General features: G+C 42.1%; 2 protein-coding genes across 8 annotated transcripts in view; one reads left to right on the plus strand and one right to left on the minus strand.

Annotated features, from left to right (window-relative positions):
• The first annotated feature begins 20,967 nt into the window (after positions 1 to 20,967).
• Positions 20,968 to 33,092, plus strand: CEBPG (CCAAT enhancer binding protein gamma). Of its 7 annotated transcripts, none has more exons than XM_069082641.1 (5): positions 20,968 to 21,193; positions 22,724 to 22,820; positions 23,806 to 23,878; positions 27,932 to 28,103; positions 29,105 to 33,092. In XM_069082641.1, exon 5 carries the CDS (start codon positions 29,233 to 29,235, stop codon positions 29,683 to 29,685), a length of 453 nt encoding a protein of 150 aa, XP_068938742.1. In that variant the 5' UTR covers positions 20,968 to 21,193; positions 22,724 to 22,820; positions 23,806 to 23,878; positions 27,932 to 28,103; positions 29,105 to 29,232; the 3' UTR covers positions 29,686 to 33,092. The 7 variants fall into 7 exon arrangements, with proteins under 7 accessions (XP_068938742.1, XP_068938743.1, XP_068938737.1 ...); XM_069082642.1 differs by having other exon boundaries at positions 27,964 to 28,103; XM_069082636.1 differs by lacking the exon at positions 27,932 to 28,103.
• Positions 33,093 to 46,385: 13,293 nt separating this feature from the next.
• The window catches only part of PEPD (peptidase D), a 250,763-nt gene continuing 225,217 nt past the window's right edge, over positions 46,386 to 71,931 (minus strand). The window contains exons 13-15 of the mRNA XM_069082634.1: positions 56,630 to 56,814; positions 49,420 to 49,611; positions 46,386 to 46,938 (exon numbers count right to left, since the gene is read on the minus strand). Coding sequence (XP_068938735.1) covers positions 46,798 to 46,938; positions 49,420 to 49,611; positions 56,630 to 56,814 — 518 coding nt within the window. The 3' untranslated portion in view covers positions 46,386 to 46,797. The remainder of the gene's footprint in view (positions 46,939 to 49,419; positions 49,612 to 56,629; positions 56,815 to 71,931) is intronic.

Here is a 71,931-nt window from a genome sequence, read left to right on the forward strand (position 1 = left end):
GACTCTCAAGGCTCTCTCCTCTGTACCATGATGCTACTCTATCTTAGAATCAATGGTATAAATTTGATTTTCAGAATTATTACAGACTTCTGATTCTATAACATTGGAAACATATACCTTATTTCTCAGTGAGAGGAACTACAGAGGATCATAAGGTTGCATAACAAACCATTCCAGAAAAACGAAGGTCAGATAAACCAGGTGGTAACATAGTCTTATTTACATGAAAATGAAATAATAAATACAGTGGGGAACCTGGATATATTTTAACTTCTCAATTGTTTATAATAAATGTTTGGCATGTGGTAAAATAAAGTCTTAATTGTGCAGGGGTAAATAAGGATAGGTGACATAAAAACATTTTCCTGAAGCCAGGTATATATTCTCTTCTTATAGACACAAGGTCCCTGGGAAGAGTGGACTGCAAATCATGGTACAATGAGAGTGAGTCACATGTATTAGAGAACACATGGGGCCAAGAGGTACCTCTCCTTGGCCCTGGAAGACCTTTTGTCCTTTTGTGGAGTCTTAATGAACTTTCCCTCAGGTGGAGCTCTCCGATGGACTCCAAGGATCAGTTCCTTTCTAGAATCCAAAATATCACAATCCTGAAGCTACTGCTGTCCACAGATCCTTCCAGCTGTAACACCTCCACTGCCAAAGGTAAATTCCACTCTGGTTGCTCCTGCCTCTGGTAGCTGGTAAGACCTTTGACAGGACCTCTGGATGTCCTAAACTCACAAAGTTGTCGCCTAGACATGACCACCACCTCAGAATACTTATTTATATAAGGCAAAGAGCAAACACTAAAGATAAAAGTGGTCTTATACTCACAGCCATCATAGCTAGGTGGGAGATGGGACAAATGCCTTCCCTTCCCCTGGTTCTTGAAAGTATCTAGTACAAAGTAGTCCTGCTTCCTAAAACCCACCAAAAAAAGAGAACCAGAACGGGTGGGTCACTCATTTTTTTTCATGCACATTCAGAAGCCAATTAGAAGACTTTCTCCCATCACACAGTACTAGTCCCCTCAGTCACTCATGGCTGGAAGTAGGCTCTGCCCAAGCTTACACATGATCACACCAAAACCAAGCAGGAATATTTGTGCATGCTTCATGGACTGACTTTCATAGGCTAGTCCATCCATCCTACATTTATTGATCATGAGCAGCTCATTTCTTACTGGGAAGTAAATTAAAACTTTCTTTGATAGTTTACCTTTCTGTAGGACAATCCTAATAAATTGACATCATGAATAGTAAATGTGAAATGACATATAGAGTTCTGGATGGCCCCATTCCTTCCCACCTCTTCCATATTCCTTACTTTCTCTTTCCTTTTTTACCCACAAAAGACTTTTCCTTCTTTCCCTCTTAATAATATTATGCATTATATTTCTCTCAATATCTTCTCCTGTAAACTGGAATAGAGAAAATATCCTGATTTTTTCCTACTCCTTTGTTAATAAAAAAACAACTAATGGGAAGTAAATTGTACAGATGGATCCTCACTCAGTATGATTGTTTTCAAACATTTATCTTTAGTTATAACTATTTTAAGATTAAATAATTGGTAAAGTTTGAATGGCATTTTCTTTTATTATTTGTCTGGATCCACCTAGAGGCTTGGGAATTATGTTCAGTTTAGTAAAGAAAACACACAACTAAAGCACACAAATTAATCTTTGTAATGTTAAAGTAATAAACAACCCAGAGGAGACTATTTCAGACCAACACCTGAGATCAGGTGGGGATGGATTGAATTCTAAACACTAATGGCCAAATTACAGAATAATCTATACAAATGTGCATTCAATCATAGATTCCCAAAGGACAAAAAGACAGATAAAAAAGTCCAAATATAAACACAGTCATCATGCTGTTGACATAATTGTAGCTATTGACTTAAGACAAATGCTACCTTCCAATAACACTTCCCTCTTATTGAGTCTGTAGCCATAACCATTTGTTCAGGAATTATTAAAATTGCTTAAATATTTTTTTTAATTTAGGGAATAGTAACCTTTAAAATACTGTACAATAAAATATCAGTGGGTTAGTCTAGGTTCAAGCAGAATATAATTGATGTGAACATGATTTAAGTTTTGTTTAAGCAGTAAAGCTATAAAATGTTATTTAGAACACATCTAAAAATGATCACCCTTCAATTTACATTAAAAACTTCTATTTTATAGGCTATAAAAACTAAGTCACTCTGTACTCCAGGCATTTTCTTTAAATAGGGAATTAATGTACTATATACTAAAAAAAAATTTTAGCTAATATTCCTTGAATATATATTGAATGCCAGTGATGTAGAGAATATAGACATAATATGTTTCCTGTAGTTGAATGGTTTAGATCAGTGAATGGCAACACCCTATCACTGATTGATTTTACAGTATTGTCCTCCAACCTGAAAAAGTGACATAATTTTTAAAAAATCAATTTGAAAAATTGTATCACTATTTTTTTGTTTTTAGATTGCCTACATTTCCCAATGTATTCCTCCCCCCTCCATTGTCTCCTAGAGAGCCATCTCTCTCATACAAAGAATAAAAAAGAGAAAAAGAAAAAAAACCCAGTTCAACAAAACTAACCAAAATATTTTAAAAGTTTAACAAATATAGTGTTACACATCTATAGTCCTCCACCTCTTCAAAAGAGCACAGGGGGACACTTGATATCTCTTCTTTGGAGCCAACCTTGATTGTAAGGTTTCACAGCATTCAAGACTCCTACCCTTTCCTCTCCCCTTGGAAGAGTTGGGTCAATGACCCACCATGTTCACTTCTGAATATGGTGTAGCCACTGAATGAGTGGCTCTCTTGTTGCAAATTGAAGTGTCTTGACTATTTTAGTGATCTACTGTTGGGCTGGATCCTTGGCAATGCTTGATCATTATCAGACTTTGATGTGTTCTGCGGTTCTTGGATCTAAGTTGGCTGGTTCTTCCAACCTTTCAAAGCTCATAAGGTCATAGCCATCTCTAATACTCCTTTGCAAGAAAGAATAAACATAAAGAGGGAAAGAATAGAGACTCCTTGTATTCATGCTTCCATGTGGATCTGGGTGCAGAGAGAAGGCTGCTGCCGCTGACTCTACCTTTCCCCCAATCTGAAAGCTGCTTCCTCATGCAGACACAACCTTCGGTTTGGATTATTTTGTTATCATTGTTTTGATCCACACAAAGTCATTATATTTACATAATGTCGTGTATACATGTATATATATATATATATATATATATACACATGTATATTTACACAACATAATTTTACTAAATCTACTTCACTTGCAATAGCTCATATAAGTTTTGTCATACCTATCTGAATTTTTCATATCCATTATTTCTTTGAAGTTTTTTGTTGTTTGGTTGTTTTTCAGTCATGTTCTGACTCCTTGTGAGTCCATTTGGGGTTTTCTTGGCAAAGATACTGGAGTACTTTGCCATTTCCTTCTCCATATTATAGATGAGAAACTGAGGAAAACAAGGTTAAGTGACTTGCCCAGAGTCACACAGTAAGTTTCTGAAGCCAGACTTGAACTCACAAAGGTAGTCTTCCTGACTTCAGACCTACGGCTCTATCCCTGAGTCACTTAGCTGCCCTCATTATTTTTTTTTTTACAACATAGTAATATTCCATTACATTCCTTTATTTACCCATTCCCCATTACCCCAATTTGCTTCGCTGATCCTCAATTGATGGGCATCTATTTTTCGGATTCTTCAGTACCACTGGGGAAAAAAAAGAAATGCCACTATAAATATTTTGGTAAATATGGGGCCTTTCTTTTTCTCAGTCATCTCTTTGGGGGGTATATGTCTAGTATTAGAGAAATTTCTGGGTCAAAGGGTAATTTCTTCACATAATTGCAAATCACTTTCCCAAAAGGTTGGACCCATTCACGACTCCACTAACAAAGTATTAGTGTACCTTTCTTTACACAACACATTCAACACTGATTATTCCCTTATTTTGTCCTCTTTGCCAAATTGTTAGATGTGAGGTAAAACCCCAGAGTTGTTTTGATTTTTATTTTTCCTATTATTATTAATCTCAAGCATTCTTTCATATGATTGTTAATAGTTTGCAATTCATTTGAAAAAATGTAAGCCACTAGCTTTTGGTTATATATATATATACATGAATTATCTACAAAAATATAAAAATGTGTAAATGACCAGGATACCAAACAGAGATCTTGAATAATCTAATTTCCAAAAAGGAAATTGTAAAATGACTACCACATTTTTATATTTTTGTAGATAATACCCAATTTCTCTTGAATTCTCAATTGTTTTGGCACATAATTGTGTATATTAGGTTCAGATAATGCTTTTTATTTCTTCTTGTGATTTCATCTTATTCTATTTTTTGTTAAGTAATTTTCTCCCTTTTTTATATTTGATAAACCTTGGTGAAAGGTTTATCAATTTTGTTACTAGATTTAAAGAACTACTTCTCAATTTTAATTCTGTCATTTTGGGAATTTCCAATTTATTTACTTCTTTAATTCTAATAACTTGATGTTTTGTACTTATTTTGGATTAGTTTATTTTTTGTTTTTCTCATTTTAATTGTGCATCTTATTCATTTTATAATATATTAATTAATTTTCTGTTAGTTTATTTTTAGGGATATAATTTCTCCTCTGAGGACTGCTTTAATTGCCTCTTGGAAATGTTGGCATATTGTATTATCATTATATTTGTCTTTCATGTAGTTAATATTTCTGTAATTTATTCTTTGTTCCATTTATTCAGTATTTTGTTATTATCTCCATTTAGGTCCGTGTATTTTGTTGTATTCCTTGTATTTACCAGTCATTGATTTTTAAAATTCTACATAGTAAGCTCTAGTAACTAGTAACTAGGAGTTAAGTCGGTCTAGTATCTAGTGTTACTATTTTTAAAAGTTCAATTGGGCAAGCATTGATAAAGGTTTAAGGAAAGAGTAACTTGCATTAGAAGATTCTAAAAAAGCTCTAAGTTCTATATTCATTCTGAATTTCTCATTTTATGCATTTCATTTCTCTTTTTTAACCATTTTAGGGGTCTCTTGTATTGTGTTTCCTTAGGATTCATAGAATTCTGTACTGTGTTGCATCACAGGAAAGGTTTTCACTTTGCTTGTCTCATAGTTTTGCTCTCTTTGAGGATTTACTATTCATCCTTCCTTCTGGTTTTAGGATCTCTTTGTCAAGTGCCTTGTTTGTGCTCTAGACTTTAACTGAAGATTTTCCCCTTGAGATCTTAGATGTTTTACGTGTGTGTGTGTGTGTGTGTTCTCTTTTCATTAATTTTCTTGCTTCTTAGCCAGTCTCGACCTTCTTGCCCATAGATGTAGAATTCACACTATGTCGCTGCCCTGATGGCCTCTGGAGAGAGGAAGGTTGGGGGAAAACAGGACTATTCCCAGAGGCATTTTATTCTCTTTTCCTTTAGGCATCATGCAACCAGTAGCCTGCTGGGATTTTCCCCTTGATTCTTCCCTTTTTCTTCTGTGGCTGGACTGAATCAGCATCTGCTAGTTTCTGTGGGGTAGGAAAGGTGTTCTGGGTAAAGCGTTTACAGCATTGGGAGTCTCTAGAGTCAGGCCACAGTCAGAAAGCAGCACATTTCTAGTACTATACGAGCCCACCCCTTCCAAACTCAGCTATGTGTGGACTGACAAGAGTGAGTGTGAGGAGTTCCCATAAAGTCCAGGGGCAAGGAATCCCAAAGTGGAAAGAATAAGCCTGTGAATAAGCCTATGTCCCTCTTGTCCCTGTAAGGATCTGTGAAGCCTGGTTTGAGAGTAGTGTTAAGAGAGCACTTTAAGGATTAGAGCTCTCCCATGTTTATTCAAAAGTATTTTTACTTTATCAGGGTTTTTTTCTTCTTACTGTGGATTCAGCTTTAATTGCTATGTATCTGCTACATATTCCCTTTTCTGCAGGGTTTGAGAATGGTCTGGATCTAGAGGAAGTAACAATCTACTATCTTGAATGTGATCTAGAAATCTCCAATTCCACTAAAAATTAAAATTATTTTGATTTTTGCAAAACTAGGCATTGCTAAACCAGGCTGGGTAATTAAACATTGGTTTATATCAGAAGTCTGGATAACACACACCAATACTGATATATTCACAAACATTTATCATTAATTCTACATTTATAAGGAAAGAAGTAGCATACAAATCTATCAATTTTTTTAAAGATCAGTCTGTTTTTAAAACTAGTGCTACTTTTAAAAAAAAGTTCTATTGGACAAGCTTTGATAAAGATTTAAGGAAAGAGTAACTTGCATTAGAAGACTTTTTTTTTTTAGAAGACATCTTTTAAAAGAGAGGCAGACTATAGTTTAAAAATTGGGAGGCTGTTATTTTTAGAAAAGGAAAGTTGCAGAATGTCAAGTCTGGATGACTAGAAGGTCATCCTAAGATCAAAGGAGGAAAAGTAGGAGGAAAGAATTACATTCAGGGATGCATAGAAGAAAGCTCCTTGAAAGCAAGGAATCTTTCATTTTTTGGATTTATATCCCCAGAGTCCAGCATAGTGCCTGGCAAATAGTAAGTGTGTAATAAATGTTTGTTGATTAATTTATTATAATTCATTTACTCAATAAATGCTGGGGGGAGGGCGTGTTGTTTGTTTTTTGCTGATACATTTTCTTTCAAGTCATAAAGCAAAAACCCAGCACAATCTCAAATGAATGTCTCACAATCCCTGAAAAGAATTGAGTAGAACAGTATAAATATTGTTATGACATAATTAGAGTCATTTTATGTGTGAATAGTTTTCCATTTGATAAAGGAAAGGACATGACAGCTGTATGCTTTACAAATTAATACCAAGCTTGTCCTTTAAGTTGGTATTTTGCACCAACGAATCAAATTAATTTATATAGTCAATAGATAATAAGCACAGTGAGGTTTTGTATTCTCTTCACCTCTTAGTCAATTGTGTGACTATACAGATATGGAGATGTAGATATAGATGTAGCTTGTTTCTTTTGTGTGCCTTCATCAAAGATGGCTTCAATGTGTGTCTGTGTCTTTATACATATGTATATATACATATTATATGCATATAATACATATACACATGTATATATGCATGTACATATATATTATTCTTATAAATTTTATAGAGATGGGGAAAATTGGCATATGGGTCAATATTTATATTTCTTTGCTTCTTTTTTTTTTCTAAATAAAAAGGTTCAAGATTTTCCCCAAACCTTTAGAATTTCTCCTCTTTAAGATATCTCGAGAATCTATCCCTCAGGGCCTTCAAAATTGTATCACCTCTAGAAAAGAGTTTCCATATATATAATATATATATATATACACATACATATATATGTATATAGTTTAGACTAGTTGTACTTTCTAAGTTTTTAGTGCCATCTGTGCTTCATTCAGTGCACTGGAGACTGTGATAGAGTTCAAGTATGATGATTTCATTGACATTTTGAGAGGGGGGGAATCCGTTTTAAAAATAGAAACCCTTAAAGATCTCTTCAATTTTTGTTTATTGCTTCAGTTTCATCCTTAAAGGCCCTCAGCATGATTTTGCTTAGTTGGTCTCCTACTAAGTTTTTTGCAAACTTGTTTTTTCTTTCTACTGCTTATAGGATTTTATTGACTGTAGTCACATAGAATCACATTCTTAGAACTAGAATGAACCATCTACTCATCTTTTTACATCATCTTTTTTTTCCACATAAACATTTCTACCATATCCCTCCTTGATATTGTACAAATAAATGTATATTTTAAATTAGTGTTCTTCTTGACTGCTTTATATCTCCACTTGGCAGAGAGATTAAGTATTTGCTGCCTGGGGTATTTCCTAGGCTCCTTTGGCCCTCTTATTATAGTAACTGATTTACATTGGTCACACTTCCTTACAAAATGGTGACATAATTTGTATCTATGTCTGTTAGTCTGTTTCCTGTTTTTCAGCAACAGCAGTTTGCTTTGATGGGTCACATTAGAATTATTTCAATCAGGTACCATTATCTTCTTATTTTTTTTTCTAATTTGGTATTGATTTTGATTTTTGCTCTATCAAAAATGGTGGTCTGTATAAAAATGATTGATTTGTATATTATGCCCTGTTAGGAACTAGTTATTTCCTGCTTGCTGAATTATAACCAATTTTAAAAATATCATTTGGTACTTTCTATGTCCATCACCTCCCAATTTTCTCCCTGAAGAAAATGTTAATTGGAAAAGGTGTCCCAAGATTCTTAGTGCAGTTTTAAGCTTTAATTGATTAAACCTTTACCAAGACTTTTCAGAAATCCTATATATTGGGGTGGCTAGGTGGTGCAGTAAATAGAGCACTGGCCCTGGAGTCAGGAGGACCTGAGTTCAAATATGACCTCAGATACTTAACACAAAAACTAGATGTGTGACCTTGGGCAAGTCACTTAACCCCAATTTCCCTGTCCTCCCCTCCCCCCTCCAAAAAAATCCTATATATTGGGGGGAGGTTTCTACATATCTATAAGTCATTGAATTCTCTCATTTTTTACCCCTGAACCATGCTTTCCAATATGTTTTTCATTATCCCTTCCTGTGTCCGCCTATACTTTGAAATCATGAAGTATTAAACAGTATATTGATTTGGTTTCCTTGGGTTTTATCAAGTTCTTCATTAAAATTGTCTATTTCCCTTTCCTCAGCAACAGATGTTGGCACATGAGCTACAATTATTTCCATAATGGTCTTTTTGCAAATTCATTGTATCCCATGAAATTCTGTTTCTTGTTGCCTTTGGACACACAATAATATAAACTCAAACAAGTCCTTTATTTCCTGTCCAGAGAAACCTGTGAGCCATCCTTCAATTTAGTTGGAATTTCTTTTTGTATTCTGGTTTTATTAATAGTGATGATGTCAAAATTGCTGTGATTCAGCCCCTCCATTAGTATGCCCAACTCATTTGGCAACTGGGCAAGGATCTCATCTTAGCATATCAACAAATTTACACTTTTCTTGATTGTACTAGTTTCCATATACGCTGTCCTCATGCTAATTAGACTAGATTTTCCTTAAAAGGTATTGAAGTCATTTCCAAGACTTAAATGGCCTTGATTAGTTTAGGGGCCTATTTCTTGGTCACCTGTGTAAAAAACTACCAAGAGGAGCTTTGAGTGCTCTTGCGATGCTTGTTGGAGTTTTGCTCAGCTGAAGCAACTTGGGGTGTCCTCAATGTATATCCTTGCTGATTATTCATCTCTTGATATGGCTAAGTAAATTCCTTTTTGTTAGCTGTTGAATGACCTACTAGATTCTCATTTTGAGAAGGCCAAGAATATGTGAAAGAAAGTAACTTTCAATGATCCTAGAATGTTAGACTGCAGCCAGAATATGAAAGGCTTTAAATGTCAAACAAAGGAGTTTGTACGTGATCCTAGGGACAACAGAGGACCACCAGACTGTCTCCAATAAGGGAGGGTCATGGTTAGATTTGGGCTTTAGGAATAACAATATGGCAGCTGTTTGGGGGACTGGAGAAGGAGAAAGACTAGAAACCAATTAGGAGGATTTTACAATAATACAAGTGAGAAGTGATTAGGACACAAATTGGGGTGGTAGCTGGTAAGCAGAGAGAAGAGGAGGGATGAAATAAACGGAGGTAGATGTGACAAGATTAGGTAATTGTCTGGCTATGGGTGATAAGGAGAATGAGGAGATGAAAATGACTCCAAGGTTAAGAAACTAAAAAACTGGAAGGATGATTGTGCCCTTAGAGAAGCTGGTTGGTTGCCTGTAAGTTGTTCTTAGTTCTTGAAGAGGACAAAAGTGACATCACTATGTTATTGTTGAATTACAGTGTGTCCAACTGTGGCTGACCAGACCAATAGGAGCTTGGAATGCTCTCCCACAGGCTGGGTGCAAATAGTCCCTGTGAACATTTGGGGTAGATTCTCTAACTTTGCGCATCTCATGTTTCTTTTGATCTCCTTCAATGCTGCTTTGCACATAGAATACCACACTTTCTCTGATGTGGGCATGCCATGCTGGGTGGTCCAGTCTCAGTGTATCCCATGTCACATAATCAATTGCAAAGTTCTTAAGAGAGACCTTGAGAATGTCCTGTATCACTTTTTCTGATCACCATGTGAGTGCTGGCCCTGTGTGAGATCTCCATAAAATAGTCTTTTTGGCAAAGCATACATTTGGCATTCAAACAATGTGGCCAGTCCACTGGAGTTGCGCGCTCTGCAGCAGAGTTTGAATGTTTGGCAGTTTAGTTTGAGAAAGGACCTCAGTGTCTGGTATCTTATCCTGCCATGTGGTCTTCAGCATCTTCCTAAGCCAATTCAAATGGAAGTGACTCAGTTTCCTGGCATGGTGCTGGTAGACTGTCCAAGTTGATAGGCGTACAACAATGAGGTCAGCACCACGGCTCTGTAGACCTTCAGTTTGGTAGTCAGCCTAATACCTCTTCTCTCCCACACTTTCCTCCAGAGCCTCCCAAACACTGAGCTAACTCTGGCAATGCCTGCATCAACCTCATTATCAATGTGCACATCCCTGGAAAGCACTCTACCAAGGTAAGTGACCTTATTCACAGCATTCAAAGCTTCTCCATTTGCTATAATCAGGGGTTCCACATACGGATAGTGTGGTGGCAGCAAATAGCGCACCTGTGTTTTCTTGGTGTTAACTGTTAGGTCAAACTTGGCACAAGCAGCAGAGAATCAATCCATACTTTGTTGCATCTCAGCTTCAGAGGCTACATTGAGTGCACAATCATCTGCAAACAGAAAATCATGCACCAACACTCCCTCCACTTTGGTGTTGACTCGTAGCCTTTTCAAGTGTTGAAGAATTTACCATCCAATGTGGTAGCTGACCTTGATGTTACATTCATCATCACTGAAGACATTTAACAACATGGCTGAAAACATCATGCTAAAAACCATGGGAGCAAGCACACAGTTGTGTTTCACTCCACTGGTGAATGGGAAGCATTGTCCATTATCCAGAACCCAGGCCAGCAGGCCATCATGAATTTGAGTACAATGCTCTTGAATTTCTTTAGGCAACCAAATATTGGCATAATTTTCCATAAACCCTCACAACTGACAGTATCAAAGGCCTTGGTCAGATCGACAAATGTTGTGTACAGACCTCTGTTCTGCTCCTGCATTTCTCCTGGAGTTGTCAAGCAGCAAACACCATATTGACCATTCCTCAGCACTTTCTGAAGCCACATTGACTCTCGTGAAGGATCAGCTTATTAAGGAGAACTCTGGCAAGAATCTTGCCAGCAATGACTAAGAGAGAGAGCCTCCCCCTACCCCCACCACAATTGTCACAGGACAATCTATTTGCTTTATCTTTTTTTTTTTTTTAAGCAATCGGGGTTAAGTAACTTGCTCAAGGTTACACGGCTAGTTATTTCTGGGTGTGGTGCTGAGTGTCTGAGCCCGGGATTAGATCTCCAGGTCATCCCAACACTGGAGCCGGTGCTCTTACTCGCTGTGCTACCTGGCTGTCCCTATTTGCTTTATCTTTATAGAGCTAGACAATGGAGGTATCCTTGAACTTCTGAGCGATAACCTCCTCTTGCCATATAACTCAGAAAATTTCAGTCAGCTTTTGTAAGAGCAATGGACCTCTCACTTTGTAAAGGTTAGCTGGAGTAGAATCGGCACCAGGTGCTTTGCCACACAAAAGGAGCCTACTGGCTTTCAAAACCTCTTCTTCAGTTGGAACTTCTGTTAGGGAGGGATTAACCTCAACCTGAGGAAAATGGTCAGTGGCTTCAGCATTGATTGATGATGGTATGTTGAAAACAGTATGGAAGGGTTCAGCCCATCTCTCTAGGATCATGTTCTTAGCACTAATCAATGTAGCTCCATCAGCACTGAGTAGTTGAGATACACCATAGGTCTTTGGCCTATAAATAGCCTTCAGGACCCCATTAAAGTGCTTTGGATTGTTCCTATCAGCATAAAACTGAATTTCATCTGCCTTCTTACTGAGCCAAGAATCCTGCATCTCTCTAAACTTTGCTCATACTTTACTTTTAATGAAATTAAATGCTGTCTTCTTAGAGAGGGATGAACTATTCTGCTGGTAATCCCTGTGGAGTTCTTGTTTTTCATTTAGCAGCTTCTGAATTTCCTTCATCGTTTTTGTCAAACCAGTCTTGATGTTTGTGGGTGTTCTGACTCAAATGAGCAAATGCAGCGCTGTACACCAGATCTATGCAAGCTGCCTACTCCTTTTCTGTTCCACTGTTGCCATCTGTGTGCAGAGTTGTGACTACAGCTCCCAGTGTATCCTCACCTGCTGCTTTGTCACACCCTGTCACCACAGGACTTTGAGATAGGTAAAAATGGTAAAGGCAGAGTTACATGAAGTCATAGGCCTCTGTCCACCAAAGTCATCACAGTCCTGTGGCAGGACAGAGTCAAGATGATTGGCTCAAGATGTAGTGGATGATCTTTGATGCCTAACCAAGCTCTAAGTGCTCCCCAGCCCCTGCTTCAGCTGCCTTCATGGCTATTGGAACAAATTGATCTTATCTGCCCATTCCATGAGGGGAAGTCTCCACATGCCTAGGGTGGACACCCCCCAATTCACTGATGGATTTGAGATCCCTCAGTTACCCTCAACCTGGCTTAGCCCAGCTGCTAAAACAGTTTGCCAGGGTATGGCTGCTACATGTGTTTCAGCTTTTTGAAGATACAAGTGAGAGTTAGGTGGAATAGATGGACACCAAAGGTGGAAAACAGCTCTGAAGAAGGCCTGGCAGCCCTCATAATAGAGGTACTAATCTTCCCTGAACACACCCTACAACTCCCTTAGAGAAGCAGGGAAGTTTTAAATAGGGGTAGGTATGTGGTTTTTTTAGGGGGTGGGAAAGTAATAATCTCTGTTTCAGATGTGTTGTTTGAGATATATATGGGGGGAATCCAGTTGGAAATGTGCAATGACGGCCAATGTGGTACTGGAGCCTAGGAAAGAAACTAGACCAAAACAAAATACACCCGTGTTCTTGCTGGTTCTTTCCTCTGTTGCTCTGTTTTGAACCTTTACATTTTTTCAAATTAAATTTTATGTTTATTTTAAGTTTACATCATTCATTTCCACAATATTTTGAGTTACAAATTTTCTCCCCATCTTTCCCCTACCCCCACCCCAAAACAGCAATCCACTGTATATCCCCTCCCCCAATCTGCTCTTTCTTATATCCTCCTCCATTCCCCCTCCAATTTTCCAGTAGGGTAAAAGGGATCTCTATACCCTAGTGCCTGTATATCTTATTTTTTGAAAAACACATTTGATTTTAAAACTTTGAATTCCAGATTCTTTCCCTTCTTTCTTTGTCACCCACCCTTACTGGGAAGATAGGCAATTCAATATAGGTTGTACATATGTAGCTACGCAAAATATTTCCATAGTGGATATATTGTGAAAGACTGACTGTATTTCCCTCCATACTATCCTGCCCCCCACTTCTTCTATTCTCTACTTTTACCCTTTCCCTTTTCAAAAGTGTGTGCTTCTAACTTCCCTCCCCCCCAACCTGCCCTTTCGTCCATCATTCCTCCCTCTCATCCCCTTCCCCCCTACTCTCCTACAGGGTGAGATACCCTATTTAGTGTGTATGTCATTCCCTCCCTAAGCCAAATTCAATGAGAATAAGGTTGACCCATTCCATTTTGCCTTCCTGTTCTTCCCCTCCATTGTAATTTCACCTTTTAAGTATCATCCCTTCCTATTCAATTGGTCCTGTGCCCTGTCTATGTATATCAGTACACATATATACATATAATCACATATGTATTCATATGCCCATATAGACATACACACACACACACATTTCTATTCCCTTCAACTATTCTCATACTGAGAAAAGTTTCATGAGTTACAATTATTGTTTTTCCATGTAGGGATGTAAATAGTTCAACTTTGATGAGTTCCTTATGATTTCTTTTCCCTGTTTACCTTCTCATGCTTCTCTTGCTTCTTGTATCTGAATGTCAAATGTTCTATTCAACTCTGGTTTTTTCATCAAGAATGCTTGAAAGTCTTCTATTCCACTGAATGACCATATTTTCCCCTGAAACATGATATTCGGTTTTGCTGGGAAGGTGATTCTTGGTTTTAATCCCAGCTACTTTGACCTCCAGAATATCATATTCCAAGCCATTAGATCCTTCAATGTAGAAGCTGCCAGATCCTGTGTTATCCTGATTGTGTTTCCACAGTATTCAAATTGTTTCTTCCTGGCTGCTTGTAATATTTTCTCCTTGATCTGGGAATTCTGGAACCTGGCTATAATATTCCTAGGAGTTTTCTTTATGGGAACTTTTTCAGGAGGTGTTTGGTGGATTCTTTCAACCTCTATTTTGCCCTCTTGTTCTACAACACGAGGGCAATTTTCCTTGAGAATTTCTTGAAGGATGATTTCTAGGTTCTTTTTTTGATCATGGCTTTCAGGTAGTCCAATAATTTTTAAATGACCTCTCCTGGATCTATTTTCCAGGTCACTGGTTTTTCCAATGAGATATTTCACATTGTCTTCTATTTTTTCGTTTGTTTGGATCTGTTTAATAATATCTTGATTTCTCATAAAGTCATTAGCTTCCATTTGCTCCAATCTAATTCTGAAAGAACAATTCTCTTCAGTGAGCTTTTGAGATTCTTTTTCCATCTGGCAAATTTGGCTTTTTAAGGCATTCTTTTTCACATTGGCTTTTTGAGCCTCTTTTGCCATTTTAGTTAGTCTATTTTTTTAAGGTGTTACTTTCTTCAGTCAGGTTGTTGACTCTCTTTTCATGATTTTCTTGCATCATTCTCATTTCTCTTCCCAATTTTTCCTCCACTTCTCTTATTTGGTTTTAAAAATCCTTCTTAAGCTCCTCTGTGACCTGTAACCAGTTGATATTTTTCTTAGAAGCTTTTGGTGCAGGAGTTCTGACTTCATTGTCTTCCTCCTGTTCCATTCTTTGATCCTTTTTGTCCCCAAAAAAGGAATCCAAAGTGGGATTGCTGTGCTTGCTTTGCTTCCTTTGCTTGCTCATGTTGCCACTAAATTACTTGACTTTTGAGCTTTTTGCTATAGTAGAACTCTGCTTCCAGAGAGAAGAGCTTTGTCCCAAATCGCTGGGGTTTTCCTAGCTGCCAGAGCTATTAGTTGGGTGCCCTCTCTGAAGCCTTCGCAGGCTCTGGCAGCTGGTCACACACCCCAGGACCTCCACCCAAGACTGCAATACCGCTCCAAGCAGGTTAAAGCAAGAGTGATTACCCCTTAGACTGGTGTCTTGGTCCCCCTACAATCTGCAGGCCAAGAGCTCTGAAACAGCCATGCAGCAGCCAAAACTCAGGCACTTCTTCCTCCAGGGGCAGAAGCTGGACTGCACTCCTGGACTCCCTGTTCCCAAAGTCCACTGACCTCTCACTTTGTCTTTGGCATTTATGGGTTGATAAATCTGGAAACTGCCACAACTGCTGGAGAGCCACTCTCCTGAAGTCTGCTCCAGGGTTGGGGCTGCCCTGAGGCTAAAACCTCAGGCTCACAGTGGGGCTGGGATCTGCTCCCAGCATGCTGCGATGGACCCTTTCTGTCCTCCTTCCAGGCTGCCTTCAGTGGGAAGTTTGTTTTCTCTGTCACTTTGTGGGTTCTGTAGCTCTAAAGTTTGTTTAGAGTCATTTTTTGTAGGTATTTGAGGTGGTTATGGGGGGAGTGCAGGGAGTTTTCCTGCTTCTATGCCACCATCTTGGCTCCACTCCCCTTGAACCTTTTCTTTCTAATTTTTGAGAATGTAAAATGTTGCTCTTTATATCTCAAATGAGCAGGATTAGAGGGTGAAAAATCCTACTTTTCAGAGTACTAATCCCTGAGAAAACCTTTTGAAATCCTAGTCCCAATGCCCATTTATGTGGAACTCTCTTTTATCAGTGGAGATCAATGTCCACGGCCTCTGGGGGTATGAGAGAGTGTGAGGTGGGGGGGGGGAGTTGTTGAGTGTCAGAGAGTTTCAGTCTTTGAGTTTTTAAGCTTCAAGGTGTTTCTGGCATCCAGTTTTGAGAGGGAAGAAGGAAGAATCTAATCCCAATTCCGGTCACTGAAGAAAAGATTCTGGGAAGATATTTGAGGAACTGGCAGTCTCCATCATGCCTCTATCCCCAATTTGCTAAAGTAGGGAATTTGGGGAACTTCCCCTTGAGTCAGATCTAGGACTTCCATGGTTGAACTGAGTTACCTTGCTCTCAATGAAAAAGCTCCTTCATTCTGTATTGTCTGGTATATATTCTCCTTTATACACCTCTGATTTCTGTTTTGCTACCAATTTGAATAGATGGGCTTTCTTTTTTTTGTAAATAGTATTTTATTTTTTCCAATTACATGAAAAGATAGTTTTCCACATTAACTTTTCATATAATTTTTAGTTCCAAATTTCCCCCCTTCCCTTTCTTTTTCCCTCCTTCTCTCCCCAAGACAGTAAGCAATCTAAGTTATATGTGCAATTGTGTTAAACACATTTCCACATTAGTCATGTTGTGAAAGAAGAAATAGAAGAAAAGGGGGGAAAAAACCCAGCAAAAACCAAAAAAATTAAAACAGTATGCTTTGATCTACATTCAAACTCCATAGTTCTTTCTCTGGATGTGGTTAGTATTTTCCATCATAAGTCTTTTGGAATTGTCTTGAATCATTTTATTGCTGAGAAGAGCTAAGAAAGAGCATGGGTGTATAGTTGATCGTTGAACAATATTGCTCTTACTGCAAATAATGTTTTCCTGTTTCTACTCACTTCACTCAGTATCAGTTCATGTTAAGTCTTTCCAGGTTTTTCTGAAATCTACCTCCTTAGCTTTCTTACAGAACAATAGTATTCCATTATATTCATATATCACAACTTGTTCAGCCATTCCCTGATGGGCATTCCCTCAATTTCCAGTTCTCCGCTACCACAAAAAGAAAAGATATATATTTTTTGTACATTAAGGTCCTTTTCAATTTTTTTATGATCTCTTTGGGATACAGACTTAGTAATGATATTGATGGATCAAAGGGTATGCATAGTTTGATTGTCCTTTGGGCACAGTTCTAAATGCTCTCTTGAATGGTTGAATCACTTCATAACTCCATCAACAATGCATTAGTGTCCCAATTTTCCCACATCTCCAAAATTTATCATTTTCTTTCTCTATCATATTAGCCAATCTAATACATATGAGGTAGTATTTCAGAGCTGTTTTAATGAGCATTTCTCTAATCAAGATTTAGAGCATTTTTTCATATGACTATAGATAGCTTTAATTTCTTCATCTGAAAACTGCTTGTTCACATCCTTTGACTATTTATCAATTGGGAAATGACTTGCATTCCCTTTTAATCTTGTTTGCATTGGTTTTATTTGTGTAAATTTTTAAAAAATTTAATATAATTAAAATTATCCAGATAAATGAGTTTTCTTGCCTAAGTGTTACATTCATCATGTAACTGGTATTAGGTGGGAAAGTGGTCAAGCCTTGGATTTAAAGTTTTGGGTCCTACTTTCCCCCAATAATGAAACAGTGACCAGAAATTAGATTGAGCCTGATCATGTCCCCTAGACTAACAATACTGAAGGAACCAGAAAGATATAATTCTGACCCAGCACGTCCTCTGAGAGCAAAGTAGCCTCTGACCCCAACTTCCTGCTTCCACTCCCAGCAGGAATTAAAGTCTCCCTTGGAGAAGGGTGGGGGTGGATGGATAAGAGGCTACAGATGTCTATTCTGTCTCTCTTCTATCCACACAAACATACCCTCATGTTACATGCTGAGGGGACAGCCCTTGAGACACTTGGTTCTCACCACATTTTTTTTTAATAAGGGACAGGTAAAGAAGCTCATACATAGCTCTGACCCTGTCATTCTTCTGCCTAAAAAACCTTTGATGGCTTATTATCTATAGAATAAAATACAAAATTCTTAGCCTGGAAGTCATGGTCCACAATCTATCTTTAACATGCCTTTCTAATCTCACAATCATGATTTCTTTTCATGCACTCAACACTCATGCCACACTGGACCCCTAGGTCTTCACCAATTACATTGCTCTCTTCTGCTCTGTGCATTTATCCTCTACCCCTGGAACATACTTTATTCATTGTTAACTTTTGGAATCTTTCTCTTTTCTTTTAGCAAGACTTAGCTCAGGGGTCAGATCAATTCAATTCCACAAACATTTATTAAATACCTACTATTCACTACATATACTACTAGCTAGGTGCTAGTGATAAAAAGACAGAAATCATTTCTGTCCTTGAGGAGTTTACATTCTTTTAGATAATGTACTCAGGTGTACATAGATCAGAAATATGTACTCAGAACAATAAACATAAAATGTATATAAAGTAGTAGAAATGAAACCTTGTGAAAGTGATCTTTTAATTCAAATTTTTGTATACAATCTTAGGCGAATTTTCCTTTTGCTCCTTGTTACAGTCTATCCTATACAATACTTACATGTGGAATCTTCTCTCTTCTGTAGAAAAGCACATTTAGGGCAGAGATAATGTCATTTGTTCATTCTCATAACTGAAAACATGCCTTGGAAGTAGTAAATGCTTAATGTTTAATTTGTGGTTGAATCATAGGGTCATCACGGACTTTTGTATTCTAACTCTTGTGACACTCACTTCTTGGAACTGCTAGAAATACAGCCTGTTTAGTCCTGTATGTGACAGAGGTATAAGCAAACAAGAAACCCTTAAAGATCAGTGAAAAGCTCAGCTATATTTGAGGCAGAGTATGTTACAGAGAACATGATAACAATGGAATGAATACTGGGCTAAGAGTATGAAAAACTGTCCAGTCTCAGCCCTGGCTAACTTGCTATGGCAGCCTTAGACAGTTTACCACTCTTTGGGAGGAGGTTTCTCTATCCTTAATCTCAAGGAATTTGATTAAATCTCTGAGGTATAATTTGGCCTAAAATCCTCTGAGAGAACCACTGGTAGGTCTTGAGAAGTGACATGGTTAAAGTGCAAAGTACCTGGCCTGAAAGATGAATTTTGCTTTGCCATTCATTTTGGAATGATGAGATTGATTTTGTAAAATGTACAAATTGGAGGATTTTCAAATTTCCCTTAAAAATATAAGGGACTCAAATAAAAAGTATAGCTACTGATTTTGAATGATAAATTTCAAAGATTAACACATGCAACAGAATATCAGATCAACTCCTGATTAATATAATAAAAGGCAGTGTGGCATAATGGAAAGAGCCTTGGATTTAGAGTCGGGATCTTCCCCACTTATGTGACCATGGCCAAGTTTTTTATTTTTTCTGAGCAGCAGCATCAGATATTTGGGGCTGGATTTGATGGCCACTAGTACCTTCCATTTTTTTTTTTTTTACAAGATTTGTGATTTTATTGGTAAAGGGAATTCTTCTACCAATGCAGTTGGAATCTTTTTCTGCAGTTTAATTTTGAGAGAGCCCTCTAGAGCACTAAGAGGTTAAGGTACTTGCCCAGGATCACATAGATTGTACCTATCAAGGGTGGGCCTTGAGACCTCTACCTCCTGGGTTCCTTCTAGAAGTCCCAAAGGCAATTCTCTAGCCACTATATATAGTGGCTCTCCAGTGCTGTCTGATAATGTAGTAACTTACAATGTATAATTTATACATCTTTTTATATTTTGCAAGCATTTTAAAATCAGATTAGCTATTTTTCGAAACAATTTTATGAGGAAAGTTGGTATTATGCCCTGAAGAGATGAAGAAAGTATTTCCTCTTTCAGACAATCTATTTCTTATGTGATAAGAATTACTAAAGAGGAAGCGATCAAACCAATCAATCTGTTTTACTCATCCAGAAAGTAGGTGCTTTCTGATTTATAAAAAACGAATTCATACCCTTTTGTTAAAGGTCTCATTTAACTATGAAAATTGTACCACTATTCATTTTGTGTGAAGATTTCTCCTCCTGTTTGGGAGGTGTATGAGTACAGGTCTGAGAATTTTACCACAAAACCAAACTTTATACGAGCAGTTTCATTGCTTCTACAAAACTCCTGGTTTATGTAATTTTAAAAAGCTTGCATTTCCCTCCAACACTTAAGAGCTAAACTCAGTAGTGTCCTCTACAAATTCGAAGGATTTTATTTCGATCAGCTACAAGGCTTCTTAATTAAATGCTCTACTTACACATCCTTCGACCTGTAGTCCCTCAAGACTCGTTCTTAATTGGGGATTCAGCTAAATTGTCTTTTCTGTGAGAGCTACTGATGGCCTCCTCCAGGAGATGGGGAAATTAGAAATCTCACTTCGGAGCCTTTTTTTTTTTTTACATATTGAAAAAAGGGGGGGAGCTCCCCCCCCTGCATTTTTAGAGGCATTAATTTTCTTCTAAGACTTCAAGTGAGGTAGTACAGGTTGGGGGGACAAGGGAGCCCACTAAGCTGGACTGTGTGCGGGCTTCGGGCACGTCCTTCCTGGGTCCCTCCAGGTTAAATGCCCCGCTTGGGAAAGAGCAGGAAGGCGCTGGCCACCTTGGCGGGCGGCTCGGGACCGGGATGTTCTGGAGTCACTCCTCCCTCCCGGGTAAAGCCCGAACATTCCACGCGCAGGACCAGCAGGAGGGCGGACCACAGAGGGACTCCCTGGCCCCGGGCACAGGGGGCCCCTCTCATCACCCGCCGGGCTGCGGTGTTTGCAAGCTGCTCCACCTAAGCCGGCTCGGCCAGTACAGCGAAAACCCCCATTAGCGCGGCTTCGGAGTTACTCCGGAGGCAACCCCCTGGCAGGAGAGTTTATCCAGAGCTGTCCAGCTGTGGAGAAAGGGGGCGGAAGGAGTCTGACGGGGGTTCAGTCACACCCTCCTGGGTCCTGTCACTTTAAGGCAAACAGGAATTTCTGAGACCCGCCCTCTTCCCTAAACTCCGCTTCTTATTGGCTCATAGAAATGCCAGTCGTGGGCGGAGGTTTCATCATCCTCAGGCACGGAGCTCTCCCATTGGCCCAGGCGCCGGCAGCTAGTAAATGGTGCTCGGAAAGGGGGAGGGGAGGAGGGTGTGAGAGCGAGCGCTAGCGCGGCCCGGGCGGGAGCGGGAGGCTGGTTGGTTTCGCAATCGCCTCTCGCTGTTCGCCGGTTCCAACTCCTCGAAGTCAGGCGTCGGGGTCGCGCCGCAGCGGGGGCCTCGCTGGGTTTGCCTCGGTTGGAGGCCCCCTAGGTAAGGAGCCGGGCCGGGCTGGGTGGAGGTGGCTTTGGGTAGCCCGACGGACTGGGCCGGGCTTGGTTGGACACCGAAGGCCGCGGCGGAGCCGGGCGCTCGCGTGAGCGGGAAGCTACGAGGCCACTGGGGGCGCGCTCTGGGGCCGGGCACGGGAAGCGGGGACTGGCTGTGGCGGGACCTGAGCCCCGAACGCCGCCGCCCGGAGAAGTCCTCGCGTGACCCGGGGTGTGGATGGCGGCGGGGGGTGGGGGGTGGGGGATGGGGGTGGGGGGGGTAGGGGAAGCGGCTCCGAGTGCTGCGTCTGATGCAACCTGCTGGCAACACCCACCCCCTGGTGCGGTGAAGTCATCCCTGGCCCCCGCCCAGCGCCCAGGGAGGGGCGGGGCGGGGAGGCCCAGCCCCTCCCCCTGCCTTCCGGGAGGAGGAGACCCCTTCCCTCCCTTCCCCCCCGGGAGGCCGCGTGGGGTTCGAGAAGTGGAAAGGGGCTGGGAGGGGGAGGGGCAGCAAAGTTTGAATCCCGTCTCTATTGTTTATTTACCTGAGTGATCTTAGACTAATCACTGCCTCGATCCCTAAGCTTCCTTCGTGCTTTGAAATCTGTGGACTATAAGTCTATGCATTTATTGAGCTCTTCCGGTGTGCCTGGCTCTGGGCTAAGCCCTGGTGATAATAAGCAAGGCCAGAGCTATCGCTTGCACTTAGGGGAGCTCTCAGTTGTCCCAGGAGGAGACAACTTGCAAACAACTATGTGCAAACGGGACATATACGGGATAAAATGAGTGTGATCCGCAGAGGGGAGGCATCAACACTTGGAGGAGATTGGGAATGACTTCTGGTAGAAGAAGGTGTGATTTTAACCGAGATTGAATTTGGTCCAGGGAGAGAATTCCAGGCATGGGGGTGGGGAGCACAACTGGGGCACAGGGGTTCTTACCCCTTCCCGTGTCACAAATCCCCCTGTCATTGGCTCAAGCTTTTGGACTCCCCAGAATTATGGTCTTTGTTTTTTTACATTCATTTAAAATTTTTTTGAGTTCTAAATTCTCTAATTCTCTTCCTCTAGTCCCTCCCCTCCCATTGAGAAGATATATATAACTACAGAATAATGTTTTAAAATGCATAAATAGGATTATTTATAAATGCATAGGATTACAAAGGAAATAAACTGTATGGAAATAGGTTTTTTTAAGTTCATAAACCTCAGATTGAGGACTCCCGTTGTACTTATTGACTGGATTTTGTAGAATCTTTTGGGTTTAACTTGGGCTCAAATTCTGTCAAGTACTTATTTACTGAGTGACCCTGAGCAAGTCACTTAACTTCTTTGTCTTCAGTTTCTTCCTGTGTAAAATAGGAATAATAATAGCACTTAAAGCACAGCTTCTTTATCTGGTCAAAAATCTAATATATGAAAAGCATTTGAAGTGCTATGTGTCAACTATTTTCATTATTGTTGATATTGTTTTCCCCATGAGAGGGGACTCAAGCCCAAGCCTGTTTTTTGTCTCCTTTCTCTTGCTTTCCCAGTTTGAGAAAACTGGGATAATCTTCAGTATTTTCCTGTGCTGTTCCTGCTCCATCAGAATGGACTCCAGCCCTGCCTTCCCCTTCTCTCCCAGTCCAGGTGAACATGATGCCTCTCACCTGTTCTTGCTTACAAGTCTGGAAATTAGCATGGGTAGCCCAGAATCATAAACTGTAAGAACTGATAAGAGTTCTTTAAGAGCATCTAGACCACCTTCATCATTCAACTGATGGGAAAACTGAGTGTGTACCCAAAAGGGGATGAGACATTTGCCCAATGTCACACTGAAAGTGGATAAACTGGGACTAGAATTTATGTTTCTTGACACCCAGGCCACTGCTAATCCTCCCAGAATGTCAAATAAATCTCCGTTTCTTCCTCTCTTCCTAGTCAGAGCCACCTCCCTCTCCCTTGTGATCTCCTCAGAGCTACCTCTGCCCCCCAATCAACTAGGCCCCAGGGAGCTAATTTCTGGCTCCCCTACAGTAATACTGGGAGAGAGTTTTGTTTCTCTCTTGTGTGGGAGGGGAATATCACTTCCTATCATGGTGTAGGAGCAAAACCCAATATTCTCTGTCAACACTTCCTCCCCCTGGGGAAACATACCCCACCTCCTCTCTGGATTGGAGAAGTAGCCTATTCTCTTGCTGGCTGCTAGCTTTGACCTCTGGAGTGAAGTGCTAAATACTAGTTTGGGGATCAGCAATAAGGGCATGTGGGGCTGGATGCATTAAATAAAAAGCTGAATGTTCTTTCCAGAAAGGCTTAATTTTTGGTTTGTTTGCGAAATGTGCATTTGACAACCCAGACTTATAATATTGGCCTCTTGGGATCAAGTATGTTTCTAAATATCAGGAAGGTGAACAGTATTATAAATTATTACCAAAAGGAAACATATTTACTGTTTTACTGGCCATATTTTTGCATGGTAAAGTTTTCGAAAGTGAACAGCAGTAGGTTTAGAAAAACTCTTGGGTTTTAATAAGCTGGTTGTGAAAGAATGTCAAATGATATAGATCTAAATTGAGATATAGTAATAATATTCTTTTGTTTGTTTATGGGAATCAATTCTAATTTCTTGCAGTTCACAAATTGGATATACAAGGTATTCATTGTGGATGATCATGTAACATTTTGAGAGTCAACTGGGAAAAGAGGTGGGTATGAAAATATATCATAGCAGCAAGAGAATTTGAAGTGAACATGAAGTTAATGAAAATGGTGAGCAGAAGTAATCATATAGAGGGGGTGATGGAAATGTGGAGTGGTTTATTTTTTTTTAAAGAAGATACATTTTCTTCAGGGATACTGTATATCCCACTGGGGGTAGGGTGGAAGAAGGGCATCTTGACTCCCAGACCCCTTCTCCCCTTTTACTGAATATACTGAGCTTCATGCTTTTCTACTTTAGATACTTATGCACTTACCAGGTATTACTTAATTGTAGTTATTTGTGAATTTGCCCATCCCCTCTACCACACTAGCTCCATAAGAGTAGGGACATAAATAAATTTTGAATCTCCAGTTTTCCAAACCCAGAAGCACTTAATAAATGTTAAATAGAATCAAAACTAAGCAATTACATTTTTCTAATTTTTCCATTTTTACAGGTGGACATTCCTTTTTTCCCTTATGTTCTGTTGTTATTTAAGTTGGTAGATTTTTTTTTCATATTTCCATAGCACTTTATTGGAAAAAAATACATTTAAGTAATACCTTTTGTTTTTATATCAGTTACTTCTCACCACTACTTTCCTAGATTGACCTTCCCCTGGGCAGAGGAAAAACAATTAAGTCAAAGACATAATAGAGAGACATTGTTGGAGCCACAGGTGTGAGAGACACTGGCAGTCACAAGATGTCGGAGGGGGTGCACGTGACCTCTGAGGGGCAATTGAGTGCAGGGCAAAGGAGTATGTGTTAAGAGGAGTCCGTGTTGATAAGGCACATTCAATGCCACGTAGGCCTTTCCCAGCCTGGCAAAGTCGGCTCCCATGGCCCTGTGCTCAATGCCATGTCAGCCCTTTCGGCCCTGCAGAGTCGGCCTCCACATCTCCATGCTTCTGCCCCTCAGAGGTCACGTGCACCCCCTCCGGCATCTTGTGACTGCCAGTGTCTCTCACACCTGTGGCTCCAACAGACATGATAATCTGTACAATAACTTGTCATCAATCACTGTCTCTCGTGGTAGTCCCCTAGCTTTCTGTGTTTTATTATCTCTTCTCTGGGACTTTCATTGGTTTTTCCATTACTCAGAGTTCAACTTCCTTTTAGGCATCTGTTCATTTACATTGTTATAGTCACTGTTGTATAGTGTTCTCTGGGTTCTGCTTATTTTGTTCTGCATCAGTTCATGCAGATTTCACATGTCTGTGAATTCTTCATATTCATTATTTTTTACTGCATGTTAATAACTTATTACATTTGTATACTATAGTTTTTTTTTCAGTCATTGCCCTAAAATGTTGATTTTAGAATGCTTTTAACTCAGTTTCAGGATCAAGTTTTTAAGAAATCCAGAAATAGATGTGGCAAAACTTGGTCCGTTGTTCCAGTTGTACCCCTTTGTGATTTTGGATTAGTTAATCTCCGGGAATCTGGTTCTTCACTTGTGAAATTAAAGGTTGAACTAGTTGACTTTTGATTAGGTGATTTCACAAATTAAGTTCTGAGAAGCATATATAATTACTTAAGTCTGAGTTAGAAATAGTGTTTAAAGGAATTGTTTTTGACTTTTTAATACTGTCTGTGTTATAAACTAGTACTAGTATATTTATTTATGTTTATATAATTATATAGTTTATTTATAAATATATATATATATATATTTATACTGGTACTAGTGAATCAGACTTTTACTTGGTAAAAATCATATATCTTGTTTGAGTTTTCAATCATTCTGAGAGTTCAGTTTATAGAGATTAATTTTCCTTGATTTTTGGTGATACAAGATAGATCATGGCAGTTAATTCTACTCAGGTCATATTTAGGCTAGGTTAATCAATTTTTTTCATATCTTCTGTATTTCACATTATTATAATTTTCCCTAGTATCTTTCTACCTCCTGGAGGGCTATTCTATATGATAATATTTTTTAAAAACAAAAGAAAGAAAAAGAAGAAAATAATCAGTACAACTGATTACTATGTTGAAAGTCTGAAAATGTGCAGTGTAGACTTCTCAGTTCACAAAGAGGTTGGTTGGGGGCCTAGGGGGTGATGTGGCCTTTCATCATAGCTCCTTAGAGATTAGTTTATTTTTATTTTTTTTATATTATGAATTTAGTTCTTAAAGTAGATTGTGTGATCCTCGAAAAACACTTCCTTGCTGTAAACAAAATTGAAAAAAAAATTTTTTTTATATCCACATTGTTACTTTAGAGGCACTTTTCAAAATTTTGAAGAAATCTCTGGTTCCTCATGGTATTGTAAGGAGAGGTACATCATTTGCCTAGTTTTGCCCAACTACGTGTCTATAAAGCCACAAAAAGATATGCAACTTAATTATTCAGGCCTCTTTTATCTCAAAGGATTTTAGAATACTTTATAAATATCAATTCAGTTTTTCTTCCTCTAGAGAGGTAAGTATCCAGTGATAAACAAAGGTCACATCTATGAGTCATTGGTATAACCATAAGCAGGGCCCTTAGAGAACTGATGTCTGAGTTGCATTCCTTTTTCTTAGATTGCTTTGTCCTGTCAAAATAACATTAAACACATCTCCTTCCTGCATAAATTGCTTAAAGACTATTTTCAGTAGGTATGGGGGTATGTGGAAGGTGGGTGCCTCTAGGTGCCCTAGCTGTACAATTCCCTGTAAACAGTGGGAAACAAATTGTGGCACTAAATATAAATAATATTTAGACTTACCCACTTTGAAACTTGTTTTAGAGGGAATAAGGCTGGGGCAGATGACCAGTCAGAGTTGTATAATGCTATAAACATATATGGAAAAATAGGATGAGTAATTGAGAAAGATGGAGACCTGAGTAAAAAGAGGAGTTGCCATGCTGTAGAGAAACAGACAAGAGCTGACCCAAAGAGCTTTGTTTTCAGGTTTCTCCTATTATCTGCTCTTAGTAATCACAAACTTAGTGGAGTGTGAAGACATTTCAGTAGTATTATCTTAAATTAGAATGAGCTGCTTTAAGAAAAGTTTCATGCTAGAAAAGACTGTGTAAGATGAATCCAACAGAACAGCTTGTCGCTTACCAATTCTGTGGAGGCCTTGACTCTAAGTGAGCAGGCCTTTGTTAAGGTAAAAACAAATTGAGGAAAACTTAAATTTTAATTGGGTCAGAAAAAAGGATGAATTACTAAGGCATCTCCCAAATCAAATTTATGATAGATTGAAAACTTTTATTTTTACATTTTTGCTCATATGAGTGTTGGTGTTTCTTTTCATTATTGTATAAAAATACCCTGAATCTTCAGTATGATGCTGATTTGGAAGCAATGGTTGAATTTGAGAGTTATGACTCAATAAGAATGTTGGCGGGAATTTGCAGTTTTCAGATCCAGTTTTAATCTGAAGCGTTTCCAAATGCTTCACACTTGAAATGATTCTTATGAAAGGGATAAAGGCACCACCCTGCTTCCAGTAGGCTGAGCTTTGGGGTAGTAGCTAGTCAGATGTGAACCCAGTGTCTCCTATTGTGTTCACTGTATACATTTGAAATACTCTGATTTTTCTGTCTAATACATAAATAATAAAAGTCCAGTTTGTTTGAAAAGATGCAGAAATCTAAATCTAGGGTTTTAATGTATCTCTTTGATTTAACAGTAATGATTTGTCCATAAAAATAATTCTTTTGCCTTAAAGGCCGAGGCTCAATGACAGTATGCTCCATTTAGAATTTGCCTCAGTGGTAACCTCCTATTTTCTTAAGTTCAGTGTACCCGAGAGGGTTACTGCTGAGTAGTTGATTAATTTGTAAATACAATCAAGAGAGGCATCTGGTTTAACCATTTAGACACATGGATACCTTTTTCAGGTTAGATTATTATGAAATAGATGCTTATGGCTCTTTGCTATAGTAAATGGAAAATTAATTTTGAGTCAGAACTTTGATCTACTCTATGTGATGTTGTGTTCTATTAATTAAATGGATTGAATATCTTTAGGGACTCTGGCCTTACCTGTGGCTAAGGTTACCTACCTGATGATATTTTAGTACAGATTTTTAGGTTTGGTTTTTTTTTTTTAACCAGATCAGTGATTTCATTGGTGTATTGAGCTACAGGTGGGGATCTTTTGCCCATGGCAATGGGCACCTGCTCTGCAACTTTTAATCTTAAGAGAAGGTGGCCTGGTACAGAGAGAAGTGAGTTGACAAGGATCCCATCGAGGTGGGACATGAACTCAGCTCTCCCTGACTCCAAGGTCAGCTTTCTAGTTATTATGCAATACTGCTTCTCTCTTTAGTGTCATATTTTATTTCTTATGTTTAACCATAGATGTATTTTCCATTCCTTCCTTTTTTTTTTTTTTTAGCATGATGCCTATATGTGTGGAACACCATGAATCTGTTGAGTCTTGTACAAAAGCCTTTTTATGCTCCCCAGCTCTCCTCCCACCCCCACCCCCAGTAGAGGAAGCTGAGTTTGGAGCATAGGAAGCAGAATTAGAACTAATCACAAACTGTTAAAGCTTGAAGGAATCTCTAGAAGAAATCTTCTCGCCCAATTCCCTCCTTTATGCATAGGAGAGCTTGGTCCTGGAGGTCTAAAACTAGCTATGGAGCAACCTTCAGATACCTTTCCCCTTCCCCACAGTCTAGGACTCTTTGGGGCCTTTGCCATCTCTGGGTTGGATACAGATTGGCCCCAGAATCAGATATTTGAGGGAGTACCAAATGTAACTGATGAATAAAATAGCCACGGGCCAATAATTGAATGGCCGCTGTGTAGAAAAGGTGATCCTAGGAGAGAACATTAAATTGAAAGGATATAAAAAGATCCAACTAAGTAATAGTGTTAAATGGCTGCAGGGACAACTTAAGTTAATATTAGACAATCTCCTTATAACTGGAAGAAAAGTTAGGCAATGTAATAAACTGTCTAGGGAGGTTGTGAAATGACTATTACTGGAGATTCTGAGTGCTGAACTAGATGTCCATCAGGGTTGGTTTTTTTGGAGAAATGCAATATCTGTCCTCCCATAGTACTGGAGCTGGAAAGGATGACCCATTAAACAATCCTTCCAAATTAAATGATTTGAGACTTCTGAAACATCTGAAAAGTTGGCAGGAAAAATAGACTTTTTTCCAGGATAAAAACGATGTTGGATAGACCATTGCTAAGATTTTGTTGAATATAGTCAAGTGCAAAGTCTCTTTTAAACCTGTTTTTAAAAATGTTTAATAATGTTTATTTTTCTCCTAGGTACATGTGAAGATTTCTTGGCAGTTGAGTGTGGAAACTTGGTCACTTGTGTCTTCCTTCACCCCTCCTTCTGCTCCCCTCCCCACCATTTCTAACTCTGTGCTGTGGTTAAAGAAGAGTCTGTCCAAATGAGCAAGACATCCCAGCAGAGCAGCACTGCAGGAGCAAATGGAATAAGTGTTATTCACACCCAGGCACATGCCAGTGGTTTGCAGCAGGTTCCTCAGGTGGTGCCAGTCAGCCCTGGGGGAGGAGGCAAAGCTGCACCTCCCAGCAAGCAAAGCAAAAAAAGTTCATCTATGGATAGGAACAGTGATGAGTATCGGCAGCGAAGGGAACGCAACAACATGGCAGTGAAAAAGAGTCGGTTAAAAAGCAAGCAGAAAGCCCAGGATACCTTGCAGAGGGTCAACCAGCTTAAAGAAGAGAACGAACGATTGGAAGCAAAAATTAAACTGCTGACTAAGGAATTAAGTGTACTGAAAGATTTGTTTCTTGAGCATGCACACAATCTGGCAGACAACGTACAACCCATGAGCACTGAAAGCACTACAACAAATCCTGATAACACAGGACAATAGGGCTGTTGATTCAAAGTTTTGGGGAATTGAACTTTAGGAGGTGTGACTTACACCACTCACATTAATGTCAAAGCTGATCTCTTTTAATATTTAAAGATCCTTTTTGGGATATTTTCTAGGTTAAGCACTGAAGATTTGATTAACCTAAAATGTTAACTTGTTTGTCTGTTTTGAAGTAATAAGTTGCTTTTTATCAAAAGTTAGATAATTTTTTTGAAAGATAGAAAAATCTCAGAACTTGATGTCATTGACAAGACTTGGATTTCTCCAGAAATGCTTATCTTTTTTGGCATGGAGAAAGAGAAGTATACCAGGCAAGTGGCAGATTGGGCAAAAATTTGCTGGTTTTAATGAATGAAGAGAATTAGATGAAAAAAATTGTTAAATATTCTTTAAAAAATCTGTACACTATAATATAAATTGGCTGTTTAGAGACAGATCAGTTTATAATATGAGGGTTATAAATACATTGTTTTAACCTAATTAGAAGTTTTTCCTTAGGCATAAATTGCTTCTCAATAGTATGGTTCAGCACTGATGGCTAAAGTGTTAACAAATGATTATTATAACCAGAGGATTATAAATGTGCTATGTAGCACATTGAAATTGGCATACAAAAACTGTAAATGGCCAAGGGAGCAAGTGGATTAATATTTTTTCTTATAAGCCTCTATATCAGTGAACTTTGTTAGAATTAACCTTTCAGGTTTGCTGGGATTATAGGGCTGTATGAAAAAAAAAATCAGGAATGTTTAGAACAGCTCAGAAAAACTGAAGTGTCTCTGTAAGTTTCAGAGAATTGTTAAAATAGACCTTTTTGGCTATATATATTGAAAAGTATACTGTTTCACGTATACTGGCAGCCTGTTTAGTATTTGGTTCAAGAGGTAGTTTTACTGAGAAGTGAACTTTTTTTAGGTCACAATTTTATAAGGGAGCATTCATTAAAAAGTAAACTTTTTTTTATTTTAACAAAAGAGTGGTTACTCAAAAATACGTGGTGGATGACTTCATACTTTTCCTGAAAATACAATGGTAATATACCATTAAGATGGCTCTCAAAAAGGCAAACTGAAGTGTCAAACCCTTCTAGCTTATTTCATTGTCTGTAATATCTGCCTGGCATATTTCTTGTCTGGTCATCGCACTACGCTCTCCCAAATCTTTTTGCACCATTTACAATCCATTCATTAACTTTTAAGCTTGTGTGCCCTATAAACATATTAGAAAGAGTAGGTAGGTTGGTGAAAAAGTTGTTAGGATGCTGATAGAGAAAGCACAAAACCATTTTGTGATTAAAAATGTCAAAGGGAAGCTCTAGAGACTGTTCCATGTAAAAGTAAGTTTAAAGGTCTGTCTGAACATTTTTTTTGGCTCTGTTTTATCTTATCTGTTTTACTTGGTAGTTTTACATGGGCCTGGCTTCCTCACTGTTTAGTAGAACTCATTCACTCTCTGTTGAGGAAAGGAAGCCAAACTACCCAAAAGGTAAATCTGTTTGCTTCCTCGTTTTCTGGCTGTAGTGCAGTGCTTCATAACAGTATAATTGAGACAGTTGGGGAAAGTAGGAGCGCCCTTTATTTACTGAGTGGAATACTTTGCAGTGGAGCCTTGTGGAGGTTTTGAGTAACTGGGGTGATAATCTCCCCTTTCTTGGCATCTAAGCCATTTTGCTTGTCAGGATAACTCTGACTTAGGGGAAGGGAGAGACTAGAAACCCTATGGGATAAAATTGCAGATTAAGGTTTGGTTTATATTCTCAAATTTGAGCTAATTTGAATCTTGTGTTAGACTCAGTAGTTGGAGTTGTGATAAGAGACATTGGGCTTGCTTATTGGAATAGGCTGGGAGTTAGCTCAAGCCTTTTGTAGTTGTAGCTCTGCTTGTGAAGATGGGAACCATATGTCTTTTTATGAATGACTGGACCTTCCTTGGAAAGGTATTGACTTCATATGGAGCAAGGAAAGAGTAGGGGGGGTTTGTAAGGACCAGTTCACTGCGTTGACTTGAAACGTTTGCCTGCAAAAGCTAATAGAGGTTTTGATTAATAAGTCACCCCATAAAAGTCTTTAGAAGCAAATTGGATCATCTCACTAATATTTTAAAATGAAAGTTTCATCACTGGTGACATCAGGTCACTTACTGTCAAGCACATATGGTTCTAGAATTTTTTCTCTCTTATTTAATTTGCTGAAAAACACATCCATCATAGAAATACAGAATGACAGCTTATAGAAATGTAGTCAAATCCCCTTATGCTATAGATGAGGGAACTAACGTACAGAAAGGTTGTGACTTGCCCAGGATCACATGGTGAATTAGTGACTGAGCTAAGACTAGTATCCAGATGTCCTGACTTCTAGGCCAGGGCTCTTTGTTCTGCACTGTGTTAATAACCTCATCAGACTTGATATGTTTTTCAGTGATCCCACGGGGATTTGTGGGTGCTGTCAGGGGTGTTTAGATGTGTATTAGATATTTTAAAATCAGCTAAAATACAACTTGAAAACTGTTTCTTAAGTGGATTCAAGCTTTCATGCTTGAGCTAAGTAAATTGCAGAGTTTTAGTTTAAGATATAATAGAGACAAATTTCTTAGTACACAAACATAGAGGTACATCTGTAATACCTTAACATGTTGGGTTGGAATGAGAGCTTTTGTTTTTAGTAGAATAACAGATAAGTACATAATTTCAAAGGAAAACCAAATGTTGGGAAATGACAAAGTTGAGAGCTTCTGAGATTATCAAGTTACTGTGTGTCCTTAGTGCTGCCCTGAAGCCACAGGATTGGATTTGTGAGTTAAGCCATTCTTTTGGCCAGTGTTCTGAGTCTCTACCCAAACTGGTGGGCTGGTGGTCTTCAATTTGTGTTTTAATATTCTGTGCTTTTGAGGTTATTAGTTTCTGAATAGAAATAACTTCAGAGTGCAAGATTTTATCATCTGAAAGCTTGCTATTCCTTAGACTTAGTCTGCTTCATTGACTTAAAGTTAGAACAAGACCTCAGGCACTCTAGAAGACATTCTAACAAAATGGAATCACATTCTAGAAAATCAGGGCTTAGAAAATTTGGAAATTGACATAAATTGGAAGTGTATGTGCAATTTGAAGCACTTCAGCTTTCTCTGTTGTCTTTAGCAGGCCTAAAATATTTAGCCTAAATCAGATAGTGCTCAGAGTACTCCAGACTGTCTTAGAAGTAGGGATACTGGTTTTTATGTTAAATAGACAGAAGCTAGGGAGAAGAAAGACCACTTTATGGCTGTTAGCTTTGCCTCTCAGGAAAAAAAAAAACTACCAACTTGTTCTTTCTATTCCTGGCTTTTCTCAGTTTGTGAGATTTCTATTTTTTTAATAAAATTTGATTTCTTCCAATGAATTTGAAATAAAAATCTTTGGAACAGTGGCATCAATTTGCATTTTTACTAAAAAAAGATTGTACAAGGCTTTTTTGTATAATGAACAAATTGGGTGGATGAGAGTTAGGAGATTTGTTATTCAGACTTTGCCTCTGGTGGGATCTAGATTTTAATTAGCTAGGGGAATAATTTCATGTATTTGGTGAAAATAAAATTTTATTTTTGGTCGTTTAGATGTCACCTCTTAAGAGTTATCCTGTATATAGAATTAGGAAAGCAGTACATTGGGTTTTGTTGATTAGACAGATACCTTTTTTCCTAGTGAAGGGAAAAAATTCATTCATATTTGTCTCAAGTCTAATCTTATCTAGCATTTTTCAAGAGTTATAAACATGGAATTTTCCTAAATGATTTCAGAATTGGACTTGTATTTGAAAGGCTAATTTAGTTGAAGGACCCTCATAAGCATCAGGCTTAGCCTTTCTGCCCCTTTTACCATGCCATTTTTGTCCTCACCAGGCCATTCAGGCTCTGAAGTGGTAACGTTTTAAAAATAATAGGTAAATACAGCACTTTGTTTTTAAGATAGTGAATGGAGTTTCAGAGGAAAATGAGGTTCGAATATTTTTTATTTTTATATTTCAAACATCATAAAATGCCTTGGAAATTATTCCTACCTTCTCTGCCTCTCATAAATGAAAGCAATGGGCTGTGACTTAAGGTGTGCTTTGTCCCTTTTGTTTTTATGATTTGGTTGTAGTGCAGTATTGAATAATTTAGAATCCAGGAGTGTTACTCGGCACGTTGTTCTCTGATGGGGCTGGATCTGTGGAGTAAACTGACACCTGCTACTGTTTTCACAATTTGTATTCATCACCTGAGTAGTTCTGCATTTTGTATCTCAGAATGACAGGGACCTTCCAGGTTAATTGCTACAAGATGCAGTACAGTGAGGTTCAGTGATATGCCCAATATTGCTTTTAAGTTTCTATTGCTCAAGGTGCCCGTGCAGAGAAGATTTAATCATGGAACCTTCTTGTGATTGGTGCCTTGCTGCAAGGTGAGTAAAAGGGGTAAGTAAAAATGAAAATATCAGAAGGTGGAGAAGTTCCTTGAGACAGCTGAATGTGAGAACTGGCGGCCACGAGGTTATGGTGATAAGGCTGGCCTGTAGATGCTTCTTCCTGTATCTAACATCTGTGGTGCAGGCATAGCCTATACTTGACCTTGAAGGAGTAAACTTGGTTTTCACATAACAGTGAAAGGACTGTACTCAATCCTTACCTTACCCTTACAAAAAGTGGGGAGGAATCATAGCTTCAGTGATAAAAGGGATCTTTGAAGGCATCTAGTCCAATTTCCTTACTTATATTTGAGGAAACTGAGCCCCAGGGAGGTGAAGTGATCAGTCCTAGGTCAGTCACACAAGTAATGATTGGTAGAAGCAGATTTTAAACTCACATCCTCTGACTCCAGCTCCAGCATACTTTCCGCTGCACTATGTATTACCTCCCACTTTCTGGCCCAAGTCAAATGGATCAGTTTTCCTGAGGAGAAATAGGAATTCCAAAGTGTTCTACATATAAAATTTCTTAATTAAAAAGATAGTTGAAATCACAGAACTGAGCATTAGGATGAAATGGGATGATGAGACTCTTCTATAGTTGTTAGTGGTTTTTACTTGACAGAAGTATAATAGTGGTTCTTTCCCACTAAAGGCAGATTAGTGGTGATTCTTTGTCTTAACTCGTGGTCTGTTTACCCCTCCCCCTCAACTTCCAAATAGCACCCAGTACTACTATTTTTGTTTAATAAATTTTTAGCTAAAAGCTACCTGTTGCAAAATGAACACTGTAGTGTATACTTCTAAGAGGGAGTTATGAAGATCACTGAACTGAGTCAGAAAATCTGAGTTCCCACACATAATAGCAGTGACATGGGCAAGTCACTGAAACTAGGAGACTTTGTTCCAGCATTGTAAGTGCCTTGAGGACAGGGACTGTCTTTTACCTCCTTTTGTGTCCCTGGTGTTCAGCACTGCGCCTGGCACCATATGGTGCTTCATATATTCATATATGTTTATTGATTGATCAGTCAATGGTTCAGTCATGTCCGACTGTTCATAACCCTAAGGATCGTAGCATGGCAGGCTCTCCTATGCTCCGCTGTCTCCTGAAGTCTGTCCAAGTTCATGTTCGTTCCTTCTTTCCATTCATCCATCCATCCATCTGTCTATCATTGCTTCTAACCATCCTTATCTTCTGCTTTCTCCTTTTTTGCCTTCAATCATTCCCAACATCAGGGTCTTTTTAAATGAGTCCTTTCTTAAACTTTTATGGCCAGAACATTTAAGCTTCAGCTTCTGTATTTGACCTTCCATTAAGTAGTCTGAATTAATTTCTTTTTAAGTATCAACTGATTTGATCTTGATGTCTAAGGGACTCACGAGTCATTTCCAGCACTACAATTCAAAGTGTCAATTCTGTGGTGCTCAGCTCTCCTTATAGTCCAGCTTTCATGAGCCATATATTGCTCCGGGAAAAATGATTGTTTTTACATGGACCTTTGTTGGCAAGGTGATGTCTTTGCTTTTTAGTATGCTGTCCATAAATGCCATAGCTTTCCTTCCAAGGAGCAAGTGTCTTAATTTCATGGCTGCCATCTGCAGTGATCTTTGAGCCTAAGAATATAAATTCTGACACTGCTTCCATTTCTTCTCCCTCTATTTTCCAGGAAATGAAGGGACCAATTAAGAGGCTTCTTAATTTACTTTCTGCCATCAGAGTGGTATTGTCTGCATAGCTGAGGTTGTTGACATTTCACCCAGTAACTTTAATTCTAGCTTTTGATTCATCCAGCCTGCATTTCACACTGTGTACTCTGCATGTATGTTAAAGTGGCATCTTTGTATTCCTTTTCCCGTCTTAAGCCAGTCAGTTCATATTTGCTTCAAACTGTTGCTTCATGACCTGCATACAGATTCCTCAGGAGACAGAACAAAACGGTACTCCTATCTCTTTGAGAATTTGCCATATTTTGTTGTGATCCATACAAAGGCTGTAGTGTAGTCAGTGAAGCAGTAGGTGTTTTTTTCTGTAATTCCCTTTCTTTCTCCATAGTCCAGCAAATGTTGGCAATTTGGTCTCTAATTCTTCTGCTTCTTTGAAAACTAGTCCACTTTTCTGCTAATTCTTGGTCCACATATTGCCAAAGCTTAGCTTGCAGAGTCTTAAGCATAAACTTGATTTAACATTTCTTAAATAATGCTTGACCTGCCTGTTACAGAGGATTGCTGATAAGCATTGTGGTAAGAAGACATGAGTTTGAATCCCACTTGAGACATAATAGATGTGATAACCATAAGCAAGTCACTTCACTCCCAGAGCTTCAGTTTTCTCATCTTTGAAATGGGAGCAACACTTGTAATTTTGCTTCTGTTTTCTCTGCCACAGATGATAATCTTCAGGTGAGAAAGGGCAGAGATGACTACTGTGGAGTGAATGCCTTTAGAGCATTGATGTCAATCAAATAGAAAGGGCAGGGGGTGGGGAGAGGGTGGTGACACTCTGGAGTGCTTCGGGAGAGTTTGACGGTGTAGCCACCTTCTTCCATTGGCCTCCACTCCCCCCCCCCCCCGCAAGAAGAGAGGTGACTTCTCACTTTTTTGGTGCCAGGCTTGATCATTATGATTGCACAAAGTTCAGTTTTATTTTGTTTTTGCTGTTTTTAAATACTTTTTTGACATGAACTTTGAAGTCATAACAAACATGAATATTTCCTTATAAAAGACAAAAATGCATATGAAAATTTACAGCTTTTTATTACATATGTAATTTACAGCTTTTTAAAAGTATACATTAATTTTAACATGGTAGTGCCAACACGGCCCTGTCTGTGTCCCCTTCTGAACTCTTGTGTGTTCTCTTGTGTGTATTTTTCTTCGTTTCAATATTTTCTTTTTTTTTTTGCACCATCACTCTATTTGCCCTCACATTACTCTCACCTGCCTCAATAAAGGTACTCCTATGTAACAATTACAGTCAAGACAAACAAACTTGCACAGTATTGATCTTGTCTGAAAATGTCTCATTTTGTCCTAACAGTCTATCATCTCTCTGCCAAAGGTGGGAAGCAGGCTTGATTATCAGTCTTTTTTAGTAATGATTGGTCTTTGCATTCATCAGAGTTCTTACATCTTTTCAGTATGTTATTGTATAAGTTGCTTTGGTTCTGATAATTTTATTCTGTTTCCAGTTCTTTGCTAAAACAAGTTCTGCTACAAAGATATTTGTAGTTATGGCTCCTTTTCTTTGATGTCTTTGGAGAGAAGCCTAGCAGAAGCATAAAATGCTCGTTGTACACCAAAGAAAGACAGAGACTGAAGGCTTCAACCTCGAATGCAGAGGTAAAATTGAATCAATGGATGAAGGTGGTATTTTAGGTTCCTTTAGACTAGTAGGTGGTACAGTGGATAGAATTTTAGGCTTGTAGTCAGGAAGATTGGAGTTCAAATTTGGCTTTAGGCACTTAGCTGTGTGACCAAGGGCAAGTCACTTAATCTCTGTGGGCCTGAGTTTCTTCAACTCTAAAATGGGGATAAAAAAACTACCCACTCTTCAGAATTGTTATGATCGTCAAATGAGGTAATATTTGTAAAGTGCTTAGCACGGTACTTGGCATGTCAGCATTTAATGCTCGTTTCCTTCTTTGATTTAGGCAAGACACATCAGATATACAGGTATCAGAGAAAGCTGTAGTTTAATATACTAAGAGATACTAGTATCCTAAGTGGGTGACTCAGTGGCACAATGAATAGACTGTTGGGCCTGGAGTCAGGAAGATTCCTCATTCCTCTTTGTGAGTTCAAATCTGGGCCCAGATACTTACTAGCTGTGTGACCCTGGACAAGTCACCTCTTTGCCTCAGTTTCCTCATCTATAAAATGAGCTAAAGAGGGAAATGAAAAACCATTCTGATATATTGCCCAAAAAACCCCAAAACCCAAATAGGGTCATGAAGAGTGGGACATGACTGAACAGCCATGAAAATAGTATCCCAAATTCAGAGTTAAATGGGAAGAACATATTTAAAACAATACCTATGCAGTACAAATCACTGTACACTTTCAGAATTGTTAAATGGTCCATGATTGGAAAGTATCTTTTTACAAAATCCAACCAAGATTAATAATTTTTTTCAATGAACAAAAATTTTTCTCTTTCCCTCTCCCGTGTAAAAGAAAATTGAATTGAAAAAGAAAGAAAAACAAATATCTAAAAAACGTGTCTCAGTCTACACTCTGAGTCCATCCCCTCCCTATTAGGAGGTGGGTAGTATGTTTTGTTTTGTTTTTTTTTACCATGAATCTTGAATTGTGGATTTTTGTTCTTTCCATTTATATTATAGTCATTGTGCCCATTTTTCTTCCTGGTTCAGCTTGCTTCACTTTGCATCATTACAGATAAATCATCATATTCACATGCTTCTTTGGATTCTTCATTTTAATTTCTTTTCATACAGTAACATTCCTTTACATTCATGTACAATAATTGTTTAGCTATTCCTTAGTTGATGAACACTGCCTTTGTTTCCAGTTCTGTAGTAGCAAAGACCTGGAAGCAGTAGATGTCCATTGATTGGGAAATGGCTAAAGAAGTTGTAGTACATAAATGTAAATGAATATTAATGCTCTGTAAGAAATGAATTTGAAGAGTGCAGAGAAGCATTAGACAAGCTGACGACAGAGGGAAGTGAAGAAAACAATATACAATGCCTACAAAAATGTCAGTGGAAGGACAACAGAACACTCAAAAATAAGAAAATTATAATGACTGAGCTGGACCCCAAAGATATGAAAAAGCAACTCCCCTGATCCTCTGAAGAGGGGTCTCTGTGGGGGAGGGCAGAGAATTGTGGACAGTGTTGGTTTGCTTTGCTGAACTATTTTTTTCCACTTAAATTCTTTGTTATAAGGAATAGCTCTTTAAAAGAGGGGAAGGGAGAAAGGGACATACTGGGAAATGTAAGCGATATAAAAACAAAAAACATAAAATTTATTTTTTTATAGTCTTAAAATTTTTTGGTGTATATGGGACCTGTCTTTGGAATGTCCCAGACTTTAAAGAAGGGAAGAGAATGGCATCCTTAAAAAAAAATAGGCCAGTGAACTTGGCTTCAATTAACTGGCAAAATGCTAGACTGTATTGTTGTTTGGCCTTCCTTCCTTCCTTCCTTCCTCCCTCCCTCCCTCCTTCCTTCCCTTGTCCTTTGTCTCCAAGATAGATTCCCGTGCTTAGGTTGTGGACCAGCCTCCCCACCAATGAGACTAAAGGCCAGTGGGGGGGGGGGGGGCGTTGGGTTTCTCCATTAGAAGGTTAGGGGCAGAGGGCCCTTTCTCAAGAGAAAGAATAAAGACCTTTTCTGATCTCAGCCATCCTTCTATCTTTCCTTCCCTTTTCTTTCCCTTCCCTCTTTCTCTCTCTTTCCCTTTCTTTTTTCTCTCCTTTCCCTTCCTTCGGCCCACATAGAGTATCATACCCTTACCTGCAAGTGCTCTGCCCAAAGGAATGTAAAACTTGATAGCTGAAAGTTTTTTTCTTAAGGACTTAAACCCAAATCACTCTGGCTCTTATGGATTGGCCAACTACAGGTCACTGGCCAAGCCCCAGTTGGTCGTTGTTTGGGTCCTGATTGGCTCAGAGTGAATGTGAATAGCAATTGTTTCTGTTTTGGCCAGAAACCCTGAGGGTCTTCCCCTCCCAGGTTGATTAGAATGCATTATTTATTAAAGGGATGTTTATTGACTGTCTAGAAAAGGAAATGGCAAGCCCAAAGTCAGCATGACTTCATCAAGAAAAGACCATATCTGACTGACCTCATTTCCTTTGTGGACAGGTCAGATTGCTGCAGATCACAGCAATGATAAGATTTACCCAAATTTTAGTGGTGTTTGACTGTAACTGCCATACTCTTCTTGTGGGCAAGTTGGTAATGTGGGGCACAGACAGTAGTATAGCTAGATGGATTAGGAACTGGGTGAATGACTAAACTGAAAATGTAGTTAGAAATGGCTCAACGTCAGCTTGGAAAGAGGTCTCCAGTGGAGTACCCCAGGGATGTAGCTTTAGACCTGTCAATCATTTGAAGAAATTGGGAATGTTTAACCTGGAGAAGAGAAGACTTGGGGTAAATGATAGCTGTATTCTGGTATTTGAAGGGCTGTCATATAAAAGAAGGATTTGATTTAGTCTGCCCAGGGGGTAGAATAAAGCAATGGGTAGAAGCTGGCAAAAGCTGTTAGGCTTGAAATGAGGACAAACTTTCTCACAATTAGAGGTGTCCCAAAGTGGAATGGGCCAGTTTATTCCCTTTCCTACCTTCCCCTCCCAAGAGGTTCTCAGGCTACAGCTGCATCATTTGAGTATGCTTTAGAGAGAATTGGACTCTGGCCTCAGGTCCCTTTCAACTCTGAGATCTTGTGATTATATAAACCAGGGGTGGGGAACCTGTGGCTTTGAGGCCACATGTGGCCCTATAGGCCCTCAAGTGTGGCCGTTTGACAGAAGCAGTCCGATTCAGCCTGCACTTGATGACCTAGAGGGCCACCTCAAGGCCGCTTTGCAAACATTAAAGCACTGTGCATGGTCTCAGTGGAGAAATGTGAAATAAAAGACCATGAGTTGAAAGTGCTTTCCATCATGGCTTAAACTGGGTCCTTGAATGTACAGTCTAGTTGTCTAACTTTCTGGAAATAGCTATTTACCCAAAGATGGTAGAATAGAATGACTGGGGGTTTTTTGTTTGTTTGCTTTTTAGGGGGCAATTGGGGTTAAGTGACTTGCCCAAAATCACATGGCTAGTAAATGTGTCAAGTGTCTGAGGTTGGATTTGAACTCAGGTCCTCCTTACTCCAGGGCCGGTGCTCTATTCACTGTGCCACCTAGCCACCCTGAATGACAGTTTTCTTAATCCTATGCCAATACATTCCAGAAGGAAACAAATTAATTAAATAAAACTATGGGATGAAAAATATCGGGCACTTATTTACAAAGCTAATCTCTCTTATTAAGCTAGGTACAATTGGACAATGAATTTTCATGTGACTGGGACATTCTTAACACTGGCTTGCTAACCATAACCATTAAGTAAAGGGAAATCCGTACAGGTAAAAGTTGCCTAGAGTAGTAGTGTTTGCTGAAACATAGTTCATAGGAAAGCTAGCCTACTGCCAGCAAGGGACCATATTTTATCCCAGTGATTATTCGTACTTGGCTACATTCAGAATAAAACAGTCTCCCTAGTCTGCGCTGGCTGAGGATTATAAGCACATCTAGGCAGGGTAACTAGCTCAATAAAATTCTTCTCCATTATATTGTAAGGTCATGGGGTTTAGAACTGAAAGGAAGATAAGAATTCTCGTTTCTGTAGTGCTTCAGGCTTTACAAAGTGCTTTCCCTGTTCTGTTTCCCTGTTCACAGTTCTGTGAGGTGGATAGGATAGATGTTATCCTACATTACAAATAAGGCAACTGAGACCTTAGAGAAGCTAAGGGACTTTGCCCGGGACACAAAGATATAGTAAGTAGCAGAAGTGAGCCCCTTAATGGTGGGCAAATGTTTTTGAAGCATTTCTATCTAGTGTCAGCTCAAGCACTGTTACTTGTCAGGTCATCATCACACCTAGTATCTGCTGAGAATCTTAATGTGACCTTGGTGAATTATCCGCACATTCCTTCTTAATCTTTCTGTTTTCACTGTATCCAGATATGCCTTCCCCCACCAAATCCTCCATTGTAAGAAAAAGTTTTATTAAATTCCACCAACAAAATAAACATGTCTGATAGCACATGCAACTGCTTCCTAGCTGTTCTTATGTCTAAGAAGGATACTCTCATTTCTTAGCATGATAACAGTGGAAGCCATCTAGCTTAGCTTTTAATTATTACTAAGCTATATCGTTTGTCCCTGGGGTGGTGCTAACAGTTAATGAGCTCAGTATCCACACCCGGATACTTGGATTTTAAGTTTTTCTTGAGGGCAGGATTGTTTCATTATCTTTGATAATTTAAGTGCCCTTAAATGCTTATTGATTATTGTTTTAGTTCCAGGCACTAAAGAGTTCTTGGACATGTAAGGCTTACACACATTGCAGATATTAGTGAATTGTTTTTCTGTCAATGAAAATTTTTTATCTTACATGTTCATCTAATTGGGTGGGGGAGTTAGAGCCCCAGAGAGAACATATGTTTCATCTAGCACACTGGGTGTTGAATATATAAACTCAGGGAAAAAAAATGCCAATCATGACACTGTAAGCATCTCAACAAGGATAAATTTAAGTTGTGGCTCTTTAGAACTGAAAACTCAAAACTTCTATACAAATGGTTTATTTAAGGAAATAAGCAGGAAAAAAACAACCCAGTAACTTAACATTTCTTTAGCACTTATGTACCAGGCATTGTGCTAAGTTTAACTAAGCTGCTGCTTTACAATTTTCTTCAAGTGTCCAGATATTACAATCTAGAAATTTAAGATTGAAAAAGCATGTAAAAGGTGGTTTAGAAACAGATTTGCTATGGTTGCATTTAAGGAGACAATATATAAGAGCAGTTTTGTATTAATGCCATAAGAAGTGAGTCAATTCCTACTGAACTCTTAAGTGACTTTTCCATAGGCATTTCATGCTGAAATGATTAGACTCATTCTTTAGATAGAAAGTTGGCCTGTAATACTGAGGCTTTCCAGTCTATCTGTGGCATTCTAACACAACAAAATATTTTAATTAGGTACAATTAAGGTTTCCAAGCTGTATCATAGTGGTACAACTATTTAGTGAGCTAGGTAATAATTGGGAGAAAAGGTGGAGGTGTGTATGGAGAACATTAAGAATTGAGAAAATTATCCAACTTCTATCCAAATATGGTTCTAGTTATGAAAGGGAACCATCTGTGATAGATATCTGAGGAGCCATTAGGGTTGAAATTATTTTGTATTTGGCAAGTTAACATATAAAACACAGCTGGGTCCAGAGTGGGATATAACCAGCCTTTGCCCAATGCACTTCCAGGAATAGTTGGAGGATGGGAAAGGGGGAGGGAACCTCCAATAAAACCCTGATGGTGTCTATAAGTAAACAGAAAGGAATGGAAAAACTCACCTGGCCCAGAAATCCTTAGGAATGATTTGAGTTTTTCTTTAATTATCTCTCCCTGCCTGATGACTCATCTTTCAAGCTCCTTCTGGGTCCAGGTTCCCCTCAGAAGGCAGAAAGCACTGGTCTGAGCAGCAGTATTCTCATTCTCCCCTTCCCTGTACCCCTTCTACATCCCCCTGCACCTCCACCACCCCAGCTTGTCTAATAGGCCAACTGGCTTTCTCAGGCAGATAGGGGGCACCATAGAGAGAATCTATGTGATTCTCACATGTGACCTCAGTCACTTATTAGCTATGAAACCATGGGCAAGTCATTTAACCTCTCTGTCCTCAGTTTCCTCATCTGTAAGAGGGAAATAATAGTATGCACCTCACAGGAATGTTTTAAAGATATGAGTACTTTGTGAACTTTACTACTATTTATTAGGTGCTGATAAAGAGTTTCAACCTCCAAGGTTCAAATCTTGCCTCTAATTCTAACCTCTGTGATCTTGGGCAAATTACCTAACCTCTGTGGGCTTCAATTTCTTCATCTATAAAAGAAAAGTGTTCGACCAGATAGAGTCTAAGGTCTCTTCTAGTGTTGAGCTATGAAACCCCCTCCTCCCCAAAACTGACTTATTTTTTTGGCATTCATCACATTCATAAGTATCTCATAGATTTGAAGTCTTGCTTTGGAGATGACAGAAATGACACTTGTGAATAAGATTGTGTACAGTAAAATGAAGCCTGTGTGACATAATATAATTAAGTGTAGCATGGGTTGGAAATGAGGGGATCATTGTGGGCTGGAGTGGTCAGGAGAGGCTTTCAGGAGAATGTGGGCTTTCAACCAGGTCTTGAGGAGAGGCAGAAATGTCTCCAATTTTAAATGTTCTTGCTTCAGCCCTGTAGATTTGTATCTTTTTGCCAGTACAGAAAAGGTACTATAGTTCAAGCAAAGGCCAATTTCCCACCTTCTCCCACTTTTGAAGTCTGCTCCAACAAATACTAGGTTTCCAAGCAGGACTAACAAACCAGATAGCCACACAGACATTTCAAGCAGGTATCTTTTTCCTTGTATTTTCCTCAAAGTGTGCATTAGGAGGTTTGTGAGATAGCGTATTTCTGAGGGGGCAACGAAGTATGAAGAAGGGATGTATAAATTAGGGGTATGTGGCTCAGAGTGTCCCCTTCATCCTGAGTACAGTCTATTTTGCCCAAAGTGATAATGGTATCTGCTCTCTACATGCACTTGATCTCATTCCCTCCTGTCTTCTCTAGCAGATTGCAACTTCTATTGTCCCCTTTCTCTCAAATTTTCAATCTTAATTAACTGACTCCTCTATTTCTTTCAAACATGCTCAAATATATTCTCTTACATGTAAAAACAATTTAAAAAATATTTTCATTTAAAAAATTTTTGAGTTTCAAATTCTTTCCCTCCTACCCCTTTCTGAGATGACAAGAAGTTTGATATGTTATGTATGTGCAGTCATGCAAAACATATTTCCATGTTAGTCATGTTGTAAAAGGAAAAACAGACCCCAAAAAATCCATGGAAAAAATAAAGTAAAAAAAATAATATGTCTACCTGCATTCAACTCCATCAGTTCTTTCTTTGGAAGTAGATAACACTTTTCATTATTAGTCCTTTGGAATTGTCTTGGATCTTGTATTGTTGAGAATAGCCAAGCCGTTCACAGTTGATCGTTGTGCAATATTGCTTTTACTGTGTACAGTGTCTCCTGGTTCTGCTCACTTCACTTTGCATCAGTTCATATAAGTCTTCTCAGGTTTTTCTGAAAGCATCCTGCTCGTCATTTCTTGTAGCACAATAGTATTCCATTACAATTATATACCACAACTTGTTCAGCCATTCCCCAATTGATGGGCATCCCCTCAATTTCCAATTCTTTGCCACCACTAAAAGAGCTGCTATAAAATATAGTCCTTTTCTATTTTTTTAAAAATCTCTTTGATATGTAGACCTAGTAGTGGTATTATTGCTGGGTTAAATGGATTTTATAGCCCTTTAGGCATAGCTCCAAATTGTTCTCCAGAATGGTTGCATCAGTTCACACTTCCACCAACAGTGTGCATTAGTATCCACATTTCCCCACATCCTCTCCAACATTTGTCATTTTCTTTTTGTCAGATTAGCCAATCTGCTAGGAATGAGGTGGTACCTCAGAGTTGTTTTAATTTGTCTAATCAATAGAGATTTTTCAGCATCTTTTCATATGACTATAGAGTTTTGATTTCTTCTTCTGAAGACTGCCTGTTTCTATCCTTTGACCATTTATTGATTGGGGAAATGATTCATATTCTTAGAAATTTTACTCAGTTCTCTATATAGTTGAAAAATGAGGACTTTATCAAAGAAACTTCTTGTAGAATGTTTTTCCCTCAGCTGTTTGCTTTCCTTCTAATCTTGCCTGCATTGGTTTTGTTTGAACCAAACCTTTTAATGCAATCAATATTATCCACTTTTTATATTCTATAATGCTTGCTATCTCTTGTTTGGTCATAAATTCTTCCCTTATCCATGGATCTTACAACTAACTATTCCATGCTCCCTTAATTTGCTTATGGCATCACTCTTATGTCTGAACCATGTACCTTTTTGACCTTATCTTGGTATACTGTGTGAGATACTGGTTCATGCCCAGTTTCTGCCAAATTGCTTTCCAGTTTTCCCAGCAATTTTTGTTAAATAGTGAGTTCTTGTCCCAAAAGCTGGGATCCTTGCATTTTATCAAACACTTATGTACCCAGTCTATTCCACTGATCCACTGCTTTGCCTCTTAGACAGACCCCAACACCCCTCCCCCAAGCTGGTCACTTTCTCCCAGAATTCCATCCATCCACCCTCAGACAGTCATGGACTTTATCTTCAGTGAAAAACTTGGCCACCTCCTCTAAGAATGTGGTGTCAGAGCAGGTGGGCTCTGGTGGAAGCACCTGAAGACAGTGACTGGACATCAGATGGTTTTTTATTCATGTTTAGGAGGGCCCGGTCCTGGCACAAGAGGAACTTGGAGCCATGGAATTGAGAAAGGGGTGTCAGTCATTCCTCCAAATCAGAGGCAGCACCCAGGAGAATGCACTATGAATTTAAAGGGATAGAGGAGCATGAAAAGATAGTAACCTTAAGAGTTTACTTCAAACTGCAAATCTGGGAAGAAACCAAGAGCAGAACACTCCAGGCAATTTTAAAGACATAAGTTTTAATGTAGATTTGGGCTGGAACAGGAAAGACTGAAGAAAAACTGAGTAAAAAGTGCTGATTTTTGAGAAAGAAAAAATCAGGAATGTATCTTTCCTGAGAAAACAATCCTGTCTTCTCAGCATGTACTGAAACATTTGTCTGGTGTTGCTGTGTATATTTTCTTTTAAATCAGCATTTATTCCCTATCTCCCACCCCCAAGGAATTGGGATTGCATTCTTGGAAGGGCAGATTAACCATCCAGAGAAAACTTGGTATTCTAGTAATAAGGCATTGGTACTTAATATTATGATTTGCTCTGCTGATTTCATAAAAAGCCGTAAATGTGAGGCAGTGGCTCCCCATGGATTATCTCATTTCAGAGGAGGGAGTGGGCTGGGAACCCCCAGGCTCTACTCCTTCTGGCTAGGAGCAGGAGCGAAGGCCTTGCTGGAGCCTGCCATGCATGCTTCTATTTCCTCCACGGTTCGAGGCACACAAGTCAGCAGCTCCACACCACTCGCAGTCACCACCACATCCTCCTCAATGCGCACCTAGGAAGGCAGACGTATGCATTTGTCACTATGGGCGAGGCCTGTGGGGAGGTCTGTTTACAAAGCCCTTCATTTTCCTTCCTTGGAGGACACCCTGTTACCTCAGGGGTGGGTATGAGTCCTTCTCAAACGGGACTATTGAGGGAGCCCTAGGAAGGGGACAGTGTGAAGTCACTCTGGGAAGTTGTGTAAGTGTCACAGATGTACATAGTGAAGAATTCTTAAGGGGCAAGGAAGCAGCAGGGAGTAGTGGTTAGACTACTGGACTTAAAATTAGGAAGACCTGTTTTGAAATTCCATCTCAAACGTTGTAACCTGGGCAAGTAACTTTTCTAAGTCTCACATTCTCCATCTATAAAACAGGGTAATGGCAGCATCTACCTGACAGGGGCTGTGAGTACCAAATGCAATGACCTGGGTAAAGTACTCTGCAAACCTTCAAGTGCTAGGCCAGTGGCAGCTACTCCAAAAGTCAAAGAACACAGGGTGATAGGGGCTAGAATACATCTTAGGAAAGGAGCTGGGGAATATCTGGAGTTTCCTGCAAGGGTCTTGCTGGATGGCTGTTCTCTTGTGGGATTTCCATTTCCAATGGAGGTCTGACTTCTGGGATGCCCTTGGACCAAGATCTATATCAGCCACACCTTTCTGTGGGTTTCTGACAGTGGGGTCTGTCTGTGGCTTTTTTGGGCATCAGTGGGAAAGCTCAACCCTAAGAGCCACTTTTTGCTGCACAGAATCACCACCACAGCTTGTGGAGACTTCTCTGTCTCCTGGCTTGTCCAACCTGGCCAAGTCCTAGCTCCCGATTTGGAATCCTTGGGTCCCTGAATGCTGAGGAATGGTGGGGAGGGTGGAGCAGTCCACCAGGGCTAGAAGATTCAGTCTGTGTTTCTCCCCTAAGCCCCTACAGAGAAATCAGGAGACCAGAACCTGGGGGTTGACTTCTTGGTGATGCTAAAGGCTCCAGGCTAGAAGAGGAGCTTCTCTGGAAAAGGGGCAGTCCTGAACCCCTCACAAGGAACTAGCCTGACTCATTTAAAGCTGCCTCTGCCAGAAGCTGGAACCCACAGAGCTTACAGGTAGCACTAATTCTTCTATCCTTTTCTTACATATGACCACAGTGGCCCTGGCCTGGCCACAGGGCCGAACCTGGCTTTCTCCTTCATGGCAAGTAAGGGCCTAAAAAATGAGCTCAAGGTAAAATTAAAGCCATCCTTTAACAGCTGAGAATAAGCCATCAAACTAAAGCTCCTCAGGTGTCTGATGTGACCACACGTACACTTATAATAAAGAAGCCATTTTTACATAGAGGATGCCCCCGGCCCCATTAACAGGATATGTGCTGTTGGCAGCAGGGAGGGGGCCATCCTGGGCCATCTGCATTCTTCCCGCTTGGTTTTCCTTGTGACCAAGGACACGTGTCTGTGAGACTGCTGGGTCATCTTGTGGCCAGGCATGACGTGCACCAGCTCACATGGGGACGGAATCTATCCACTTAACAGCATCATGTGCTAAGTCGGGACCAAGCAGCCCCAGAGCCACAGTAATCAGCGTGCCCAGGATGGGCCCTGTGGACTTTCGGAGGGGCACTTGGTGGTGGGGAGAAATAACAGGAGACAGTCAGTCCACACCAGGCTGAGCCAATGCACATGTGTCCCTTTGAGTCTAGTCTGCCCCCCTCTCTCCCTGCAAACATGGTGAGACCTGCTCTCCCTCAGCAACCTCCCCAACCAACTGATAAAACTTGTTATCTTCCTGAACTGACAGTTCAGGGAGATAACAATCCCACAGCTGCCACAAATGATTCAACAGGGGAGGGCAAAGTCCTGGAGATTTGTTAGTCACATGCACACTGGCCCAAGCAGAGCAGGGGATATAGGGCCAGGCACTGACCCCCTGGTGTCCAAATGAGGACACTGCCACTGCCCTTTGGGCTCTGGACAAGAGCCTGGCAGCTGCCTCAGCTTCCCTGATTCGTCTCCACTGTTCAGTGTCATGGCCAAGCCTCTCCCTATGGTGTCCTAGGGACCGCAGATCACGCCATATCTAGACTGGCTGGAAGCAGCAGACTTGCTTATTCTATAAATGAGAAGACTCTGGGGATGGGACAGTCATCTTAAAAAGGGCATGTGGAAGGGCAATTAAGACTTGTCCTGCTTAGGCTCATATGGCAGGACCAAGAACAGTGGGTCAAAGTGATGGAGAGGCCAGCTGAGGTTTGATATAAAAAAAAGAAACTGGGGGACAACGTGAGCTGAGGTTTTTCAGGCGGAGCTGACCAGATGACTTCTTGATGCCAGTAGTAAAGAGAGGACTACTGGTCGGGTCTGGGCTGGAATAGCTGACAGGCTCTAAAGTTTATTCCAACTGAAATGCTAAGATTGTGACCTTAATAATAATTACATAGTGCTTTATCAGTATTATCACAAGAAGTGAGTGAGGTAAATGCAATCGGTCCTGCAACAAAGGGGCACTCACCCCACCAAAGCCCCGGAAGCGCTGAAGGGTGTGGTTATTGATGAAACAGGCCTGCGCTGGGTCAGCCAAGGCCTGGTCTAGGAGGTGGTCAATGAAGTAAATGCCTGGCTCCACGGTCAGCACCATTCCCTGCTCCAGAGTCCGCGCTGTCCGCAGGCTCCTCAGGCCTGGCTCGTCGATACGCTCCACACCCTGGCACGAGAGAGGGAAGAGAAAGGTGGCTGGTTAGTGCCCGCTGCAAAGGGAGGGGGGTCAGGGACCAGAAGCCGCAAGGGATGCACATAGACACACAGCCCTTCCCCTCAGGAGCCTGGACAGATGGACAATAGCCTGGAGAGCTTCGAACACTGCCTCACTCTGGTGAGTTGTCCAGTTACACTGCACACTAATTCTAGTGGCAGCCAGGACTAGGGCCCTGATAACTTGACAACTCTTAAGTCAGCAGTGAGCCAGGGTCCAACCTCATGATAAGCTCTGTTTTCTCTCATATCCAGAATGGCCTCCCCTTCCCCTGAAGATGAGCCCAGGCCCCACCTCCTCCATCCAGCCCTCCCTGACAATCCCACCTCAGACTCTGATGTTGGCCAGCTTTTACTCATTGCTCCCCAGTGGTTTTCCACCTGTTATTTTTGTCTTGCAAAGTAGACTGTGAACTCTGGCTTGTGGGGCTCTCTTTTGCAACAGAACATCAATCGCTGGCTGCTCTTCCCATCCTAGACATGCTGGGTGAGGAACCCCCCCCCCCTCCAGGGAGTTGCTAATCTGGCCAAGAAGACTAGACCAAATGTGGGGCCGTCAGTGTGTGCCTAGGTGCTGACTTTCAGGGCAGCGGGTGCTCAGAGAAGGAGGGACAAAACTTACACATGCAAGCCAATAAGGGCTGTATGCTGGTTCCCACTTTCCCCTACCTCCCCAGGACACACTGACCCCCTCCTTGCGGTAGATTTGCTGAGCTTCTCTCTTGGTGATGATGCAATTAGCACCAGATGAATCCCTTGAGGAGGCTCGCATACTGGCCCAGGTACTATGGGACCCGGGGGCCCTGGCTCTGAGCTCTGTACAATGTCCTTGATCAAAGGTTGCCAAATGAGCTCTGCCCATGATGACCTTCTGACCATGCTCTCCCTGACTTCGCTCTGTGGACCCTGTCCTCAGAACAGGGTAAGACAGGAGTGTCCTCCAGCCTCTCCACTCTCCTCCTCATTTCCTAACTTCTCTTTCTTCTCCCCAGGCCTTACTTGCCCCCCCCACCCATCCTCATACTTCAGTCCCCAAGTTTGTGCCCGTCTCTCTCCATAGCCAAGGGAGAGGTTACGCTTTTTATGCTCAGCAGACATGGCGTCTGCTCTGGTTCCAGACATCAGCTGGGGTTTCCAGCAGCCCCAGGCCAGGCTTCCAGACCTCTTCCTCAGCCGACCTGAGGATGGGCCCCTCTCCTGGCTGGAGGAACAGTTTACCAAAAGTCCAGCATAGCCAAAAAAGCTCTTAAGGCAGCTTGTGAGGCCTCTCAGGGCTGTTCCTTTCCCTTCTAAGAGACAAATGTGGGAAAGCGGCCCCATGAATCCTGTCTCCTGTGTTTCTCCCTCCACCTCCCCAGGTTTCCAGCCTGCCTTCCAGGAGGGGGGAAAGGTGCTGTCACAGCCCAACTGGAGCCTACTCTGGCATATGCACATGCCAGTCCATATGTGTACATGCCGAAAGATACAGTCATGTACATTAGGCACACATACAAGTATATCCTTGCATACACTGACAGGCATGCAAATGACACAGCTCTCCCTATCTTCCCCCAAATATTGTGCGTGGTGATGGGACCCTAGGTCAGAGCAGCCCCCTGAGGAATGTATATAGAGGTGCTCTGCTTTGTGTGCAAGTAACTGTTAATGGGTCAATCGCGGCCAATCTGGAAACAGGTCTCTGCTGCAGTGCCCCAGGGATCTAGCTTTAGCTTTATGCTATTCAACATTTCTATCACACTGGAATGAGGACAGGACAGAAGGCTTATCAGATTTGCAGATGGCATAAAGCCAAGAAGAACTGCTACTATCTGGATAGAATGATGCCAGGTTGAGGCTAGAACAATGAGCCAAACTTAACAGGAAGAAGCAGAATAGGCATAAATGTAAAGTCTTATGACTGGGTTAAAACAAGTCACCTAAGTACAGGAGGGGCGAGCTAGCCTTAGATGACTGTTGGTATTCAGGTGAGTCTGACTCTTCATGACCCCATTTGGGATTTTCTTGGCAAATCTACTTGACTGGTTCTCCAGCTCATTTTACAGATGAGGAAACTGAGGCAAACAGGGTTAAGTGACTTGCTCAGGGCTACACAGCTAGGGAGTATCTGAGGCCAGGTCTGACCTCAGGAAGATGGGTCCTCCTGACTTCAGGTCTGGCACTCTGTGCACTATGGCACCTCTCAGTTGCCATATTCTTAGAAAAGATCAGGGAGTTTTAGTGAATTGTAAGTTTGATAGGAATGAATGGTGTGGCATGGAAGAAAAAATTCTGATGCAGTTTGTGAGCATGATCAGAGGCACGATGTCCAGAACCAGCAAGGGGTCATTCCTGCTGAGCTGCCCTGCACCAGACCACATTGAAAGCAGCATGCTCCATTCCAAGGATCAAACTTTAAGAAGGGCACTGAAAACTGGCATGTCTTCAGTGAAGGGAAACCCAAAGGATCTGGAAGCTGGAGGCTGTTCCATGGTTGGACAAGGTGAAGGACCCCAGAACACTCAGACCTGAGAGGGGCCTCAGAGCTCTCCTAAGTGTGCAGTGTGCTCCTAAAGAGGAAGGGGCAGACCGGCTAAAGCAGGAAGAAGGGACAGAAGGTGGCAGAGGGTCAGAGTTAGGCTACATACAAGGGAAAGCTTCCTAACAATCAGAGCTATCCCAAAAAGAAATGGGCTGCTCCAAGAGGGGGTAAACTCCCCTTTTCAGCAGTCTTCAAGTAGATGTTGGACTTTACATGTGGGGGCTGCTGTAGGAGCTGGACTAGCTGACCACTGAGCTTTTTTCTAACTTGAGATCCTCTGACTGATAATGCTAACTTAGTCATAACTAACATAGTCCCCACTTTACAGATGAGGAAACTGAGGCTGACAGGGATTAAGTGACTTGCCCAGGATCACAAAGCAGGCAAGTGCCTGAGGCTAATGTTGAACTCAGGTCTTCTAGACTGCAAGACCAGTGCTCAATCCACTGCTGCTCCTAGCTGTCCTTGTAAGTACAATGCTTCACACATGGTGATTAATACGTTTCAAAAAAATTCACCCACCCACCCACCCATCCATCCATCCATCCATCCATCCATCCACCCACCCACCCACCCATCCATCCATCCATCCATCCATCCATCCACCCACCCACCTACCCATCCACTCATTCATTCATTTCAAGAGAAATCTGTAATTTAGATACTGTCAGAGCTGAAAGGTCTTAGAGACCATCCATCATTCCCCATCATTCCAGATGGGGAAACTGAAGCCTAGGGAAGAGGAATGACTTGCTCAAGGTCATGTACTGAGTTAGTGGCAAGGCCTACACTAGAACCCAGGTATCCTGACCCACAAGCCCATTGTTCTTTCTCCTAGTCTTGTGCCCCATAAGCAGCAACTTGAGCCTGAGGAGCTATGGAAATGTGTCACTCACTAGTCAATTTGCATGTGAGTTACCCTTTCTCCCAATGTGTATTTCCCAATCATTTTAGGACAATTTGTTACTAGCAGTTCCCCTCTGTCTTGTCTATGCTACCTCTCTTGTCTCTGCTTACAACATACACCTCCTACAAAAGGGAAGGAGATGGCCTGGAGCCGTGAGGGGCACTGCACTAATGGCCTGTTTCAATCCCAGCTCTGTGGCTTTCTCCTTGTCCACTCCCCCTTGCTGGGCCTCTGCTTCTCACCTGGAAAACAAGGAGCTTGGACCAGGACTTGTTGCCTTATAAGGTCCTTTCTAGCTCTAAATGGAAGACTCGGGGGGGCACACCACCTGAGGTGAATTCTGCTTTGGCCAGCGATGGCAACTGTATATGCACCAAGACCCCCCACATTCATCAGAAAATGGAGCAATGATCTGAGGGGCCAGCGGATGATGGCGCCTGCCTGTGTGCATCAGCCAATGAGAGCAGTGACTGTGAGCGTCGGCTGATGATGGCAGTGACTTCACACTGGCCAACGATCTCTGTGCATATGTTGCTGGTGAAGGCTGTATACATTAGCCACCAGCAACAGCCATCTGGGCCTATTAGCTTCTAGTGGTGACTGCCCCACGGTTCAAACCAAGGCCTCGACTCAGGGCAATTCCAGGCTTAGTGAGCACCCCTGCCAGCACTGTGTGCACAGCTAATAGGGTTTGCCCCAAGCAAGAGCTTTCCTTAAGCCAAAAGCAAAGAGAAGATCCAAATCCATCTGTAGGTTTTAAATAAAACAAATTACTTTTATAGGCAAAGCAGCATTTTCCCTGCACTGTTTATCTGTCACAGGAAAAGAAGCTACAAGCACACAAAGACTGCTTACTGGAAAAGATGAAAACATTCTGCTGCCAATTTTCTATGTTGGAAAAAGTCGCTTTGGCGACTAATGAATAACGAATCTCAGTTAACAATGTCTGGAAGCATCTACACTTGGCACACAACATACTTTATGACAGACAGAAATTAGGAAATTAAAACTCATTTTGTTTCTCAAAATTTAACTGTTTACACTTGAGGAAAAAATAATTGAATAATAATGCTTTTCTTGAGCAATTTTTTTTTTCCCCCAAAATCTTTCTTGGTGCTTTCAAAATATCCTGCAGCCAAAAGGCAAAGACTGTGCATCTTAGCTAATTAGACAATAAGGCATGGTAGGCGTGAGCAGCTTGCACAATCACTTCCATTGTGAAATCAGTGCTCAGTCAAAGGGCCAATGTATGCAGGGCATGCTCATGTACTCAGAGTCCCTGAGAGCATACACCACCACTGGGCACAAAGGACGGTCCTGGGCCTCCTGCTGCCTTCCTTGGCCCTGCCAGTGCTTGCTCGCCAGCCCTTTCTTGGCCAAGAACTATTTTAAAAGTAATTTTTTTTTTTAAGAAGTATTGGCATTCTTTTGAGGAGTATTGGTCATGCTGATCTCTAATGGGCCCATGACCACTGATGCACCCCTCCTCAATTTCAGCTCAAATGACAGCTTCTCATTAAAGAGTTAAGGCAAGAACATCAGATAGGGTGCTCTGTGGGGTGAAGGGGAGTCAGGAAGCTCAGACCTCTGCTCTCAAAGGCAGTGCTGTTGGGTGAAGGGGGCATCAGACACAAAGGCAGTATAGCATAGAGGGCTGGATTTGAAGTCTGTTCTGGATTCAAATTCCAGGGCTGATACTAGCTATATGACCTTGGGCAAACTGCTACACCAATCAGCACCCCTCCCCGCCCCCAGTTTCTTCATCTATAAAATGGGCGTATTTCCATATCTTCCTCATTGAATTATTATGAGGGAAATATTTTGTGAACCTTAAAATGAGTTATTATTTTTATGAGAGCCAGAAGCCTTGGCCTCAGAAAACCCTCTAGAAATTTAGAGGTGGGAGCAGGTTCCTACTTTGGCTTCTTGAAGCTGGCTCCACCCTTGTTCTCTGAGGCACCAATATGCTAGAAAAAGAAGACTCAGAATGGGAGCCTGGATTTTGAGAAATTCCAAGTGCATGAGAATAGAAAGAGACATGGTATCTGCCACACCTTAGGGACACAGATGACCATTTAATACAGGGTGGCACGTTTTGAACTAACCAGGCTTTCAAGAGGGAGGCAAACAAGAAATAGCTTGTCTTTGCTTCCTCTCTCTGCAAGAGAAGAATCTGAGAAAAGCTACTTGGGGCCCACATTGGGCAGGATGCCAGACACAGTCTGGTGGAAGGAGACTCAGGCTTTAGTCCTGCTCTCTCTTTAGCCCAACTCGCCTGAAGACCTTGGCTGTTTTTCTTCTCCTCTCTGAGCTCTGACTTCCTGTCTGTAAAATGGGGATAGTAACTCCTGTACTACCTGTCTGATTGAGAGGATGGATGTGAAAGGGCTTTGAGACACATGAAATTCCAGATGGTGTGGGGCTATTACAATTCCCTCTGCACAGGCTTTGCTGAGGGCAGGGCCCATCCTCATAGATGTGGCTGTGCCAGGTTGGCTGCCAGCCTCAGAAATATGGAGGGAGCAACTGGGGCTCTGGGGTCTCCCTGTCACTGCCTACCATGACAATCTTCTCTGTGGTGCAGGGGACAGGGTGGATGCATTCCTCAGAACTCTGCTGGAGGCTGGCCCGGTACTCCTATCCATTCCCACATGGCACACTCCAGGCACCAACAATGGCTGCCACCTTGGCTGAAATGGTTTTGAATTTCTCCAAATATTTCCCAGTGAGGGAGTCGGAACATCTGCTGGTCTCAGAAGCGTCAAGTGGGGCTTTGGGGGCTACCGAAAAAGAGGAAATGTGAGACAGGGGAAAGGATGCTGAACCTAGACGCAGGAGGCCTAGGTTTGAGTCCTGTCTCTGATACATCCTGGTTATGTGACTATGGGCAAGTCAGTTAACCACTCGGAGCCTCAGTTTCCTCACTGTGTAAGATGGATACCAGTAGTCGTTACCTCACAAGGCTACTGTGAGGGTCAAGTGAGAGAAAGTATGTGAAGGGTTTTATAAATGTCAGCTGTCACCAGTCTCTGCACCATGAAATCCACCACTAGCTCTTTGTGGCCGGTGCTTGGCCGGCAAGAGAAGGCCTGGATTCCAGAAACCCCTTCTCAAGTGAGGACTTTTCCAAGCTTGCTCATGAGGAGAAAAAGGGGCCAGGTGGCCTTTGTCCTCTTCCTGGCCATCATGCCCTTGGATAGCATACCTAATGGCTCTAAGCAGGTAGCATGAGAATGAGAAGCAGGGGGTCAGATATTCCACAAATAGGATGGCCAGGCCCATGGATAACTGAGAGCTGGAATTTAATAAATGAGTGACCTTGAAAACAAAGAAACATACTTTAGAGAGGATGACTAAGTCATTCTTCCCCATCTTTGCTAATGGAACTGGATCCACTTCCTGTGATATCAACACTGGCCCCAGTGGGAGCAAATGGAGTCAGTGTTGGGATCCCAGATAGAGGATGACGCAGCGAACAAAAGGTCAGGATTCTCGATGCTAGATGGAGATCCTGGGCTTTTCTGACAGAAGCATTCCAATACTGACCTCGGGGTAGCCACCAACGTCATGCACATCAATTCCGAGGAAGTGCCCGAGTCCATGAGGCATGAACACAGCGCCCAGGTGGACCCTGACCATATCGTCCACGTTGCCGGTCAGGATGCTGATGCGAGTGAGCTCCTCCAGGTGGACTCGGTCCGCCAGGCGGTGCATGTCAGGCCACGATACTCCTGTGGAGGGAGAGAGACAAGCCACCCGGCAACTTTAGCTGAAATGAAGCTCCAGCAGATGAAGAGAGGCCTCTCATCTCTAAGGGTGAGCAGCCTGAACATCCTCACCCCCCCCCGGGACATTGCTGCCAAAGTCACCCCTGGCCTCACAGATAAGAATCAACTCACATGCTTAGCCTTTTCTTAAAGAGTTGAAGTCACCTGGCAATCCTGTCCCATCACACCTGTGCATTCAACCTGGACCATGCCACAAGTGACACCTGTTCAAGGGGGATGCTCCCACCATCTGTTTCTATTGAGAATATGCACCCCTGGCCTCTGGGAGCATGTAGAAGGTTCAGCACAATTCATCCCCACTGCTGGAGAATTTACTCACAGCCCCTGGCATCTGTCTATAGAAGGTGGTTCATTGGAAAGGTTCACTGGAACAGGCAACCCAGGGAAAAACTGGCCATTAAAAACAGAAGCTATCCGTGAGATCTTGAGGCCAGGTCCAGAGTCTTCTCAGGATCAAATGCCGGTAGAACCTGACAGGTGGTTTGGGGGCGGGGGGGTCATCCCCATGGGCAGGCATGTGATTCCCTGACTCCTCTTTCCAGCCTGAGATGGAGCCCCCCCACAGCCCAGGGATTTAGCTAAGCTAGCCTGGAATGGCTTCTGTTTCCAGCCCATTCCCATGATGGCACAAATTCTAGAAATGCGCACTCTGCAGTGAGCAGGACAGCCTCCAGGACATCTTTTCTTGCTGTCTGGGGTCTGAGGAATTGCTTTATACCCCTTTCTGACTCTGCAGGCTCTGTCCTGGCCTCAAGTGAGAGATGAATGTGGATAAAAAGGCCCCTCCACTTGCATGAATGCAAGACCTTTAATTTCTTTTTATTCAATCTCAGTTGGTCAGAGAGGTGGAGTCTTTGTACATGTGACTGGCTTTTTAGCTACAACCTGGAGAGAGGAACCTGGGCTAGGTAACCTTGAGCTCCCTCTCCTCTGGCAGTAGCTGAATCTCACCCCTACAGCAGAACATGCCCCTACTGAGGGAGTTGTTTGGGGGTTGGAGCTCACAGCAGAATGGGTGGTTTGGCGGGGGCTGGCTTTGCCTCCAGCATCGCCCTGGGGATCTGAGTCACCCTCCAGAGTTGCTGCAGAGTGAAGGTAACTGGGCTAAGGTGCAGCTCCCTCCACCCAGACCTGGCAAGCACTGCTGTTGTCCAGGGCCAAAAACATCTGTAGCCTAGTCTGCTTCTCCCTTTGGGCTGGGTTGGCCTGGTTTTGTGGGGGGCGGGGGGTTATAGGAGCCACAGAGTTGGGCAGCAAGTGCTGCTCCCTAAGATCCAAGATGTCCCCGCCCCTCCTAATCAAATCCATCTTTGTCTCATGTGACTGGGTAAAGGTCAGTAGCCAAATAGCTTTCTAGGGGGAAAAACCCGCCCCCTAGGCAAAGATTGGCCACATTTCAAGTTGCTCCCCCCAACCCCCAACCTGAGTCTGCTTTCAGCTCCCAGCTCCAGTGGGGCCCCTTTCAGGTGGTTTCTATGGGGCTCGTCCCAGGGAGAGAGATAATGGGGAAACAGGATAGAACCAGGTAACATCCAAGCTGGAAGAGACCTCTGAGATAAAGGCCAACTCCTTTATGTTCCATATGGGGAAACTGAGGTCCAGAGAAGGGAAGGAACCTTACTTAAAGTCAAACAGCACGCGCTGGTGCAGCTAGGGGCTAGGACCCTAGTCTCAATCTCAGCTCGGCACTCTTCCTGCTGCCCTCTGGTTCCTCATAGGAGGAAGAGAATTAGAGAGAAGACAAAGAACAACCGTGTCCACAGCCAGGAGAAAAGGAAAGACTGCCAGTGGTCAGTGCCTGAGTTCCCAGCTCAGGATGAGGACACCCTGAAGGCCTTCAGTAATCCCCCTGGCTCCTCACCCATTCCACACCTGCACAAAGTCCCAGTCTTAGATTACCTGGCCCTCACTTTCCCACGGTTAGAGCCTGAACCACCCAGGCCCCATCAAGCCCTCAGTCACAGCAGAGAGTGAGAGTCTCTCTTCGTTCTCTGCGGGCCAAGTCCTACCAGTCCCAGGCATCTGACAACCTGCTCCAGACTGGGTACTTCTGGGGGCAGGGCCTGAACCTACTGCTCCCCATCTTCTCAGGGCTGAGCACATGCAGGAGGAGATATGGCATCGCTGCTTCTCTTATCTCCTCGATTTTCCTTGAAGCTTCCTGAGGGTAGGACTTTTAGGCCAAAGCCCAATAAAACGAACTTCAAGAATCATCCAGACTACTGGACTACAATTTATAATGGAATTTGCTAGAATCAAGTTGGGGGAAGGCCTGTTTTGTCTGGGGTCTGAAACCAGGTTCTGATAGTAGAGAGGAGGATGAAACTTGTTAAGTAGGAGGGGGACACTGGGTTTGTTGGGGTTTCACTTGTTCTTGGGGACTGCTCCATGACCACTATTTGGGACCAATTTCTGGAGCTCCCATCCACCCAGTTGGAGGAATCTAACACAGTGGGCTCCGAGACATTGAGGATACCAAGGGAAAGGGGCTGGGGTCCCACTGATCACTCAATTGCTCCAGGAGAACTTGGTCAAGAGGGTTAACATCTTGGAGTCTGAGCTCAGGTTGTAAAAATAGGGCAGGGGTAGGAGTAGAGTCTGACTTTCCAACTGCCCAGGGAGTCACATGTAGAAAGTTGAAAGCAGGTGTGTCTTATGACACTCCCACTACCAAGCCCAAGTGTCAGATTCTAAATCTTCCCCAACTGCTAAAATTTGCACACTTTGAAAGCGAGGAGGTTCAGAATGAAACCTTTAGTCAACTGTAACCAGCTCCCCTCTTTAAGCTGGAGGTCACAGACAAGAAGTCCTCTCCTGGCCAGAGTAGTTCATCTCTCTCAGTTAAGACCTTGGCCTCTTCCCCAGCACTAGTGAGCCCAATCCGCCCGGAACCCAGGGCTCCTTGGGGAGGAACTAGTCTGTTTTTCTGTAGTGAAGCTGGACACATTGGAAAGAGTAGGGAATAGGTCATAGGAATGGAGTCTTTGGGATCCCCATCTATCTGTCCAAGACCCTGGGCTGAGCAGGGTGGATATTTGGCTACAAAGGATGATTTTCAGTGAAGGACACTGAGAGGTCTCATTCCCCACATTGGGCCTTTGGCTCTGGCAGAAAAAAGGGCACCATATGTGGCAGGTGAGGTTGGTTACTGGTGTTTTCAACAGAGAACCCAGTTAGTTCTGTCTCGAGAACACATTGCACCAAGGCGATGTTTCAGGGGAATTACTTCATGTACCCTATATTTCAAAGTGTACCACTTACCACAGAGGATTTTCTCAATTCTAGGCCTTTGCTCATGCTTGTCCCCTATGCACAGAATACCCCTAAAATTCCTTACTGATAATCCTACCCATCCTTCAACATCAAAAGGGAAGTCCTTTGGTTGAAAGTGATTCCCCCCACCATCCAATTTCCAATCATTCTGTAATCTCCTTCCATGCTCACTCTAGTTTAATTTGTATTGTTTATCTCTGTGCCTGTCTTCTGTCTCTCTACTAGACTGTAAACTCCTTGAAGAGAGGATTATGCCTTATTTATCCCTTTTACATTCCCTCAGCACTGAGCATCAGGCCGGCACACAGTAAGTAGGTGCTCAGTAAACGTTCGTTAAATGAACAAATGGTCAATTCGTCGCTGCTGAACTTGTGTTTAACTAGTTCCACAATCTGATGCTAAGAGGGAAGGTGGCCCAGTCAGAGGAATGTGTCAAAGGGCAGGGCTATGAGCCAGTTTCAGGGAGATCAGTCCTGATAGATAATGAGGAGAATGTGAGCATGTGGGCACTTTTAGGCTGGGTTCCTGGTGCAGCTAACCTTGTACACTTCAGTTCCCTGGGAATCTTTAACGTGGACTGTCTTTCCAACCCCACACATAGGAGTACACTGTCTGACTTTGAACTTGACATAGGTATATTTGTAACCAGCTCCCCTCTTTAATTTGGAGGTCACACACAAGAAATCCTCTCCTGTCCAGGGTAGTTCATCTCCCTCAGTTAAGACCTTGGCCTCTTCCCCAGCACTAGTGAGCCCAATCCGCCCACAGCAACTATATCTCAGTTTAAATCAGGGCACTGCCAATAGATTCTTTACTTTCCACTTGGGCTCCCAGTGATTGGGGCAGTCGATGCCAGCTCGGAGGAAGGGTCTGGTGGTGTGTGGCAGTGAGGCTCTTATGGGGTATCTCCTAAAGACAATACAGATGTCTGGGTGTTCACTAACTTTTGCCAGACACCCTTAGAGTTGAAACATGGCTTGGGAAGGGCAATTCTGTTTTTATTTTACAAAGTATGGCTGATAGGATGAAGCTAATACAATTCTTAAAGACTTCTCTGTGGACAGCACAGGAAGTAAGTTAGAGCAAATCCAGGGATATGGGTGATGTTGATAACTGTTTGGGCTCAGGGCACACTGGTCTTTCCTACTCTACAAGGGAGCTGAGGACTGAAGGCATCCACTCATCCTGGATGCAGGGATGTAGCAGAAGTCTGAGGAAGTTTGTCTGAGACCCTGTGGGAGTGAGACGGGCATCCAGCATGATGGTGCCCACCCTCAAGGGCCTCCCCAGGCCCAAAGGGAATCCTTGAGCAAGGGGTGAAGGAGCCAAGCTTGAGAGGGCAGTGAGGAGAGAAAAGACGGAGAGCAGAACAGAGCAGGTGGAGGGGAGAAAGCCTGAAGGTGTCCCGAGGTAGGAAGAAGGACAGACCAGAGTCATAGTCACATCTCTCCTGGCCAAGGCTGTCTGTGGCCAGGCTCCAGTTGCGTCAGGAGGGTGCCTAGGATACTCTGTGAGCATCTCAGTTCCCAGGCTTCTGTCTTTTCATTTCTCCATAGTTCCTTAAAGTTTCTTCTTCAATGACTGACCCTGGTGCCAGCTGAATTACAATTGTGTATAAGAGCTCTAAGGGATATGTGTTTGTCTTTTTGGGGGGGGGGGGCAGCCATAAAGCCCAGGAAAAAGTGAAGGAGCTGGGTAGAGGAAAGGAAGATGCTTAGCTGGGGGAAATCCTGAGAAAGACAGACTCTGCCAACGTGATGTTGCCCTCACCGAGTCTTTTAAATCCCAGACAGGGCCATGCTCAGTAACAGAGACACTGGACGGACCTCAGATAAAGAAAACATAATTAACTACCAAGAATCCATGGCAGCAGCCCCTTTTTATTGTGATTTTGGGGGAAAGCACTTTGTAACTACTGAAAACTTTATATCCAGACTTTGGGCAGGACATGGAAGCATGACATTGGAAGGAGCAGGAGTGAGGGTAGGCTACGACAAGATGATGTGCTAATTTAAGTTAGCCAAGGTCACTGGAAGCCACACGGAACACAGTGCTATACCCATGCCAAACTTGGTCAATAGTAGGGCAAAAAAGGTTGTATTACTTGGGTGAAAAGCCTAGCATGCCCTCCACCACATGGTCCCACAATACCCCAGGGCTGAGGCAACTGGGGAAAGTTCACCATTACCATCTAGAGAGAGGGGAAACAATCATTAAGATTTCCAAATTGCCCTTCTGTGTCAGATCAATGGTCTAGTAAGTGCTCCATCTATTGGGGGGATGTCTGCTGGGAAAGCCCATGCCACTATCAATACCAGTCTTATTTTGTAAACTCGGCCAATAGTACTTCAGATCTGATGGGACCTGCATGGGTCATCCTGCCTAGCTTCCTAATCAGGGCCTTCTTTTCAACTTCCTTGTCCTTAAGACTACAACAAAGAACACAAGCAGGGCAGGCTGGTTGCCCTGAGGGGTCCAGAGTCCAGAAGGAAGGAGGCCTTGGAAGACTGAGTCCTCTCAGTAAGAGTCCCCATTGCAGGGAAGCAAAGCCCTCCCCTTCCCCCACCCTCAGGCCCAGCTCAGGAAGTGGGAATGCTCTTGGGGCCTCAATACCTTGTGTGGAGATACCAAGGGGTTTATGGCTTTCAAACCTGCTAATCCTAAAAACAACAGAGTCACTCTTGGTATGAGCCATTGGGGCCAATTGGAAGAAGTCAAGTCATGAAGTGAACTGGGACCCCACGGGGTCAAACTGCAAAGGTCACGTCTCACCATGATAGGCTATCAGCCCATCACAGATACACAGGATCATATGCCAGAAACATGAGCTCTTTCCCAACAGGATCCGCCTAGGACACCCCTTCTCCGGACCTATAGCTGGAGCCTGGGGGCAAGACCAGCTTATACTCTGGCAACACCTTTTTGGTTACCTGTGAGGAACTAAGCCCAACTTTAAACCTGAATAGCCCAGACAGTCAAGGAAGGTGGGGTTTGGAGCTGAGTGACTAAAGACGGGATGTTTACATGATCTCTGATGCCCTGAAGAGCGGTCAACCCCCTTCTAGTAAGTGCTATGTACACTTGGAACCAGAGAGGCTGAGCTGAAGCATTAGAAACTTGCAGAGCAGGCAGGGGGATGAGAACAGTTTGTTGTCTCCTTTTTCCTCATGCTCCCTCACCTCCCTGTATCCCTGGGCCTTAGGGAGGGAAGAGTTTCTCTTAACGAGCAGGAAGTAATTTTGTCAGTTGAACTTTGGGGCCCAAAGTAACTTCTTTCTTCATCCCCTTGAGCTGGACATGGGTCCCTACACCTGTTTCGAGATAGTGTGAAGAGTGTCTCGTACACCGAAAGAGCATCCCTGAAACATGCAGTTCTGCTTGGGGTATGCCAGATACCACCAGGCATAACGGGAAAGAGTCTAGCCTGGTAGCTGAGAGATATGGGTTCAAGTCCTAAGATTCTGTATAAATCACTTAGCCTATTTTGACTGCAGGTTTCCCTACCTGTTAAGTGGAGATAACAGTCCTTCTGCTGTCTCCCTCATGTTGGGGCTCATAAATCACAGATTCTGAGCTGGAAGGGGCCTGAGAGATACAGCTCCTTCATTTTAAGGATGACAGGGGAAGTGACTTGCTTGACCTTCCAGTCATTATAAAGTCAACAGAGCTGGGATTCGAACTCAGGTCCTCTGACCTCACCCCCACCCCAAAGGCTGTGATGCTCATGAATGTGAAAGTGGGATGGAGACTGCAAAGAAGTCAAGGGTCACTGCTAATTGCAAACAGGCTAATAAGATTCACAGTACCAGGCTAATGGAGTTTCCAGGGGCTCTCACAAAGCCACTCATAAAATAAGTACAAGCCTAGTTCAAATGACTTCCAGGTTTTAGAGAAGGGTATGACCAGCCAGCCCCTTCACATCACCTCTTTAATCCATCTTTCTCACTGTAGCTCCACCCTATCCGGGGAGCTGCTGTTCAGGAGTCAGGCCTGCCTCAGGACACAAGAAGCTCCTCTTCTCCAGACAGCCTCAGCCTCAGGTACTGCTTCTGTGCCCCCAGCCAGGCGTGGGCAGGGGTCTAAACTGCTCCTGGCCGTGGTTCTGTTATCCTATCCAAATTTTCCTTGACTTCGCTCTCTTCTCTGCAACCCCTTTTCTATGCCCCCAGAATAAAGATATGGGGGAGCAGTGTTGGCAAGTGGGGAGCATTTCTAGATAGTTTTAACTCTTAAAAATGGTCCTTAGCCAGAATTTAAGACTCAGTTAAAGGAACTAGCAGTGCATTTGACACTCCTGAAACAGAGACCCCAGATCTGTGTCCCGGAAAACACCGCTGAACCAGTCAAACAGCAGTTTATCACTCTGCCAGTCATGGGTTGGGGTTGTCTTTTTGTGCTTTATTTACAATTCTTAAACATGCTTAGAGCCTGGCCAGGTCCTGCAGGCTGAAAACACAGACCTGCAAGCTTGATGTGGCCTTGGGCTTTTGAAAGGGTACACGTCACAGATGAGCCTATATTTGATAGTATCTGCTGATCACTTTCCTACTCTTTCGATCCTGCCTTCCTTCCCACCCCTGCCACCTGGGTTGGGACTTGTGCCCGTGGGGGTTGGCTCACTTGGTACACAATGGTGACCACCACCCATATGTCCCCACTGCAGCACATGCTTTCTCAAAGGGCAGACATCTTTCTATGGCAAGCACTGCAGTGACCTTGAATTCTTACATCAAACACTCAAGTTTAGACATACCACTGGGTTTTTATTTTTGTCCTTCTGACACTGTCCCCACCTTCAAAAGGACTCTGCCCATGGTGGTGATGAGGTAGCTAACAGGAATACATTTTACTTCACTTCACTTTAGTGATTCATGGGATTTGGAGCCAAAAGAGCTTTCAGAGACCATCCAGTCTCTCCCCCCTCACCCCTCTTTTAACGACTGAACAAAGAAGGAAACAAACATTAATTAAGCACCTACTATGTGCCAGGCATTGGGCTAAGTGCTTTATTTACTCCTTATAACAACTTTGTGAGGCTATTATGACCCACATTTCATAGCTGAAGAAACTGAGGCAGAGGTTAAGGGACTTGCCTGGGGTCACACAGCTAGCGTCTGAGGCTGGATTTGAACTCAGGTCTTTCTTGACTCCAGGCCTGCACCACCTAGCTGAGAATAGATGTAACCTGCTCAAGCAGAAAGCAGTTAGGCTGGCCTTCAAACCTCTGAAATCTCAATTCAGATCTGAATCTGGTACTCTTTCCCTCATGTCGTCAGTCTGAAATTCAGTCTCAAACTAAATTCAATTTAATTCATCTAAATTTAACACAACAGTCAGTTGCCAACCTCAAGCCCATTCTCCCTTTCCCGCTCTCATTAATGAGTTGAAACAGACTAGGTCTTTCCTTTGAAGAGCTAACTAGGAAAGTTTTTCTCACAAGTCATCCCTAATCTCACATCACTTCAGGGGATGGTCTTTTTAAGTTCCAAAATATCCTTCCCAAACAGCTTTACAAATTTTCCTACCATCAATCAAAACAGACCCAAGGCATACACCCAAAGGTCTTGACAATTGCTACAATCACTCCTGGTGTCTCTGAGCCTTCCCCACTGCCCCATCTTCTCCCCGCTTCTACTCCATTTTGGCCTGCTGAGTCTAAGCCAAAGACCTTGGATGATTGATAGAGGGAAGTGAGCATTATGAAGAGGAGCCAACCTTGTGAAGCTCTGACTTCAAACGCACACCCACCCACTCACCCGCTTAATTTCATTAGCTGCACTGGCATTTGGTAAGCCAAGAGCTTAATGACAGCCCTGGTCTTTTGGGGGGAAAGAGAACAAGCGTGTTGGAAAAGTAAGCGGCCCGACCACCGGACCATGAGGCTAAGGTGAAGACTGCCAGGGGAGCCCTGATCCCGGGGGGCTTTCCTTCCTGCTGCGCAGATCTGGTCTCTTCCCAGAATTCCATCTCCTAAGTTTGGCCGGGTCCTGCTCTTTGAACCACTCACACTGGAGATGCTGCCCCCACAGGGTCTCACACAGTGCTTCCTTGGCTGCTGGCTCTTGGTTGTTTTTTTTTTTTTTTTTGCATGTGTGTGGTTATAATTGTGACAGTGATTAAGCCACAAAGAACTTGGCCCCTTTGTCTGGCCCGGATGGCGATTACAACACAAACAAACAGCAAACAACAAACTGTGGCAACGTTGTGCTAATTTCTCTCTGAATGTGTTAAGGTTATACTTCAGCTGCAGTGCCTGGTGCTGAGGGTGAAAGGTCCTGGTCTCCTAACAGAGTCTCAGCTGCCAAGTCATGCAGCCTGCCCTGTGGTGACTGGGTGGCAAGTCCTGGAGATCTCGTGAGGCTCCACTCTGCCAAGGCCACTCTAGACCTTTCTTTTACTCCTTGAGACACAGGCTGCCTGAAGGCATCCAGGTGGCCTGAGCAAGCCTAGGAGTGAGAATACATCAACTCTGCCCTCACCTCCCCCATCCTAGGGACCAATTCTAATGCTCATGGGCAAAGGCAGAGTGGAATGCCCATCTCCTATGTTGGCATAAACTCTGGAGTAGACATAGCCTTGGGCAGTGAGTGACCACTTTTATGAACCATGTGTTCACAAGGGCAGACAACACCCTGCTAAATCAGCTTGAGATCAGACTAGGAAGAGCATCCATACATCAACTTTCCAGCAACAATATAATCATTGCCAAGTAGAATTACTCCATCCTAATTTACTTTAGACTTCAAATTTGTACTTTGTTAGCTATGTGACACTGAAAAAAAAATCCATGAACCTGAATCTCAGTTTCTTTATCTGTAAAATGGGCTTGGTAAGTGTTGTACTGTTTACCCCACAGGGCTGTTGTAAAGTGAACTATCTAAAGCTGAGCCATTGGGATTATTGACAGATTATTCATTTATATTAATACCTTTTTATATTTCTTCTAGTGCTTTGCACTTTCACCCCCCTCCCAATATACACAGTTTCCTCTTCAGTTCTTGAGGCTCCATCAACTCATCTTTTTCCTTTTTCTTTTTTTTTTTTTTTGCTAATGGACTTCTATTGTCAATAGATAACAAAGAACCAAAGAAGCAACTTTAGGGTTCTACGTGTGAATTTTCTGCCCATACAGATCTAGCTTCCTGTTTGTAATGGCCTTCCCTTGCTACTCCTTGCTCCCCACTTTTCTTGTCTGTAAATTTCAGTTCCTTAAGGTATGAACCATTACACAACTCCTCATGTCATCTCCACAGATGCAGCCCAGAGTATTCTCCCTACTAGAGGGACACAGCAAGTATCTGGTCCTGCCAGCTCTCAAGATGCCAGGGAAAGGCTCTCTATAGCATCTTATTTTTTGTTAATAACATTTTATTGGTATCTTGTGTTCTGACATCACCTACATTCCCCAATGTATGTATTACATGCCCCCGCCCCCAAGTCCTACCAGAATTGTCCTTTATGAAGAGCAATATCTATATCAGGGCTTCTAAACCTGGGGTTCATAAACTGAAATAAATGTTTTACAATGATTTCAATATCATTACATACAATTTTCCTTTCTATTATAAACTTCCTTTGTAATCCTATATTTATGCATTTAAAAACACTATTCTGAGAAGTCCACAGGCTTCTCCAGGTTGCCAATGCGGTCCATGACATAAACAAGATTCAGATCTTCAGAATTTCCAGCAGAGTCTAGATGTCTGCCATTATGGAAAGGAGCACATGTCCTGATGATATAACCATGAAAACCCGGCCCTTCTTTCAAGGAGGAGGTGACTGAAGAATGTATTAGATTTTCAGAGACCACTGCAGACATAAAGAAGGGCTGAATAAACCCCATGTGCAAGGTCTCATATGTTTATCCCCACTTCCCCAAATGTGCTCAGTTTAGAGCACAGTGAAATGTCACTGGTTTTCTCTCCTCATATAAATTCACAAGAGAACAGAACACTCTTTGAGCCTTGGCTGTGAGATATGAAAATCTTCCTCCTGATTTTCTACTTTTTCATTCTTTTGGTTCTGTTTTATAGTATCTTGATTTCTCATAAAGTCATTAGCTTCCATTTACTCCATTCTAATTTTGAGGGAATTGTTTTCTTCAGTGAGCTTTTGAACCTCCTTTTCCATTTGGCCAATTTTGCTTTTTAAGGCATTCTTCTCCTCATTTGCTTTTTGGACCTCTTTTGCCATTTCAGTTAGTCTATTTTTTGAGGTGTTATTTTCTTCAGTATTTTTGGGGGTTTCCTTTGGTAAGCTGTTGACTCATTTTTCATGATTTTCTTGCATCACTCTCATTTCTCTTCCCAATTTTTCTTCTACTTCTCTTACTTGATTTTCAAAATCCTTTTTTGATCTCCTCCATGGCCTGTGATCAACTGATATTTTTCTTGGAGGCTTTTTGATGCAGAAGTTTTGACTTTGTTGTCTTCTTCTGGTTGCACAATTTGTTCTTCTTCATCATCAAAGAAAGATTCTATAGTCTGATTTTTTTCCTCTGTTTGCTCATTTTCCCAGTCAATCACTTGGCTACTGAGCTCTTTGCCAAGGTAGGACTCTGTTTCCAGAGGGCAGAGTGCTCTGTCCTCAATTTCTGTGGTTTTGTGCAGTTGGCAGAGCTACTTCTAGGCACCTGTAAATTTTCAGTTCTTTTAAGGTGATATGATCAAAGGTAAGATGTTTGCTTCTCTGTTGGCCTGTGGTCTGGTCTGTCAGTGGCCACAAGCACTTTTTTTCTGCCTCAGAACTATGAGGAGAACCACTCTCCACAGCTGCCACCTTCTACCTGATTCTCAACAATGCCTGGGCACTGTGCGGTACTGAATCCTTACCCATGAACTTCCTATGAAGAATGAGGTCTGGGGCAGTGGGCAGAAAGTGGAGGGAGGCAGGGAAACAGGGGGCCCACAGAGCACTTTTCAATTTACTTATCTTGCCAAGAATGGCAGCTGGAGATGCCAATCTGGGCATCATTTCATAATGTTTATTTTACAAGGGACATGGGCTTTCTCCCAGTTCCTTTCTTTTCCTTTCAATGGACAAAAGTCCATCATCAGGCCAACCCAGAATTGGTAGGAGTACTGGAATAGACACGATAATAAGTCTACACTGAACCTGAATGCTCAAAGAGGTGAATTTCAACAAGGGCTAATATCTTCTATGTCAGACCTTTGTCTATGTGGAGATGTGTTTAGGGGCTAAGCTTGCCAGGCCTGGAGCAGGGGGATGAAGAAGGTGACCTCACTTCAAGAAGTTTCTCTTCCCACACCTCCTGTCAAAGCCTGACTGCTCAGCATCAACAGTTCAGACAGACCTTAGCTTGGTAACTCTTGCCAAACCTAGTTTTGTTAGAACAACGAAAGGGGGGGGGAACAAGCTTTTTGGTCTCTAGCTAGGGAAGTAAAGACAATGGATATGTTTTTGTTGTCCTGGCCTGCCTGCTCCTCTCCAAGGCCCCTTTACACAACCCACACAAGCTGGGTTGGTAGAAACCAATCCCTCACAGCAACTCTGGGGCCTATCTGGAATGGCTTCCTGTTTCTGAGACTTTATGGAAACAAGCATCAGCATCAATCAAACACCATTCCCGGCTGGCCAGTTCAAGGCTGACAGCAACCACAGTTTCAGTGGGGATCGAGAGCTTGTTAAATTGCTGAACCATGGGAGGGAGAGGGGGAGACAGAGGAAAAGAGACAGAAAGAGGCAGAGAGGGGGGCTGCTGAATGGTTGCCAGTCTGACCTAATGTGGCTGTTCCTCAGAAACCCTTTTCAAGACAAAGAGGTCATGTCTTCCGAGCTCAGAACAAGAGGCTTTTTGGGAAGAGGAGCAGTGTGTATCTGTGGATCTCCAAATGCCACAGGAGAAGTAGGGTGAAAAGTCTGGCAAGCTATTGGAATGTTGTCCTGGCCCCACTTACTAGGAGGGTTTCAGGAGATTTTCACAGGAGGGACTCTAAAGCACTCACTGACTAAAGCTTGAAGATGGGAAGGGGAGAGGGACAGGAAACCAGCTGGCAGGCAGAGAGCAGTGGATGGATTGCATGAGAAAGATGTAGTCAAAGCTGGGGTTAGCCCCTATGAGTTCTAAGAGTTTTGGGAACCTCAGTCCCCAACAGGGCAAGGATGAGATATTTATGAGTCAGAGGAAGAGACACATCCCTGCCCCTGTCCCCTGGGCTCAGGTCCAGCCCCTTAGGACAGAGGAGTTAGAAAATGGTAGTGATGCTCAAGCCTATATCCTGTTCCTTAGCACTGTGTTGTGGCAAGGGACAGACCCCACCCAGAAAGCCACTGAGCTCATTCCCTAACACATGGTTTGACATTCTGAGGATGTGACTTTTCAGTTAGCAGAGGGGAAAAAAAATTACACCCATTTGCTACCACTGTAACTAATTCCAGAAAGATCATGGCATCTCAAGTAATCAGACAGGTATGAGACTTTAAAAGTACAAACCCACATGTATTAGAAGTGTGTGTGTGTGTGTGTGTGTGTGCGTGCACGTGCGTGCTTTTGAATTCTATGACTGCATCAAATGGGATTCTCAAACATAAGCTGGTTCCCTAACCCAGATCTTCAAAAATGACTGTCACTAAACAGTGAACTCAGGAGGTAAGGAACATGGGAGAATCTTGGGCAGGGCCTCCAGGCTCTCTACGATGAACACCTGCAATTGAGATAAATAAAGACTAAGGAAATAGATCTTTAGTCCCAAATCCTATACCCAGTTACAAACACTGCCCACGTCATCCTGTTGAATCAGCAAGGCTGGTCCATCCATTTACCTGTCTCCATTATTGAAAGCTAATGCTGGTCAGGCTCTAGGGCCAACTTTCCTACACTTAAATTCTAATTGCCTTGGAAGCCTGGATTGTCTCCAGCAATGTGACCGGTTACACTGATCTAGCCACACTCTCACCCAGGACCCTTTGTTTGTGAGACAGCTGGTGCAGTCAGCGATGCAGTGTGAGGCTGGAGTTAGGGTGGTAGCCTGGGTACAGGGTCAAGGCTCTGTGTGTGCCTGTGACAGTACTGATTAAATACTCAAATAAAATATACTTTCCAAGGGCCATTTGCTACAAACCACAGACGAATAGGAAATGGCATCTGTTTTTTGACCTTGACTTTTCTTAATCTTCCAAAGCCAGAGATCCTAAAAGTCACCTCCTAGGGATGTTGGGGGCAGCAATGGAGACAGAATCAAAGTAGGTCTGTGACCATAATAGGAATAGGTGGATGAGAAATATCTTTCAGAAGCTGTAGGTAATAGAAGAGCACATGTATATGTATATATACACATATACAAACATACATAAAAAGATATATGTGTATATATACATATAAAATATATGTGTATCTTTCTATGTATCTAAATTTATGGCTGGTGAAAGGTACCCTAAAATTGTGATGCTGAAAGAGATAGATTCTAGCCAAGGGAAGATGTGGGGGGAGGAGACGCAGCAGCAGCAGAGCATGGTCTCCAATGTCCCACAAAGTAGGCTTTTGGGGTAATCTGTACAAGACAATGGAAAAGAATGAATGGGCAAGTTATAACAACAAGGTGGGATATGTGTGGCTTTGGTAGAAGAGAAAAAAAATGATCATCCCTTTGAGCAAAGATAGAGCCTCAAGGTGGCAGCACCACTGGGGCAGGTAAGCATGCAAAGAGTGTGGAGGCAACATGGCCAGGAAGGGGAAGCAGACCATGCAAAAGAGGAGACGGGCACTCCAGGAAGGGAAAGAATGTGACTATGAGTTTGTGGTGTTTGAGTGAAACTGATACATGATGA

The sequence above is a fragment of the Petaurus breviceps genome, unplaced genomic scaffold (genome assembly GCF_028583685.1).
Source record: "Petaurus breviceps papuanus isolate PSGF00001 unplaced genomic scaffold, PetGlider_PUasm1.0 171, whole genome shotgun sequence".
NCBI classification, from domain to species: Eukaryota; Metazoa; Chordata; class Mammalia; order Diprotodontia; family Petauridae; genus Petaurus; species Petaurus breviceps.

What these genes read in the sequence shown, in the direction of transcription:
- CEBPG (XM_069082641.1), top strand. Translation starts at nt 29,233, where the DNA reads ATGAGCAAGACATCCCAGCAGAGCAGCACTGCAGGAGCAAATGGAATA.